Source organism: Lathyrus oleraceus, chromosome 3 (assembly GCF_024323335.1).
Source record: "Lathyrus oleraceus cultivar Zhongwan6 chromosome 3, CAAS_Psat_ZW6_1.0, whole genome shotgun sequence".
In the NCBI taxonomy this organism is placed as follows: Eukaryota; Viridiplantae; Streptophyta; class Magnoliopsida; order Fabales; family Fabaceae; genus Lathyrus; species Lathyrus oleraceus.
The window spans coordinates 470,066,177-470,138,265 of record NC_066581.1 but is presented as its reverse complement, the minus strand read 5'-3'; the positions used below and the strand labels follow the sequence as shown (position 1 = coordinate 470,138,265).

The 72,089-nt window shown below is 36.3% G+C and overlaps 1 protein-coding gene and 2 long non-coding RNA genes across 3 annotated transcripts in view; 1 reads left to right on the top strand and 2 right to left on the bottom strand.

Moving 5' to 3' along the window:
* Positions 1 to 37,973: 37,973 nt before the first annotated feature.
* Positions 37,974 to 39,118, bottom strand: LOC127129394 (uncharacterized). The gene is made up of 2 exons (XR_007806333.1): positions 38,592 to 39,118; positions 37,974 to 38,447 (listed from the first exon to the last, which is right to left on the bottom strand). It is a non-coding gene; the product is annotated as an uncharacterized LOC127129394 (long non-coding RNA).
* Positions 39,119 to 40,874: 1,756 nt separating this feature from the next.
* On the bottom strand, positions 40,875 to 41,525 carry LOC127131689 (protein MAIN-LIKE 1-like). The gene is made up of 2 exons (XM_051060605.1): positions 41,347 to 41,525; positions 40,875 to 41,261 (listed from the first exon to the last, which is right to left on the bottom strand). The coding sequence occupies exon 2, from the start codon at positions 41,175 to 41,177 to the stop codon at positions 40,875 to 40,877; it is 303 nt and encodes a 100-aa protein (XP_050916562.1). The 5' UTR covers positions 41,178 to 41,261; positions 41,347 to 41,525.
* A 28,308-nt stretch (positions 41,526 to 69,833) lies between these two features.
* LOC127128215 (uncharacterized) overlaps positions 69,834 to 72,089 on the top strand; it is a 2,650-nt gene continuing 394 nt past the window's right edge. Inside the window, exons 1-3 of the long non-coding RNA XR_007805774.1 lie at positions 69,834 to 70,451; positions 70,542 to 70,781; positions 70,864 to 72,089. The exon at positions 70,864 to 72,089 is cut by the window's right edge and continues 394 nt beyond it. This is a non-coding gene — a long non-coding RNA (uncharacterized LOC127128215). The remainder of the gene's footprint in view (positions 70,452 to 70,541; positions 70,782 to 70,863) is intronic.

Here is a 72,089-nt window from a genome sequence, read left to right as displayed (position 1 = left end):
TCTGTCGGTCAGAGAGATGGAGGAGAAGGATGAGGAAAAAGAAAAAGAAGTGCTTGCTATGCTGGATACACAAACCCCTTGGAGGAAATACAACCCACGCAGGTGGGAGGATCTGAGAGCTTCACCAGAATTAGAAGATGAAAAGGTACTGAAGAAACATAAAAGTGGTATTGGTGTTTTAAATGAGAAGAATGGCGACACCTTCAAGGTTAATGGTCAGAGGTTGAAACCATATGATCCCGGTGAAGGGGGACCAATTGAAACTGTTAAACTCATCTGAGTATGAGGTGTCCCATCGAGCCATGCGACGTTAAACGAAGCGCTGCTTGGGAGGCAACCCAAGGGAGGTTTGAAATTTCTTTGTGTATTTTTGTTTTTTTTTTAGGTTGATTCAGTTTTTATTTTCTTTTGCTTTGATGTAATCACCTATTATGGGTTGTCTTAATCTAATGAATTTGATTTTGTTTACCTCCAGTTTCCTGTTTATTTCGTTAGATATGTGACTATGTCTGGCTATTGGTTATCTTGATCACTTACACCAAATACTTGGGGCGTCCTCTCTTTCAGTCCCCTGACTGTAGATACTGTTGTTTATGATTGGACGCACTGGTTAAGATTAACCTCAGAACCACGAGCATGAGCTTTGAACTCAGAGGTATGATAGAACAAGTCAGCTTAACCCGTCCTAGTGAGATCAGAAAAAGCCAAGCACTTATCATCATATGAGAGATATCAGGTATGTCTTTATCAATCTTAGTTTGCGTATGTTCTTTTGTTATTATTAGCTGTACGACTACACACACTGAGGCATGTTTTTTGTTTATCACCTAGAGCCTTTCTAGCCATCCCATTATTATTATTATCCATTGTTTTACCCTGTTGAGCCTGTTAATCATTTATTTTTGATATACCCGTTTTTTTTTCTAAAGCCATGACCTTGTACCTATCCTACCCTATTCAGAGTATGTGAGGATTGATTTCATCTCTACGTTTCTATCTAAGTTTGGGGTTGTTGTTGGAATAGCAACCTTTAAGTTTGGGGTAGCTTTGCAGTACGTGAATAGTAAGTGAATGTCGTATAAAAGAAAAACAAAAGAAGAAAAAAAAAAGAAAAAAAAAAGAAAAAAAAAGAAAAAAAAAAAGAAAAAAAAACAACAACAACATGAAAAGAAAGAAAGAGAAAAGCGAAAAACAATAAAAGAGCAGCTTTTGAAAAATGCTACATTCACTATAGATAAAAGGAAAAGAGGATTGCAAAACCCTACAGAAAATAATAGGAAAGAAACGTAGTGAGAGAATGATTTCATGTACTCTGAACCAAAAAACCCAAAAAACCGTTGTTCCAATTTCATACCCTACCTAAACCAAAGCCCCGTTACAACCCAAAAGACCTCAAAAAGTGTGTGTGATTGTACATGTTGATAGGATGAGAGAATTTATTCAAACTTCTGATTTGATATTGCATATTGTGATTTGAGAGTGATAACATTTTAACCCAGAGAGACTCGGTGAGAGTGTGATATAAGCTGACAGGTAAAGTCATATCTCTGAGGGAAAGAGTTTCTAGCTCGTTGGCTATGTGGAAGAATCAGAAAACCTGAAAAACATCAAGAGGTCCAGTGCGAAAGATTTCAGCAGTATTGTGGTAAGAACTGTTTTACAGTAAGTTTGGGGCGACATGATCTTATGGTAATAAAATGTTACTTGAGGACAAGCAACAAGCCAAGTTTGGGGTTGTGATCAGTCACCATTTATGCTAGGTATTTCACTATTTAACCGTAAATAAGTCAGGTAAACTGCGTAAACTGAAGCATTTTTAGTTAGATATAAGCTCAATTCTATAATATGAAGTGTGTTGTTACTTATGAATTTCTTGAGGATATTTTACACTTTTGGGTATGTTAGCAGGTAAAAAACTAGTCTGGAAGCTCAGGGAATCAAACGTCAGATGCGAAATTAAGCCCGGGCAAGAAAACGGAAGAAAAGATCAATTCTTGGAGAACTTGCTGTCCATACGCGTATGGCCTTACATGATACGCTTATGGACCTTCCCAGTACGCGTAGCATACGCAAATGACCAGAGGAGTTGAAAATCAAGCAAAAAGACAAGCTTCTGGTGATACGCGTACCAAACTGGTGATACGCATACCAGATTGGGCAATACGTGTACCAGACTGAGCAATACACGTATCAGAGGCTATCTTACGTGCAATACGCGTACCAAACTGGGCAATACGCGTATGAGACTGGGCAATACGCGTATCAAGCCCAGAATCAGGAAAAGCCCAACTGAATAGCTATTTAGAGGGGAGAAAACGATTTTTCAAGGGGTTGGACGATTTGGAGAGAAAAAAGACGCGTTTTGAGAGCTGGAGACTCTACGATTATCAAAGGATTCATATGTTCAAGAGTTTTCCGACGATTGAAGATTGATTCCTCACGAAATTCTGTAATGACAACAATGTTAATCTTTGTTTTTATTTCGATTATCAGTAGCTAAACCCCCCATTGCTAGGGGGGTGACCCTGATTCTGAATGTGACAGATTTGATGTTTATGAATGCATTGATTATTTCTTCTTTTCCATGGATTTGTTCTTATTACTGTTCTTTATGCTTTATTCGTCGGACCAACGAATGATGATTAATATGAATAGTTTAAGCTGGACAGCGATTATTCATTGATCTGGATAAGAACTTTGGATAGTAAAAATAACCTAGGACTAGGGATTTTCTATCTGACCGGTAATTCTTGATATTTGAATGCTTGAGTATGAACTTAATTATTTATGGACATGGTAATTAGGTTATATAATCAGAGGTCTTTTCACTAAGGAATTAGGAAGAGATAACCTTGAGGACCGGAATTAATTGGACAGGAGTATTGTCTAAACCTTCATAAATTATATCTGTTACAAGAAGTTTCATTCACCGAACCCTAGCAATCGTCTCTCATTTGTATCTCGCTCAACCTTTTTACTTGTTTTATTTATTTGCAATTGGTAGTATAATTACTCACAACACAAAAACCAAAGGCTTTTGTCTAATTGAAACAATCGATAAACTCTGTATCGTCAAGCAGTCCTTGAGATTGACAAACGGGGAATTTCCCTTTTATTACTACAGTGAGAAAAATAGTACACTTGCTATTTTCCCATCAAGTTTTTGGCGCCGTTGCCGGGGACTGCCAAAGATAATAGAGTTTATTAATTTATTTTCAATTAGAATTTTGTTGCTCTGCATCCAAAATTTTATTTACTGTTAATTTTATTTTTTTATCATTATTATAACTAATTTCTGTCTAATCTGTGTATGCGAGGTAAGGCCTCAGCTAATTTTCATTTTGACGCAGAACCAGAGAGAACATTGCGCGCAAAGCTCAGAGAAGCTAGAAGAAAGAAACTGGCAAACTCTGACACCGAAGAACCGGTCACACCTGGCACACCAGTCTCTGTTCACTCCGAAAAATCTGAGTCAGACACAGATTCACATCCAGACACTGTAAACATGGCTGCAGACCCACCCCCAGCGGAAAGACTTTTAGGTGACTATGGCAGACAGAATAACCCAGCAGTGCGGTTGACCATTGTTAACCAACCTGTTAATGTTGCTCACTTCCAGTTACACCCCTCAACTATCCGTCAGTTAGAAAGTAAACCTTTTGCAGGAAAGATCAATGAGGATGCAAACAAGCATCTGCAGAGGTTTCTGACTATGACTACATCATTAAAAAATGATGGGCATTCTGAAGAGGCAAAGAGATTGGTCATGTTCCCATTCACGTTATCTGAGGACGCTGAGGAATGGTTCTATTCCCTACCCGCAGGAAGCATTAATACTTGGCAACAAATGGAAACAGCATTCTTGAACGAGTATTTTCCTGCTTCTGTGTATATCCGTAAGAGGTATGACATTGTGAATTTTAAACAGAAAGACGGAGAGACACTTGGAGATGCATACAAAAGATTCAAGAGATGTTTAGTTGCATGTCCTACACATAATCTGGATGAAACTGAACAAATGCAGAATTTTGTAAACGGGCTGAAGATGAGAACTAAGCAACTCATTGATACAGCTGCTGGTGGCTCATCTAATTTTTCAACAGCAACCGGTATCAAAAAGATCATCGAAGCTATTGCAGCGAATGAGCATTTGGAATTATATGACCGTACTGTGAATCAGCCGGAGGGAAAAATTGACTTGAAATTAGCAAATCAGGTAGTGAAAATGGAAGACCAGATTGTTGCTGAGGTTGAAAGAAGATTGAAAGCAATGAATTTAGGTACCCAGACTGTTGCTCAAGTTCAACCGGTTCCGACCATGATTTGTGAGATTTGTAGTGGACCACACTTTACTATGCATTGTGTTGCAACCGCAGCACAAGTGCAAGCTATAAATTACCTGAGGCAAAATAATCCCTACTCAAATACATATAATCTGGGGTGGAAAAATCATCCTAATTTCTCTTGGAAAGATCAGCAAGGTAATATTCAGAATCAAGGACCTCCACAACAACAACCACCGTACCAACCACAATATCAATCGCAACAGCAACCTTATCAGCAACAAATACCGAAGAAAGCGGATTGGGAGATTGTTATAGAGAAGATGGCAACTCAGAATATGCAATTTCAGGACGAGACCAGGAATAATCAGAAGAGCACCAATGCATCCATTAAAAATCTGGAGATTCAATTGGGTCAGATAGCACAACAGATAACAAATTTTCAAACACCGGGCGCATTACCTAGTGCAACAGTGACAAATCCGAGGGAGCACCATAATGTGAGTGCGGTAACAACAAGAAGCGGAAGATATGTTGAAGATCGTAAGAAGAAGGATGAAGAAGAAGATCAGTTGCTTGAAGTGGACCTGGAAATCTTAGAAAACAAGACACCATCTGAGGAAGAAATTGTAATACCGCCGAGGGTACAAGAAAAGCTCCCTGAACCAAAACCCATCATTAAGCTTCCTTTCCCACAAAGAAACAAAAAGAAGAAGCAAGATGAGAGAAATTTTCAGAAATTCATGGAGTTGTTCAGGAAATTAGAAATCAATATTCCATTCTCTGAGGCACTCGAGCAGATGCCTATCTATGCGAAATTCATGAAAGACATCATCTCCAAGAAGCGCACCACTGACACTGACCCTGTTATACTAACTGAAACTTGTAGTGCTATTTTGCAGGGTATGAAGATTCCAGTGAAGAAGCCAGATAGAGGTTTTGTGACCATCCCGTGTACCATTGGAGATAGGTCCTTTAAAAGGGCGCTGATTGATTTGGGGGCTAGTGTTAGCCTTATGCCTTTGTCTATTTACAGGAAGCTAGGAATTGGAAATGTTCAAGATACCAGAATGACACTTCAATTTGCTGACCACTCAGTGAAGAGACCTTTTGGGGTAGTTGAGGATGTTCTGGTCAAAGTTGATAAATTTGTTTTTCCTGTTGATTTTGTAATTTTGGAAATGCCAGAAGATGAAGAGATACCTCTGATTCTGGGCAGACCTTTCTTAGAAACAGGTAGATGCAATATAGATATGGAGGAAGGTACCATGACCCTAAAGGTGTATGATGAAGAGCTCAGAATTGATGTCCGAGATAATATGAAACATAAAGAGAATATGTGTACAAACCACTCCGTGGAAGTGATTGATCAAATTGTAACTAGCACAATTCAAAGAAAGTTTCCTGAATTACCGGTAGAAAGAGTTCTTAGTCTGTTGGTCAGAGAGATGGAGGAGAAGGGTGAGGAAAAAGAAAAAGAAGTGCTTGCTATGCTGGATACACAAACCCCTTGGAGGAAATACAACCCACGCAGGTGGGAGGATCTGAGAGCTTCACCAGAATTAGAAGATGAAAAGGTACTGAAGAAACATAAAAGTGGTATTGGTGTTTTAAATGAGAAGAATGGCGACACCTTCAAGGTTAATGGTCAGAGGTTGAAACCATATGATCCCGGTGAAGGGGGACCAATTGAAACTGTTAAACTCATCTGAGTATGAGGTGTCCCGTCGAGCCATGCGACGTTAAACGAAGCGCTGCTTGGGAGGCAACCCAAGGGAGGTTTGAAATTTCTTTGTGTATTTTTGTTTTTTTTTTAGGTTGATTCAGTTTTTATTTTCTTTTGCTTTGATGTAATCACCTATTATGGGTTGTCTTAATCTAATGAATTTGATTTTGTTTACCTCCAGTTTCCTGTTTATTTCGTTAGATATGTGACTATGTCTGGCTATTGGTTATCTTGATCACTTACACCAAATACTTGGGGCGTCCTCTCTTTCAGTCCCCTGACTGTAGATACTGTTGTTTATGATTGGACGCACTGGTTAAGATTAACCTCAGAACCACGAGCATGAGCTTTGAACTCAGAGGTATGATAGAACAAGTCAGCTTAACCCGTCCTGGTGAGATCAGAAAAAGCCAAACACTTATCATCATATGAGAGATATCAGGTATGTCTTTATCAATCTTAGTTTGCGTATGTTCTTTTGTTATTATTAGCTGTACGACTACACACACTGAGGCATGTTTTTTGTTTATCACCTAGAGCCTTTCTAGCCATCCCATTATTATTATTATCCATTGTTTTACCCTGTTGAGCCTGTTAATCATTTATTTTTGATATACCCGTTTTTTTTTTCTAAAGCCATGACCTTGTACCTATCCTACCCTATTCAGAGTATGTGAGGATTGATTTCATCTCTACGTTTCTATCTAAGTTTGGGGTTGTTGTTGGAATAGCAACCTTTAAGTTTGGGGTAGCTTTGCAGTACGTGAATAGTAAGTGAATGTCGTATAAAAGAAAAACAAAAGAAGAAAAAAAAAAGAAAAAAAAAGAAAAAAAAAGAAAAAAAAACAACAACAACATGAAAAGAAAGAAAGAGAAAAGCGAAAAACAATAAAAGAGCAGCTTTTGAAAAATGCTACATTCACTATAGATAAAAGGAAAAGAGGATTGCAAAACCCTACAGAAATAATAGGAAAGAAACGTAGTGAGAGAATGATTTCATGTACTCTGAACCAAAAGACCCAAAAAACCGTTGTTCCAATTTCATACCCTACCTAAACCAAAGCCCCGTTACAACCCAAAAGACCTCAAAAAGTGTGTGTGATTGTACATGTTGATAGGATGAGTGAATTTATTCAAACTTCTGATTTGATATTGCATATTGTGATTTGAGAGTGATAACATTTTAACCCAGAGAGACTCGGTGAGAGTGTGATATAAGCTGACAGGTAAAGTCATATCTCTGAGGGAAAGAGTTTCTAGCTCGTTGGCTATGTGGAAGAATCAGAAAACCTGAAAAACATCAAGAGGTCCAGTGCGAAAGATTTCAGCAGTATTGTGGTAAGAACTGTTTTACAGTAAGTTTGGGGCGACATGATCTTATGGTAATAAAATGTTACTTAAGACAAGCAACAAGCCAAGTTTGGGGTTGTGATCAGTCACCATTTATGCTAGGTATTTCACTATTTAACCGTAAATAAGTCAGGTAAACTGCGTAAACTGAAGCATTTTTAGTTAGATATAAGCTCAATTCTATAATATGAAGTGTGTTGTTACTTATGAATTTCTTGAGGATATTTTACACTTTCGGGTATGTTAGCAGGTAAAAAACTAGTCTGGAAGCTCAGGGAATCAAACGTCAGATGCGAAATTAAGCCCGGGCAAGAAAACGGAAGAAAAGATCAATTCTTGGAGAACTTGCTGTCCATACGCGTATGGCCTTACATGATACGCGTATGGACCTTCCCAGTACGCGTAGCATACGCAAATGACCAGAGGAGTTGAAAATCAAGCAAAAAGACAAGCTTCTGGTGATACGCGTACCAAACTGGTGATACGCATACCAGACTGGGCAATACGTGTACCAGACTGAGCAATACACGTATCAGAGGCTATCTTACGCGCAATACGCGTACCAGACTGGGCAATACGCGTATGAGACTGGGCAATACGCGTATCAAGCCCAGAATCAGGAAAAGCCCAACTGAATAGCTATTTAGAGGGGAGAAAACGATTTTTCAAGGGGTTGGACGATTTGGAGAGAAAAAAGACGCGTTTTGAGAGCTGGAGACTCTACGATTATCAAAGGATTCATATGTTCAAGAGTTTTCCGACGATTGAAGATTGATTCCTCACGAAATTCTGCAATGACAACAATGTTAATCTTTGTTTTTATTTCGATTATCAGTAGCTAAACCCCCCATTGCTAGGGGGTGACCCTGATTCTGAATGTGACAGATTTGATGTTTATGAATGCATTGATTATTTCTTCTTTTCCATTGATTTGTTCTTATTACTGTTCTTTATGCTTTATTCGTCAGACCAACGAATGATGATTAATATGAATAGTTTAAGCTGGACAGCGATTATTCATTGATCTGGATAAGAACTTTGGATAGTAAAAATAACCTAGGACTAGGATCATTGCCAAGTTATATTTTTCTAAACCGCTTTCGAAATTAAACGAGATAAATACTTTGTATACATTCGTACAAGAATCATTACAAAGTTAAACTCTCTTTTCAAAACACTTTTAAGCAATTCACAAACACTTTTTTTTCAGACAAACATAAGTGATCAAGCAATTAAGAGCCCATGGATAACCATGGATACAAAGGGTGCTAACACCTTCCCTTTGTATAATGTACCTCCCGAACCCAAAATCTAATTAAGGTCTTTCCTGTTCTTTTCCACCTTTCCTTATTGGATAAAAGAAAAGTCGGTGGCGACTCTTGCTATCCGCGACATTTGCTTTCCAAAGCAAAAACACACAAAGTCAGTTCACCGTATGACAATCATCATAAGTAATCAACCATAATCACGAAATTAAATGACAACAAATAATCAATTAACAGATGTATTTTAGTATGCAATGTCAATCTCCTCTACTCCCATGCATGCAGTACCAATCTCTAGGATATTCAGAGGTATGTTTTCAAGGTATCCAACTCGTCACTGGAATGAAGTCCTACTCGTCACTTGACCAAATTTCTACTTGTCACTGGATCAAAGTCCTACCTATCTCCAATATAAAGGATGTATGAATGCTACAAAAAATACGCAGCTCTCATTCAAACCTCTCACTTATATACTCGTTATTGGTTGCTTTTGAAACTATAATACACCATCAACAATTATTTTCGTTATATGGCCTCTTCATTGGTTCCATCAAACATAAACATCTCAACATCAACAATTTCCTCCTCATGAGGCACTCACCAATTAACATAATAACTCAAAACATTTTTCTCATCAATTCTCGCTAAACAACAATAAACAAATCAGAAAATCAGAAAATACCAGAACAATCAAGCCAAACGTCCAGAAAGAGTCAACACATGGATGACAGATATCCTTTGGCAGTAAGCCTGTTTGTCAAGCGTTGACGATTAAACAATGGCGCTCATCAAGAACTGCTAATTGTTGGACCGTCACCTATCACCTTAAAGTTTTGACTGAATATGTGGTGTCTCTCTCACTTGTGTATTGTTGTTTAACTGTCACTTTTGTGTTGCTCTTAGCCTAATGTTGATGCTCCTCCTCATGATCCAACAAATAGTATTAGAGTCTGGTTCGAATAAAGGGACCGACTTACTTGTATTGAAATGTCTAGAAAGAGGTGTCTCGTTGAAATGGAAATACCCAGGAAGAGGTGTATTGAAATGTCCATGAAGAGGTGTCAACGGAGGTATAAATGTATATATACAAAAAAAATTGCCACTTAAGGGGGAGCATTATGGACTCACACTTGAGAGAGAGTGTTAATAATAATAAGTCAAGTGTGAGTTGGAGTTCCACATTGGTTATAAATGTGGAGACTTGAACATTTATAAGTGGGAGAACCCACACACCTATCACCTTAAGGTTTTGGGTGAATATATGGTGTCTCTCTCACTTGTGTGTTGATATGTATCTCTCACTTGTGTATTGCATTTAGCCCAATATTGATGATCCTCCTCATGGCATAACAAGATACAACGGAATAATGTATAATACAAAACATAGATTTTATAAAAAAAATCAATAATACATTGTCATGTTTTGGTTAGTTGTAGCTTGTAAGTGAATGGTTTAGTTCACTAAATATGTAAATGATGTTTTTAAAAAAAAAATTAAAATTAATATGTTAATAAAAAGTTATTGTCACATTTAATTGGCTAAACAGCTATAGATTTTTTTATGGTTTTATCGATTATAGTTGAATTTGTTGATTATATTGGGGATATTTTGGAACAGACGTCTGACTACATTAGGGTTATTAGAAACATAAATGTAATGGATCAATGAAATTTTATAAGAAATATTAATAGAGACAAATACAAACTCTTGCTATAATATGGTTATACCATCCATCCTGCCCCCAGATTTAGTGGTATAATTGGATACAATATTACTGATTAGGTATTTATCTTAAACTTGTAATTTTAATGAATTCAATTGTATTACCCTAAACTCCAAAATATAATTTATAACACATGCGGAAAATGTAAAGATAGAAAAAGGGTATCAAATGTCTCGTATGTTTCCAATCCCGTCATAAGCGAAAAACAAACTTCATACATGATATAAAATATTCAATGAAACTACTCAGAAAAATAAAATAAGGCATTCCCAACCCAGTGTAACACTATCAGAGCGACACAACGGGAAAATAAATAGGTGATAAGGTACAACGAACAAAATAGGAAATAAAGCAGCGAGTAAGCCAACTATGCCATCCTCCAAAATAAGTAATAGCTAATGTTCATTAGTCTCTACTTGAGAATGTGCATAGCGTACATATAAAAAAACATGGAAACAAAAAGGGGTGAGAATAATACATTCCATATATAAAATATGTATAAAATAAAAAGGATAATATAACCATCATAATTAATCAACCATAATCACGAAATTAAATGACAACAAATAATCAATTAACATATGTAATTAAGTATGCAATATTCATCTCCTCTACTCCCATGCATGCAGTACCAATCACTAGGATATTCAGAGGTATGTTTTCAAGGTATCCAACTCATCATTGGAATAAAGTCCTACTCGTCACTTGACCAAATTCCTACTCGTCACTGGATCGAAGTCCTACCTATCTCCAATACACACGATGCATGAATGCTACAAAAAATATCCAACTCTCATTCAAACCTCTCACTTATATACTCGTTATTAGTTGCTTTTGAAACTAAAATGCACCATCAACAATTATTTTCATTATATGACTGATCAGTCACCATTTATGCTAGGTATTTCACTATTTAACCGTAAATAAGTCAGGTAAACTGCGTAAACTGAAGCATTTTTAGTTAGATATAAGCTCAATTCTATAATATGAAGTGTGTTGTTACTTATGAATTTCTTGAGGATATTTTACACTTTTGGGTATGTTAGCAGGTAAAAAACTAGTCTGGAAGCTCAGGGAATCAAACGTCAGATGCGAAATTAAGCCCGGGCAAGAAAACGGAAGAAAAGATCAATTCTTGGAGAACTTGCTGTCCATACGCGTATGGCCTTACATGATACGCGTATGGACCTTCCCAGTACGCGTAGCATACGCAAATGACCAGAGGAGTTGAAAATCAAGCAAAAAGACAAGCTTCTGGTGATACGCGTACCAAACTGGTGATACGCATACCAGACTGGGCAATACGCGTACCAGACTGAGCAATACGCGTATCAGAGGCTATCTTACGTGCAATACGCGTACCAGACTGGGCAATACGCGTATGAGACTGGGCAATACGCGTATCTAGCCCAGAATCAGGAAAAGCCCAACTGAATAGCTATTTAGAGGGGAGAAAACGATTTTTCAAGGGGTTGGACGATTTGGAGAGAAAAAAGACGCGTTTTGAGAGCTGGAGACTCTACGATTATCAAAGGATTCATATGTTCAAGAGTTTTCCGACGATTAAAGATTGATTCCTCACGAAATTCTGTAATGACAACAATGTTAATCTTTGTTTTTATTTCGATTATGAGTAGCTAAACCCCCCATTGCTAGGGGGTGACCCTGATTCTGAATGTGACAGATTTGATGTTTATGAATGCATTGATTATTTCTTCTTTTCCATGGATTTGTTCTTATTACTGTTCTTTATGCTTTATTCGTCGGACCAACGAATGATGATTAATATGAATAGTTTAAGCTGGACAGCGATTATTCATTGATCTGGATAAGAACTTTGGATAGTAAAAATAACCTAGGACTAGGGATTTTCTATCTGACCGGTAATTCTTGATATTTGAATGCTTGAGTATGAACTTAATTATTTATGGACATAGTAATTAGGTTATATAATCAGAGGTCTTTTCACTAAGGAATTAGGAAGAGATAACCTTGAGGACCGGAATTAATTGGACAGGAGTATTGTCTAAACCTTCATAAATTATATCTGTTACAAGAAGTTTCATTCACCGAACCCTAGCAATCGTCTCTCATTTGTATCTCGCTCAACCTTTTTACTTGTTTTATTTATTTGCAATTGGTAGTATAATTACTCACAACACAAAAACCAAAGGCTTTTGTCTAATTGAAACAATCGATAAACTCTGTATCGTCAAGCAGTCCTTGAGATCGACAAACGGGGAATTTCCCTTTTATTACTACAGTGAGAAAAATAGTACACTTTCTATTTTCCCATCAATGACCACTTCATTGGTTCCATCAAACATAAACATCTCAACATTAACAATTTTCTCCTCATGAGGCACTCACCAATTAACGTAATAACTGAAAACATTTTCTATCATCAATTCTCGCCAAACAATAATAAATAAATCAGAAAATAAGAAAATACCAGAAAATACCAGAAAAATCGAGTCAAATGTCCAGAAAGAGTCAACACATGGATGATAGACAGCCTCTCGCAGTAAGCCTGTTTGTCAGACGTTGACGATTAAACAATGGTGCTCATCACGAAATGCTAATTGTTGGACCGTCATTTCGTGACGTCTTATCTTGTTCTAACTGATCTTATTCCCTAACATTCATTATTAGTATTATTAGTTTAAGTTTATAAAAATTACTTAAATAAAACATTTCTAATTTTCTTTGAATAGGTAAAAAGAGTGACATGGGAGCATATAATATAGAATATAATATTGAGGAAGGAATACATTATGTTGTGTTGATGTGTTTATGGACGAGTTTCATATTAAAAAGTGTTAGAACATATATGTTAAGAATAATAAGTCAAGTGTGAGTTAGAGTCTTACGCTGATTATAAATATGGATACTTGAGCATTTGTAAGTGGGAGAACCCACACACCTATCACCTTAAGGTTTTGGGTGAATATATGGTGTCTCTCTCACATGTGTGTTGATATGTCTCTCTCACTTGTGTATTACTTTTAGCCCAATGTTGATGCTCCTCCTCATGACCTAACAAGATACAATGGAACAATGTATAAAATAAAACACAAATTTTATAAAACAAATCAATAACACATTGTCATATTTTGGTTAGCTGTGGCTTGTAATTGAATGGTTTATTTCACTAAAAATGTAAATGATGTTTTAAAAAAAATATATTTTTTTAAATTAATATATTGATAAAAAGTTATTATCACATGTAATTGGCTAAACAACTATAGATTTTTGATGGTTTTTTCTATTATAGTTTAATTTGTTGATTTATATTGAGGATATTTTGGACCAGACATCTGACTATATTAGGGTTATTAGAAACATAAAGGTAATGATCAATGAAATTTTATAAGAAGTATTAATAGAGACAATATTATTGGACACAAACATCTTGCCATAATATGGTTATACCATTCACACTGCCCCCACAATTAGTAATATAATTGGACACAATATTATTGATTAGGTATTTATATTAAACTTGTAATTTGTAATGAATTCAATTGTTTTACCCTAAACTACAAAATATAATTTATAACACATGCGGAAAATGTAAAGATAAAAAAAAGGTATCAAATCTCTCGTATGTTTGCAATCCCATCATAAGCGGAAAACAAACTTCATACATGATATAAAGTATTCAATGAAACTACTCAGAAAAATAAAATAAGGTATTCCCAACCCAGTGTTACACTATCAGAGCGACACAACAGAAAAATAAATAGATGATAAGGTACGACGAACAAAACAGGAATTAAAGACGCGAGTAGGCTAACTATGCCATCCTCCAAAATAAGTAATAGCTAATGCTCATCGGTCTCTACCTGAGAATCTACATAGCTTACCTATAAAAAAAATATGAAAACAAAAAAGGGTGAGAATAATGCATACCATATATAAACGATGTATAAAATAAAAAAGGATAACATAATCATCAAAATTAATCAACCATAATCACGAAATTAAATGACAACAAATAATCAATTAGCATATGTATTTAAGTACGCAATGTCAATCCCCTCTACTCCCATGCATGCAGTACCAATCTCTAGGATATTAAGAGGTATGTTTTCAAGGTATCCAACTCGTCACTGAAATAAAGTCCTACTCGTCACTTGACCAAATTCCTACTCGTCACTGGATCGAAGTCCTACCTATCTCCAATATACAAGATGCGTAATGCTACAAGAAATATGCAGCTCTCATTCAAACTTCTCACTTATATACTCATTATTGGTTGCTTTTGAAACTACAATACACCATCAACTATTATTTTCATCGTATGGCCTCTTCATTGGTTCCACCAAACATAAACATCTCAACTTTAACAATTTCCTCCTCATGAGGCACTCACCAATTAACATAATAACTCAAAATATTTTTTCTCATCAATTCTCGCCAAAAAGGAATAAACAAATCAGAAAATCAGAAAATACCAGAAAAATCGAGCCAAACGTCCAGAAAGAGCCAACACATGGATGACAGACATCCTCTCGCAGTAAGCCTGTTTGTCAAGCGTTGACGATTAAATAATGGCGCTCATCACGAACTGCTAATTTCCTTCACCTCCTTGGCGTCTTATTTGTTCTAACTGATCTTATTCCCTAACATTCATTATTAGTATTATTAATTTAAGCTTATAAAATATACTTTAATAAAACACTTCTAATTTTCTTTGAATAGGTAAAAAGAGTGACATGAGAGCACATAATATAGAATATAATATTGAGGAAGGAATACATTATGTTGTGTTTATGTGTTTATGGACGAGTTCCATATTAAAAAACGTTAGGACATATATGTTAAGAATAATAAGTCAAGTGTGAGTTAGAGTTTTATATTGATTATAAATGTGGATACTTGAGCATTTATAAGTGGGAGAATCCACACACCTATCACCTTAAAGTTTTGGCTGAATATGTGGTGTTTATCTCACTTGTGTATTGTTGTTTAACTGTCACTTTTGTGTTGCTCTTAGCCCAATGTTGATGCTCCTCCTCATGATCTAACAAATGGTATTAGAGTCTTGTTTGAATAAAGGGACCGACTTACTTGTATCGAAATGTCCTGAAAGAGGTGTCTCGTTGAAATGGAACTACCCAGGAAGAGGTGTATTGAAATGTCCACGAAGAGGTGTCAACGGAGGTATAAATGTATATATACAAAAAGAATTTCCACTTAAGGGGGAGAATTATGGACTCACACTTGAGAGAGAGTGTTAAGAATAATAAGTCAAGTGTGAGTTGGAGTTCCACATTGGTTATAAATGTGGAGACTTGAACATTTATAAGTGGGAGAACCCACACACCTATCACCTTAAGGTTTTGGGTGAATATATGGTGTCTCTCTCACTTGTGTGTTGATATGTCTCTCTCACTTGTGTATTGCATTTAGTCCAATGTTGATGATCCTCCTCATGGCATAACAAGATACAACGGAATAATGTATAATACAAAACATAGATTTTATAAAAAAATTCAATAACACATTGTCATGTTTTGGTTAGTTGTAGCTTGTAATTGAATGGTTTATTTCACTAAATATGTAAATGATGTTTTAAAAAAAATATTTTTTAAAATTAATATATTAATAAAAAGTTATTGTCACATTTAATTGGCTAAACAGCTATAGATTTTTTTATGGTTTTATCGATTATAGTTGAATTTGTTGATTATATTGGGGATATTTTGGAACAGACGTCTGACTACATTAGGGTTATTAGAAACATAAATGTAATGGATCAATGAAATTTTATCAGAAATATTAATAGAGACAAATACAAACTCTTGCTATAATATGGTTATACCATCCATTCTCGTATGTTTCCAATCCCATCATAAGCGAAAAACAAACTTCATACATGATATAAAATATTCAATGAAACTACACAGAAAAATAAAATAAGGCATTCCCAACCCAGTGTAACACTATCAGAGCGACACAACAGGAAAATAAATAGGTGATAAGGTACGACGAACAAAACAGGAAATAAAGCAGCGAGTAAGCCAACTGTGCCATCCTCCAATATAAGTAATAGCTAATGTTCATTAGTCTCTACTTGAGAATGTGCATAGCGTACATATAAAAAAACATGGAAACAAAAAGGGGTGAGAATAATACATTCCATATATAAAATATGTATAAAATAAAAAGGATAATATAACCATCATAATTAATCAACCATAATCACGAAATTAAATGACAACAAATAATCAATTAACAGATGTAATTAAGTATGCAATATTCATCTCCTCTACTTCCATGCATGCAGTACCAATCACTAGGATATTCAAAGGTATGTTTTCAAGGTATCCAACTCATCATTGGAATAAAGTCCTACTCGTCAATTGACCAAATTCCTACTCATCACTGGATCGAAGTCCTACCTATCTCCAATACACACGATGCATGAATGCTACAAAAAATATGCAACTCTCATTCAAACCTCTCACTTATATACTCGTTATTAGTTGGTTTTGAAACTAAAATGCACCATCAACAATTATTTTCATTATATGACCACTTCATTGGTTCCATCAAACATAAACATCTCAACATTAACAATTTTCTCCTCATGCGACACTCACCAATTAACGTAATAACTCAAAACATTTTTTCTCATCAATTCTCGTCAAACAATAATAAATAAATCAGAAAATACCAGAAAATACCAGAAAAATTGAGTCAAATGTCCAGAAAGAGTCAACACATGGATGATAGACAGCCTCTCGCAGTAAGCCTGTTTGTCAGGCGTTGACGATTAAACAGTGGTGCTCATCACGAACTGCTAATTGTTGGACCGTCACCTCGTTGACATCTTATCTTGTTCTAACTGATCTTATTCCCTAACATTCATTATTAGTATTATTAGTTTAAGTTTATAAAAATTACTTAAATAAAACACTTCTAATTTTCTTTGAATAGGTAAAAAGAGTGACATGAGAGCATATAATATAAAATATAATATTGAGGAAGGAATGCATTGTGTTGTGTTTATGTGTTTATGGACGAGTTCCATATTAAAAAACATTAGGACATATATGTTAAGAATAATAAGTCAAGTGTGAGTTAGAGTCTTACATTGATTATAAATGTGAATACCCGAGCATTTATAAGTGGGAGAACCCACACACCTATCACCTTAAAGTTTTGACTGAATATATGGTGTCTCTCTCACTTGTGTATTATTATTTATCTGTCACTTGTGTGTTGCTCTTAGCCCAATGTTGATGCTCCTCCTCATGACCCAACAAGTAGTATTAGAGTCTGGTTTGAATAAAGGGACTGACTTACTTGTATCGAAATGTCCAGGAAAAGGTGTCTCGTTGAAATCGAAATACCCAGAAAGAGGTGTATTGAAATGTCCATGAAGAGGTGTCAACGGCGGCATAAATGTATATAGACAAAACGAATTTCCACTTAAGGGGGAGCATTATGGATTCACACTTGAGGGAGAGTGTTAAGAATAATAAGTCAATTGTGAGTTGTAGTTCCACATTAGTTATAAATATGGAGACTTGAGCATTTATAAGTGGGAGAACCCACACACTTATCACCTTAAGATTTTGGGTAAATATATGGTTTCTCTCTCACTTGTGTGTTGATATGTCTCTCTCACTTGTGTATTGCTTTTAGCCCAATGTTAATACTCCTCCTAATGATCTAACAAGATAGAATGGGATAATGTATAAAATAAAGCACATATTTTTTTTAAAAAATCCAATAACACATTGTCATATTTTGGTTAATTGTGGCTTGTAATTGAATGGTTTATTTCACTAAATATGTAAATGATGTTTTTAAAAAAAATCTTTTTTTAAATTAATATATTGATAAAAAGTTATTGTCACATGTAATTGGCTAAACAACTAAAGGTTTTTGAAGGTTTTTTCGATTTTAGTTTAATTTGTTGATTTATATTGAGGATATTTTGGACCAGACATATGAATCCTCATCAAATTGATTGATTCTCTTAAGGGTAATTTTAACATGAATATAAAACATAAATTTTGATAATATTTCATTTAAATGAAAATTTATGTTTATATTTATATTTAAATTCTCAATACTCCTCTTTAACTAAATATCTTAAATTCTGTATTGTTTTTCTTTTTTCTTCGGCCTCTATCCTTCGTATAAAACATATAAAACATGTGTATGTTTCATTTAACCCAACCATATGTAGGTTAAAAGTCAGTGGTATGTTAGTTTTTTTTTTCTTTTACATTTTCAAATAATATGTAACACATGAAAATGTAATCAAAGGTTATTCATCTACTTCTTCATTCTTCATATAATATGAACATAATTTAACATATAAAAATGCAAATATTGATGGTCGGATCTTGCTCTTCTATATCTTCATGTAATACATACACATATTTCATGTAACACACAAAAATATAGTTATTGGTGGTTGATCACATGCATATATATCTTCATATGTAACACACATATTTCATGTAACACAAGAAGATGTAGATATTAATTGTTTTCTATAAACTATTTTTGTATTTCGTTTTTCCTTCTTCTCTCATAGTTACATGTTTATGTAAACTTTGGTCCCTGAAACCATTAAAGATATTTTGTTTTGTTTTATATTTGCATGATTATGTGAGATTATTTTATGTTATATAAAAAATCATATTTAAATTAATCTTTTATTCACCATTTTTATGAATATATATATATATATATATATATATATATATATATATATATATATATATATATATATATATATATATATATATATATATATATATATATATATATATATATATATATATATATATATATATATATATATATATATATATATATATATATATATATATATATATATATATATATATATATATATATATATATATATATATATATTATGAGTTTTTTTAATAATTTATTTAGTTATTTTATTTCTTGAATTATGTTTATGTTCCTCTAATTATCTTTTTTTCCCTTCTTTTTTCACTAACATATTTTTTATTTTAAAAAATATAGATTATACTTTAAATATATATATTCATTATATTAAAAGGATATTATGCATATTATTTTTAATATTACACACCACCGGCTATGGTCTTCCCTTTAATAAGGAACACACGCAACTTTTTAAGTTATAATAGAAATAATCATTAAATTTATTTTTTTGAAATAAAATATGATTTTTTAAATTAAAAATATAATATTGTATTATATAAATTTTGATATTAAAAAATATTTTATCAAAAAATATATATCATTAATTAAATATTTAAATCATAAAAAATAAGATAATAATATATAAATAAACTTAATATCTTCTCCATTAACATTGAGAAATATGGAGATATACAACTTGCAACACTTTGAACCATTGAAGTTCCCCCACCATCCAAAACCAAATATTAAAAAGAAAGAAAAGTGAAGAATTGTTTCAACAACTCTTGACAATAAGAGTTAGATCAAAAGATGCATGTGAAAAACTAAATTTCAAAAGAATAAATTTTTAGTTAGAAATGAACAATAGAAGAATTAAAAGAAGGTCAAGAAAAAATGTATAGGAGAATACTATCGAGAAAAATGAAAAAAAAATAGAAAATAGAAAAATAATTTGAAGAAAGATATTAGCATTCATATCTCATTTAAGAGAATTGAAGCAGAAAAAACACCCCTGAAAATAGTGTATCTAATGTATATTGAGGGCACAGATGAACCATCTGCCATGGAAGAGGGTTAGGAAATTCAAGTAATTTTCTCAATCAAAGAAAAATAAATGGGAAAGGAAATGCACACCTAAATGACACAAATACAATTCCACCTCAAGTTAAAAAGTGGGGTATAAAGAAAAATCTCTCATTCAACTACTATTATACAAATCTTTGTATTAGAAATAATATGTAATCCTTAATCATTTAATAATAATAATTTTAGTTTAAATTTTTTTTTGGTTATGTCGCATCTCTGGTCACATTTTTTAGGTTCTCAGAGTGAAGACATTGTTTTGTTTAGGTAGGAGGAAAAGACTAAAAATAATATGAGTTTTGTTTTATTTAGTTACATCTAATAGGGTTATAAATCTAACTAATTAAACTTCTATTATTTTTTAAAATTTCCACTAAATTATGCCTTAAGTGTCTCGTAACATTGAATTTGGTTTATTTTAATTAAGAAACATGTGTGACAAATCACAACCAATCCAACTATCAAATTCAATAAAACGTATGACTAACCATTAAATAACCTAACAACCTCTATTCAAAATAAATTAAATCAAAATACTTACATTAATCTGAACAATACATGGTGAAATTGTAATTATGAATAAAATAATTCAAAGTTAAATGAAAAAAGCGTTCAAAAAACTAACAAGATAATCAATAATATAAGTATTAAAAGGAAAAATCTATTAATTCATAAAAAAGAAATAGAAAGAGTAGAAACCTCATGAACTTTAAAATAACCCTATAACTAATAGATTGATTAATGGATTTTAAGCTACCATTACAAAGGTTGAAGTAACAATATATTATGAAAACTAGAAAGTAAAATATAATTTCTAAGATTCTATAAGTCTCCTATTTATAATACTAAAACATAAACTTAATTAGGGTTCCATATTCTTAACAAGAGTTAGTCACTCCAAGTAATAATCGGCTCATCACATCATTAAGTTGTCGAGATTCGCAGTCAACGTTTCAGTTGTCATAATCACAATATTTAACCATAATACATTCTTAATTGAAATTTGAGTACAACATAAGAGTTGTAGGTATACTTTGTATGTTCCTGAAATATAACATGTAAAGTGACATAGGGTAAAGATGGAGTTAAATCCCAAAATTATCAATTAAAAGCATTAAGCTCCAATTAATATTCCAAGTTTTCAAACCAACTAGGCTATAAGTATGACACATTATAAGCACTAAAAAAAATAGAGTAGAATTCCGTTAAAGTGTGTAAAAATATTTTAATGGACTCATTATAAGTGATATCTCGTCAAATAAAATAGTAAAATATTAAAAAAAAAAAATTAAATTAGTTTATGTATTTATATTTTGAGCCAGGAGCCTTTAGTTACGCGAAGAACTAGCTTTCCTCTAACAATATTATGAACTCAAACTCTAAAATAATAGGATGGTTATGATAAGTTAGCAAACAAATTATGTATCTAGAAAGAAATAAGTTGAAGTGACTCAAGGCAACATAGAAAAAAAGCTACGCACATAGTAATAGTTGGAGCTTCAATATTAAATTGTGTCAACTTTTTAATGTAATTTGAGTTTAAAAACTTAACTTTCTAAAATTTCTTGCTATTATAAGAATTACATCCATATATTAACATAATTTTTAAAATCTTTGTGTCATCACCTATAAGGACAAATCCTTGTTAAAACACAATTTTTGTGAGTTATCTAGGCTCTAAATATTTGTTTCTATAACCTATAAATTAGGTGTATAGTTTTATTTCAATTACACAATAATATATTTTTGAATAATTGAGTCAAGCACACTAGATGCTCTGCTTTGTGGATTTCGCATGTGTTTTATTATAGAGCTAATTAGATGATGTTTGATGTCACTGAAAGTTAGATTTGTTCTATTGCAACTGATTTAATTGTTATGAAAATATGAAGGAAATCTTGATACCGTAATGTACAACTTAGACTTGAAGAAATTCAAATGAATGATATATGTTGTTCAACAGGCAGTGTCAAGATAAGACTGGGAGCTTGCTTAGAAAGGACTGCCAAATTCAAAATGGTACTATCATAGTACTAATAAATAGATTATGCTTTACTCTTTAATTTAATTCTTAAAGGACAAGTAGGGCTAGACTAATTATCAAGGGAGATTGTATTCAAGGAAAAATAAAGCCTTCATTAAGAAGAGGCGTTTTCTAGAAAATTTGATTGTGCCTCCCTACAAACCTTACCCAAGTGACCTCTAAAGATTTTCAATAACTTTAAGAAACTAAATATTTTTTAGGTTGATTTTAATAAATGATTATAAGAAGAGAATTAGAGCAGTAAGGTAAACAACAATGAAGTAAAAGATAAGAGAAAAGAAAAGAATACACTAGAAATTATACTGGATCAATCCTCGACCAATTATCTTTATAAGTAAAAATTTATCTTAGGTTCAATTTTCATCATTTATATCTCATCATAGTTCAAGAAAAAGTCATCTCTTGTTTTTGCAATTACATGAATTAAATGTCACCTTCATTTGAGATATTTCTCATGATTCTATTGATATCTTAAGTTTATATTTATTATTACCGTATGATTTTAGAAATATATAACTCAAATTTTTATGTGAATATTTTATGGTGTTTATGAATTTTTAGTTCTGGTATTATTTCATCTATATATTTGATTCAAGACATGATAAACTTATAATTGAATATAAGTTTCCGAAGTTGCGGTTGTGCTAAATAAGTGGATTATAATAATTATGATAGTAAAATATGTAGTATTCATACATAGCATGCTTAATAAACTTATACATACTTAATAATTATCAGTCGAAGGTGCTTTCAATTTTTTGGCAGCATTAGAAGTTTGGATAGCCACATGCATTTCACCTTATTTTTCCTCATCATTTGTGTCGTTCTTTTCGTCATCCTCTTCTTGTTCATTTTGATCATGAACTGGAGGGATGTCAAACATAGAGCGATCTTCATCTTGTTCTTCCTCATCATCTAAGACATCTTTAGTTTGGTCAAGAATGTCTAGCGAAGCATCATTCCATTTGTCTTGGAAATCTTCCTCTGCCTCTGGCATATTCGTGTCTTCCTGGACTTCGATGATGGGATTTTCTTCTTCTTCTCAATCAAAGTCGCTGGTTTGAGAATGTTGGGTGGTAGTTTTCGATGGCGAAACTTAGCGGTGTTCTTCAGCAGGGTTGCTAACCTCCCTCGTAGATCCCTTTGTCGAATCTTTAGTGAACGTAGGATGATACAAAAAAGTGCTGGCAGGATGATACGACTGAGTGTTGGTGGGATGGTATGAAGGGTCATCGCTACTTACATGAATAATTTGTTTGGCGCTTGATTTCCCAATACCTTTCGTGCCACCCTACAAAGGAAATTAAGCCACGGTGAGTAGTCGAAAGGAAAATGAATGAAATAACTAAGGAAAGTAAGTTGATATTATTTTACCTTCTTCAACTTCGGGGCTAGATTTATCACTCTCAAGTTGCTTAGGAGTAGTCTTAGCAGAAGGCTTAGCAAGCACCTTTAGAACATCAGGTTTTTTGGTTTGAACCTTGGTGACAACAGCCTTTGGTTAAGAAGTGGCATCATAGGTCTTCACCTTTTTATTTTTCTTCGTGGCTTTTTTGGAGGTATCTGGAGAGAGATATCCATCATCTGATTCAACAGCTTGGACCTGGGGTTCCCTGAGTTTTCATATTTTTGGTGTTATTGGTGGTTTTCGACTTGTCTGAAAAGAAATATCTCAAATATTAAAATACGAAGATAATGCATCAAGAGAAATAATAACAATATGTGAAGTATATCATTATTGTTATTTTCATCATGGGTGCTTCTTCTTCCTCTTCGACTGCATATGTGGTCACAATGGTTTTCTTTGTAGGACCTTTTTGTGGTGGTTTCCTCTCAATAGCCGAAGAAAATAAATAAACAGAACAATTATCACAAGTAAAAAGGGGAGTCGAGAAATGGTTGGGATAACGAGTGAATCGAGAAACCTCTCATTCCACACCTTCATATATTGGAGACGCTATGCGAACATCTTCTATGCCAATATGAAGGTGTCCTTTGAAACTGTCCAGAGTATGCTTAGTCGAAACCACCCGTTTCACCGACTTTTAAGAGTCTTGTTGAAAAATTGTCACAAAATCCCCATAGAAGAACCAGTCTTGAAACGGAGGGTTGAAGGCCACACCAAAATCAACAGATGGTAGTCGAGGGAATTTTAGTTTATGAATTCTGAAAGTAACTGCTGGAGGCAATTTTATACATGTGTTCCGGTTTGATATACGAAGGCAATTTTATATCAAGGAGTTTTTTCATAAATTTTTCTCTCAAAGTAATTGCTGCTCCGTGGATGGTTCGACTAAGATTATCAGGTCTATAGGCAGTTTCAAAGTATTTTTGGAATGCTTGGATTTCCTTGATATGAGTCTATGTACCTTTCTTGATCCTTACTTGTACAGAAGTAAACCCATTTGTTAGATGTTGAGTAAAAGTTGCCATGTCAAACATCTCTGTGGAGTAGTAATTTTTCCACCATGTATCATATTTTTTAGTACAAAAGAATGATGGATTAATGGGGACAGAGGTAAATTGTGCGATGCCAGAACATCTCTCCATTTCTTCCATACATTCAGCTTCAGTGCGGACCATGTTGTAGAGGATGATAGCGCTTTTCTTGGCGAAAAATGGTTTGGGTAAGATGTGATTAAGACGAAACTGTCGAGGGACCGGATTTGGTTGATAACTGAGAAGAAAAAACTAGTTCTTAGAAGGTATGAGCCTTGTGGTGATCAGTTTGGGTGTCAGAAATGCATCCCATATGGCCAGAGATTCTGCCTCCCGATCTTTCGAATGAGGGGCAAATTTTCTAGTGAACCACTCTGGACCATGAATCCTATTGGCGAAGGGGTCCATAGAAGAGGTGAAGTTGTAGAACTTAGCATACATCATCACGTATCCAGTGAAGTTTTTTGCAAGTTAAGCCTTTCTTTATTGGGAGTCAGTTGGCTGAGGTGTGTTCCTTTCACCTTTCTGTTTTTAATTCCGTCAGCTTCTTCATTAACAGGGTTGCGCATTGGCAACGGTGCTTCGAAAGTGGCATTAAACCACAGTTGAAGTAACCAGTATGGGCCAGAAAGTAGAAGATTTGACCCAGGTTAGAATCTTTGGAGGGTGTAGACACCTTTTCCTAAGGATTCATAAAGGCAACCCAGGATCATCTGGATAAGGCAAATTTCGTGCCCAACATGCAACTGGTTCGGCATAGGCAAATATTTCTTTGCCACTTGGAGAGGTTTTGAACAGAAAACACACATGGATATCCAGAGTGCAAGAAATTAAATATGCTCTACATCAGAGACTTCTTCAGTGTCTTTCTTATAATACTATGCGATGTAGTTGGTGAAAGTGACTCGACTACCATCGAAGCCAATAGTGTCTTCAACCATGAAGTCGGGGTTGTAGGTTTCCCCTATTGGTCGAAGACCGATGATTGCGACTACATCTAAGAGTGTTGGGGTCATCATCCCATAAGAAAGGTGAAAAGTGTTGTGAGTATTATCCCAAAAATATAAGAAATCTATTAACATAGCTTGGCTATATCCAAGACCAACCTTCGACATTTGAATCATGCTGAAGATTCCCATATCCTTCCAGACTTGGGTTTTCTTTTTCTCTACTTTGGCTAGCCAAGCTAGATAATCTTTGGGATTTTTGAACAAAGGGAAACAATGAAATACCCTAAAGTTATTCATATAGTCTAAGTTTATGGGTTTTCTGTAGGCTCAGTCGAAGACTTGGTTTGTTTCTTTGTAACCTCAGTATTAACCCTAGTTTTCTTCTTGCTACCTATGGATTTGTTATGGTGATATGTTGGGGAAAATTCTTTAAGTTTTGAAGGATTAACATTTACATATGGTAAATGACCTAAAATTGCATGTTTTATACCAGAGATAGAAATGGAGATTAGTACATGGGATTGGTACATACGCCATTTCTCCTCTTCAAGATGAGTTTCCAGGATGTATTGTTAATTTCCCACTATCATTGGGCCAAGAATCTCGTGGGCTTGAGTAAGCGTTTATTTTTTCTTGGAGTCTTTTGAGATTTTTGTTGTTGACACCATTGATGGAGATTTGTTGAAGAAAATCTAGATTTTGAGATGAGAGAAATGAAGAGTTTTTCTTACTTTGGAGTGTTAGAAATTCAGAAAAGTGAAAGAGTGGTAAAGAAGTTAAAAGGGGTTATTTATAGTAGAGCGACGAAGAAACATTTCACTTCAAGCATTAACGGTAGATGTTGATCGTGGGAAACGTGTTCAATTGAAGGATGATTGAGTAGATGGTAGCATTTGGTGTGACCCACTATCATACCCTAAAATTTTCCCTCCCCTTTTCATCCTTTTACTCAACCTATGACTTGAAATTCATCTGAATACATTCATATTTCATTCATACGCATTCATTCATTTTGACGCTCGTTAATCTATAAATTCAAAGCTCAGTTGGTTTACAAAGCTATTGATTTGTGCATGGGTCAAACTCCTAGGATATGATTTGGCTTTTCATCTGGTCATATTGGTTATGGAATCCTAATCAAGGAAGATTGGGTTTAGATGCACCTCATAGCTTGATTTTTCACTTTATGCTTGTTTAAAACCCTGATTAATCGGGAAGAGATGTTGAGCTATTATATCATGCATCATCCAGCATCTGCATGCCTACACGACTGATATTTCATCCGATTCAAACATTTCCTAGCCCATTGACCTAGGTCTCTTGGTGTTTGCAAATATATAGGGCTAGGTCTATATGTCTTGATTCATTTCATTCATGTGGTACATGTGGTCAGAGATGGTTGATCCATTCAGATATTGATTCAATTGATGCATGCATTATATTTTAAACTTTAGGCTTATTTCGTGTAGGTCGTGCCTTGATTGCATTATATGTGAAAGCCTTAATTCTTGCCTTTTTGGTCAACTAGTTGACCAGAGTCAACCAATCGTTCCATAGGCACATAATGTTGATCATCTACATATGATTGTATTGGTTCCTAATTGATGCATATTTATCATGTGCCATAATTTTTACAAATTAACATCAAAAAATGTCACAATCATGTCAAATTGTTTTTGAACCCATACAAACCATTTGTGATTATAAGTATAAAGAACCATTTCAAGATTCACTAAACTAAAATGTAAATCCTTCCTTTTTCTTTAGTCCAAATATCACATGTTCACTTCCCAATTTATATTTCAAATTTAAATAATAAGTTAATTTCAAATATCCATTCAATTTCCAAACATTCCTAATCATACTATAATAACATTTAATTAACATTTTTCAAGCAATTAACTTTCAATTAAAGATTTTCACAACTCTCAATTAATGCATATACCATTCAACTTTTTTTACATTCTTTCTTTACACTCCATTCATGTCAAATTTATTCCATAAATTTGTTATTTATTATTCCATTCAACAATTCAATACACTGCCATGTTCATTCATACACGTCGAATTTTCAACATTGAATTAATGGGTTTCAAACCATTGTTGCAATGCATAAACTTTCACACAAAAAGACCATAATTCCTACACAATATTAACCTAACATGAAATCCAACACAATACAATGCAAGTAAATATAACTTAGGATAATACTCAACAACCATAATCGGGAATTTAGAAGCAGTATGCTCAGTTCCTCAACAGGTTTTAGTGCTTCATCCCAACCAGCTTTATGTTTAAACAGCCACGCTGACATTTGGACCCTCAAGTGCATTGCATTTTTTTCTTACCAAACATGTGTGCATTTGGGTCCCCCACTTCTCCTGCTTTCGGCCAGTCTAGCTCCTCATTTGATACCAGTGTAAGACCCCAACTTTGACCCTAAGATCCCTCATGTTATCTCATCATATGCATTAGCTTTGGGGTCACACTTTGGCATCCTCCTTACCCCTCATTCATTGGGTTTGCATTAGGAGAGGTCACTAATCACATTTGATTATATCATACTTTATTTTTCCTTATTTACTAACCAAAATTCCAAAAATATGTCTATGTATAACTTTGTTTCTTTTGTAGGTAGTGTGTGCATTCACCAATGCCTCATCAAGCTCACAACTAGGGTTTAAGACCCTCAATGAAAGGATATCAATCAAGAGATGGTTCACATTGATTCTAGACATCATATATGGATCCCCATTATCTTCATTTATCATTTTGATCAAGAATTCATCAAGAGTTTGAAGCATGTTTGCCTTGGAAGCCCTAATTCATCTAGGTATCTTATGTGACTTCCTCAGCAAGTTTCTTCATCATTTGATCAAATATTTAAAGGGATACATCATATTACACATATATGATCCTCCATGAGTCCCAAATATCAAGAGAATGTCAAGTTTGCAAGATGGTTCATGGTGGTTGACCAGAGAAAGTCAACTGGTCAAAACTGGGGTTCCCTAGACCCTATCTCGTAGAATTTTTATCATATGAAAATTATTCCAAGATAAATGTTACTCTTTATGACACTCTTAACAACTTTCATGTTTAAGTAAAGATCTAGTTTTTCTTGGAAAGTCATTTTTTATGATGAACGATTATAGGTCAATTTGTATGAACCTTAGTTAGGAGGTCAACTTCCAAGGACCATAACTTGCTCAAGTTTTATGAGATGAAAGCAATTCAAGTTCCATGATCAAATTCAAGATGTCCTCTCTAACTTTGAATTTTGGAAGAAGTTCAAATTCAACTTTCAAATTCATGTGCCAAGAGGAAACATTATACGTCATTTTGGGCCATTATCATTGAACAAGTGATTTTCCTCAACTTCTAAAATGCATAACTCCTTCAGGACAAATCCAAATGAGGTAATATTTATGACCAAATTGAATAGGTTTAAAAGAGATACAACTTTGATAAGGGAACGTTTTAAATTTGAAGCCCATAACAAAAGTTATTCAAGATGGAAGAAGTGGACATTTGACTTGGTACGTAGAAAATTTTCAACTATATTTGATTTTCCAAACTTCCACCTCAAAATTAATCATGATCCAAGATTAAAATGTAAAAGTGTTCAACATGAAAGTTGTTCCCCTTGATCTCACATTTCCAGACAGTTCAAGATCATCTCATTTGGCCAAGAAACGAAGGACTTGTGCATGGGTTCTTTTCAAAGGTTCATTTGGATGGATTTCACATTCACTTTTCAATCTCCTTTGCATGACCACATGACATGATTTCAGCATTGCACATTGGTAATTTTGGACCTGATAGCATCATTTGATGGGTCTATCACACGCTCATGCAAACATGTAAGGAAATTGCTAATTTTGGCAAATTTTGAAAGTGTGTGAAAATGAGTTGCAATGCCTATAAATACAACCCTCTTGGCTCAGAATTAAGGACCTCATGCCGAAGATTTGAACTTGCAATCCAAACCCTCGTCATTAAAGTATAATCTTGAAGGTTTTCATTTGAAAATCGAGCTTCAAATCTCATTCTGTTTTGAGATTGAAACTCCAAGAGTCCAAGCTTTTCTTTGATCCAATTCATCTCCTACAAGCTTCTGAAGTCAAGCCAAGGACAATTGGAAGCAAGATCAAGCAAGGTTGAAGCTCACTTGAAGGTGATTTTCTAGATTTTTCATCTCTTCGATTCTCTCTCAATTCTTCACTATTATTTGTGATTTTTGGTTGGCTGAAGTCCTACTAATGTAGGCAACAAGATTGAGTTGCTTTGAGGTGAAATCTAAGCAACTCAGTTCATGATCCTCAAAATTCAAATCCCTGTATCTTTTTATATACTTGGAATTGGAGAAAATTGAGGTCAGATTCGTGATCCTGAACATTTTCTCTTTGAAATAGTGTGTCCTTGTTTGTCATTTTCCATTGAAATAAAGTTGGACAAGTCCGGTGAAGGTCATCGGAGAAGATGACTGGAGCCCTAGCTCCGGTGATGTGTTGGCGTGCATCCTGGCCATCTGATCTCTTTAAATTGTTTCAATCTTAGCCTTCCATACTGATTACCACGCGTACACTGCATTGACCAAGGTCCACCATGGATCACGCGCGTGTGGTCATCTGATCTGCCACCTCAATTAATGAGGGAAATCTAATGGCCCTTGTTTTTTCTATTTCTATTTTTTTATTTCTGATTTTATGTTTAATCCACTTATTTTATTTTATTCATAGAAATTTCATTTTTAACCCAAAAAATATGGGACTTTCACCAAAAATCTTTAAATAGTTTTCTCTTTCATATTCTGAATTAAAATTATTTTTTGGATTAATTTTGATATTTTTCATGAATTAAATGTTTTTATACATAATTTTAATTGTTTAAAAATACTTCTGACTTTTCAAAAATAATGAATTTTTTTGTCTAAGGTCCTTTGACCTTGTTTGACATAGGATAAATCTCTTTGCCATTTATTTGGTGTTTTGAAGAGATTTTAGGTTTTGACCAAATTAAAATGTATTTTAATTCATTTTTAAATTAATTTTTAATTGATTAAACGTGTAAAAATTATGTTGAGCCATTTTTATGGTCTTGTGATGTTTGACTATTTGTTTGGGCCTTGGTCAAGGTTGATTTAACTTTTGTTGGATTAAAACTATTGGATTTAGGGGATTGATGAAAGGTACATTTCATCTCTCAAAATGAATGGATGGTTTTAATTTGATAAAATTCCTCCCATGACCAATTTGTGTTTCTCTCATTCCCTTCCCTCTTCATCTTCATCCCTATTATTTCTCATTCCCTCATTTGACCAATGAAATCTCTAATGTCTTAAGGCTAATTGGTTCATCAATGACCTTGTGTCAGATGAACCAATACAAGTATGACTGATATATGTCCATCTTTCTTGATCTTTTATTTTAGTGTGTGGTATATTTTAGGAGTTTGGTTCATTATACCAAATCTCTAACATGCATTAACACCTAAATTGTTATTGTCCGACCTCAGATAGTTGTGACTTCTACATAAGTCCAATTACGATTGCTTAACATAGAGCTAAATTTGACCCTAAAGGCATAGCATTCTAGTAAGTGAGATTGTAAGTCTCTCATCCTTCATGGTATTGTGTGGAAACTTGACCTTTTTTCCTTCCCATGGAATATGTCTTGGTTCAATGATCCATGCTTGTGAATGGATGGTTGAGTGTTCTCCAAAGAATGACTTAATCAATTAAAAGACATATCTAACACTTTGACTAACATTTGACTAAACTCTTATTAATGTTGTTTTACTTTCAAGTCATTTACCTTATGCAATTTAAATTTCAACCATTTATTATTCATTGTCATTTACATTTCATTTAACTTGTTTATATTTATGCCATTTTCACTTTGCTCCTTTGAGCCATATCTTATGATTGCATATATTTTTTGTGCATTTTGATTTTGTTTGTGGTCTTAGGACCTTAAAACACTTAATAAACAACAAAAAACCCTAAAACTATTTGGTGGACTGTTGATCTTGATCTGAACTTTTTGACTTAGGATTAGGCAACATTCCCTGTGCAAAAAGGACTTGGTCAATGGCAACATTTTGAGACCAAGTTATTGTGAACTGGGCATTCATCTGATGCAAGCCTTGGACTCTGTTTGAATTCATCTGTAACTTTGTCTTAGTTCTAATTGTCATTTTGATCTTGTGTCTGATGCTTTGTTCTGAGTTGATCAAGGAATATTTCATCTGATACATGAGAAGACAAAGAAGACTGCTAGTTATGGGATTTGCTTGCTTGGATATGGATATCTTTATTTGATGCCTTGATCTTCATGATGTCTGGATATTTCTAATTGCTTGTTGAGTATTGCTTGATTCAAAAGTCCAAAAGGAAAGTGGATTTTCTATATGACATTCTTGTATGTTGGATTGCACCCCATTGGTCAGATTTTTTCAACTCTTAACTTTTAATTTTATGCTTAGGGTAGCCTTTTCATCTTCTCCCACTTCTTAAATTTTAAAATCTCTCCCCCTTTTTAAAAACTTTCTTTGCTTGTGATTTCAAACTTAGACCTTATTTCAAATAGAAACTTTGACCTTATGCCAATGGATTTTTAAACTTTTTTATTAAATTAAATTTGTAAATAAACTTAATCATGTTGACTTAAAATTTAAAAATTCAAAAAGAACTAATAACTTCATTCAAATTTTTTGCCCTTTGTGCCTTTTTCATTCAAACTTTTGTTACCACGAACTGCGAGGTTTTGATCCCTCATTTTTATGTTGGTACGTAGGCACAAGATCTTCGGTCTTGTCAAACACAAAAATATAATTAATGTATTCTTTTCTCATCCTCATATTCTATTTTTCTCAAACATCTTTTATACCAAAAACACATACACACATAAAAAAGGGGTCCTTAGGAGTACCTAGGACACTTTGGGTGCTAACACCTTCCCTCTGTGTAACCAACCCCCTTACCTGTAATTTCTGACATTTTATTAGTTTTGATTTGAAAGCTTTTTATCTTTGGATTTTGTTCGTACTTTTCCCTTTTCCTTTGATAACAGTAAAAGCACGATGACGACTCTGGTTTTGTTGAAGTTAAGCTTATCCATAGCTTGATGATCATGAATTTACCGCTACAACCAGCAACTATAACCTTTGGAGGTCAAAATCCTGCATTTGGACCTCAAACTCCCGCTCCGACTTTTGGAAGTAGACTAGCTGGTTACTCAGCTACAACTGAAACATAAACATATAGTGGTTACACACCACCTGGAACATTAGAATCCATACCAGCCATGATTGTTTATAAAGATAAAAGCAACAAGGATTTAAGATGGGAGGACTGGAAATAGCGATACAAAGGATCACCAGCCTTTTGTCGGTAGCCTGCTCTTGGAAGTTTTAGCCTTTTGTCGGTAGCCTGCTCTTGGAAGTTTTAGCCTTTTGTCGGTAGCTTGCTCTTGGAGGTTTTGACTGCACTATTACTCCAACAAATCTATTTGGAAGTGCTACCCCAGGCGACTTTTTGCCCCAACTGCCCCTTATTTGAAATTAATTTCCCACTATGCCCCAGTCTGGAAAAAAAATCTCAATCTGCCCCCTTTTTTTTATTGGGCTCGTCCAATGGTTGGACGAGGGCCTGAAGGCCCATTGCGCACAGTGTGGGCTCGGCCAATCAATGGCTGAGGGCATGAAGAAGTTTTTTTTTTAATATTTTAAATACTTTATTAAATAGTTTTCTAATTATTATTAAATAGTTTTTTAATTAATTCTATATTTAATTAATATAATTGATTTTTTTTAAAATAATAATAATTTTTTTATAAAAATATTTAAAATAAAATGTAAATAATAATAATTTTTCATGATAATAAATTTTTTTTGATATTATTATTTTTAAAATATTAATAATAAAAATGATTAATTTTTAGAATATTAATAATAGAAATAATTTTTGTCTTATATATTAATAATAAAATTGATATGTTTCCCTCCAAAATTTCAATAATTTTTTGGGAATGATATATTTCCCGCCAAAAAGTTTTTGTGTTTGTACTGTCTCGGCCAATGATTGGCCAAGTATTCAAGTATTAATTTTTCTATAAATAGCAGAACTTGTAGTAATGTAACTCAGATCACAAAATCCTTTCTTTAGGTCAGAATGTCTGTTTGTGGTCTTATATTTTATGGACACGGTGAAAAAATGAGTGTTTGCCTTGATCCGCAATGGAATTTCAAAACACTGATTTCAGCCATCCACACTTGCTTCCGACAGTTGGGCGGGCGTCGTATGAAGGTGAGGAAAGTAGAGTATCGTTGTCCATACATAACGTTGACTGATGCAAGCCCCGATGGTACGTACATGTATTACCTGGATCGTATAGAAAATGAAGAAGATGTCCAGTGTATGTTTTCGGCACATAGTGGTGAAGTTAATAGAGGAGTTGAAGGTCCACTTGTGTTGGTTGTTGTTGTTGATTAGTTTTTTAATTACCAGTTGTGTTGGTTGTTGTTGTTTAGTTAATGTGGTCGTACTTTGTAACCATAACCCTTTGATTAACAAATGTATTTCATAATTGTTTGTTCCCAAAAGACATTAGAAATACACAATGGTTTATATATATTACGTGCATAGTAGTTAATAAATAAATAAAAAACATAATCATCTGAACAGATATTTAAAACAACAACATAATCATCTGGAAGGTCGTTGGGATGGTCCTGCAACATTAGGACATTTCCTACGCATGTGTCCTATTTCATGGCAAATTCCACACCTTCTCTTTTCCTTCTCAACGTCGTCCATCTCGGTTCTAATCCTGGTGCTGTTTGGGCGCCCTTTCTTCCTCCTTCTCATAGAGTCGTCGTGGCAAAGAGTAAATCCTTCATATTGTGGCCAATTCTCCTCATGGGGAAGTCCTAGGAAACTCTCCTGATAGACCATGAAGACGTTAAGAATTTTGAAGACGTCTGGAATGTGAATGGAATAGTCCTGGCGTATGCTCGAACATGCTGCGATTACATGGGAGTAAGGTAAGTGAAATGCCTGAAATTTCCCACAGTCACAGTGTTGTTTCCTCAGATCAACGTTGAACGTTCTGGTTGGTCGATCGTTGTTATGATTAATCTTCTCTTGGACCATGAAATAAAATCTCTCTCGATCGAACTGCATGACGTTGTGCGTGTTAGCTTTGATGACTTCCTCAGTCATCCCCTTGTTGCAGTTATCAGTGAAAACCTGCTCAGAGGCTAACATTTTTGTCCACTGATGGCCTCTTCTACCAAATAGTGATCCTAAACGATAGTACATAGATTTGACCAATGCAGTGATTGGAAGGTTTCGGGTTTCTTTTAGCACCGAGTTCATTGCTTCTGCTAGGTTAGTTGTCATGTGACCCCAGTGTTGCCCTCCGTCAAATGGCCTTGCCCACTTCTCGCGAGGGATGTTGTCTATCCATGATAAAGCGTCGTTTTTGTTCTTCGGATTTCCCCCAGATAGTAGTTAAATGTTGCCTCTGTTAACGCATAACCCATGTTAACAACTATTTTCCGCAGATCCTTGTCTTTAATCTCGCGCATGAAGTTTTGCGCAATATGTCTAATGCAATAGACGTGTGATGAAGGAGGAAACTGCCATCCATTTTCCGGGTTGTTGTATGCACTCTTTATCGATTCATGTCTGTCTGATATTAGGCATAGATTTGCTTTGGGGGTAACATGCATTCTCAAATTCTTAAGAAAGAAACTCCAGGCTTCCTTTGTCTCACTTTCAACAAATGTGAACGCTATCGGAAATATGTTCCCGTTCCCATCCTGTGCCACAGCCATCAACAGAGTCCCTCTGTACTTGCCATACAACAAAGTTCCATCAACCTGCACAATTGGTTTACAATACGCGAAACCACGTATACATGGTCTAAACGCCCAAAACAGACGATGAAATATCCTTTGGTCACCCAAGTATGAACCATCATTTGAAATCACAGGTAAGGATTATAATTCTGTAATGGTACATGGTAGATATGTTTTCATTACCAGTATCCACTGCGGAAGATCGTTGTAAGATGTCTCCCAATTTCCATACAGCGACTCAATTGCCTTACACTTTGCAATCCATGCTTTTTTGTATGATATGATATACCTGTATTAAGGTAACGATTTTCATTTAAATGCAATTTATATTTATCAAAATTATTTATACGTCACTTTAACGTATTTTTTTTTAATATGCAAGATGGTGCAAACGAGGAATGAATTATGGAAATAATCCTCGTCATCATCTACGAGGGTACCGTGTTGCAATAGAACACATGGAAGAAAACGATGTAAGAATGATTAATTATAAAATTAAACTTATTTAAATTTATTTTATACATTCTAATATTAATTATAATATTAAACTTATTTAAATTTATTTTATACATTCTAATATTAAACTTATTTAAATTTATTTTATACATACTAATAGTTATATTTCTTTTAACAGTTTATTTGGAGATCGTACATACAATATCCAGTGCCTGATTATAATGACAGCCGAGTCTGGAGTGCAACAACATATATGATATGTTTCTATACCGTTGAGATGCATCAGACGGATCAAGTCAAACTCCAATTTGGATTTGAACAACAAATACTGTCTCCGCCAAGATGTCTAAGTGAACACCATAACATGACTATGGTCCAAGCTTGGGACACGCATTGGCAAGATTTAAATAAAGAAGAGCTGAAAGAATGGAAAAGAAGAAGGCATTTGGTGTTACAAGGAAACTCGGTAATTGGTGAGTCTAAGTCGGGTAGAGAATACATGAATTGGTTTTTATCAATTCCTTTTATGCACGTTGCTCCGACACAATTTTTGAATGATCTCCGTCAACGTGTAGCTTCTTCAACCCAACAAACAACATCACCCCCACAACAACATAACCAACCATCATCCTCAGCTCAACAAACATACCAACACACCCAGACCACCCAACAACACACCATTTATTCCACCTCAACCCAACACCATAATCCCCAAACTCCATTCCCTCAAACAAACTACTTTTACAACCAACAATATCAACAACAAACCAACCTACGCCCACCCATACAATACACTCCAATTCCTCAACCCAACTTTGAATACTCAAACCCTCATTCTCAACCCCAACCTTCTAACACAGCATTCGCGCATCCCACTCCCACATACAACCCTGATGATGTGTATTATCCTCCTATCCAACACACTCAACCCGAAACCTACACACAAGCCACACATTCACTACCCAACTTTGACCTCACCGATGACCATTTAATGAGTATGCCTTCTTTTGGCATTCAAGAACTCGACGGTATGGATATGCCTCCAAACACATCACAACAACATCAAAGTCAACAACATCAACAACAACAAGACGCCCTTGATGAATTGTCTTCCGACTCATCTTCGTCTCCCGCAAGACAAAGACAAGAAGACTTGGACAAGGGAAAACGCAAAAAAGTTGGCACAAGATGTGGAACAAGCGGTCACTATTAATAAAATGTATTGCTTCCATTATATCAATAAAATGTATTTCTTCCATTGTAATTCTTAAAAAAACAAATTATTTCTATTATTAATATTCTAAAAATTATTTTTATTATTAATATTTTAAAAATAATAATATCAAAAAAAAAATTATTATCATGAAAAACTATTATTATTTACATTTTATTTTAAATATTTTTATAAAAAAATTATTATTATTTTTAAAAAAATCAATTATATTAATTAAATATAGAATTAATTAAAAAACTATTTAATAATAATTAGAAAACTATTTAATAAAGTATTTAAAATATTAAAAAAAAAAAAAACTTCTTCATGCCCTCGGCCATTGATTGGCCGAGCCCACACTGTGCGTAATGGGCCTTCATGCCCTCGTCCAACCATTGGACGAGCCAAATAAGAAAAAGGGGGCAGATTGAGATTTTTTTTTCAGACTCGGGCACAGTAGAAAATTAATTTCAGGAAAGAGGCGGGGCTGGAAAAAAGTTACCCCAGGCATCACACAACCAGCATTGCAGCAAAAAAGTTTAATAAATATGCATCATTTCACCTACAACTAATGACATTGACGTCACATTTCCAAGCCTACGGCATCCAAACTCAGCCAAGCAACAACCTGCATAATAAGTTCACAATCGTAGTGCATGGCGAAAGTCAATAAACAACCCAATTCACGATAATCTCATAATTAACCAAAGACATTTACCTTGAATTTGCATTTGACCCTGTTAACAATAGTTATTGATGCAAACATCAGTTAATTGGTCCTGGCAAAGTATTTTAACATAAGCAGTTCAAATTTGGTCTATATTATCAATTTATAATCTAACAGGATATCCAAGTTAATTAACTTAACAGAATCCACATTCACTAAATACTTAAAACAAAATTCCATACTGACTTGTTAACAAATTTAATTCATCAATTAAAGCTTAGGCATCAAACATTTTTAACGGAACCAACAGTTGTTCGGAAAGGGGATTTTTAAGCCAACTAATAACATGACAGTTCGGTTTCATTTGATAACAACTAACAGTAACTCACAGCATAACTAACTAATAGATTATTTTTAACAGTATGAACTAACTCAAACGAATTTGCTAACTAACTCTAAATTTAAGATGTATTTTAGATGAGTTTGAGATGAATTTCTAACGGATTTTGGAATACTATAAATCAATCTTCAATCTTCTCCAATCTGCTACTTCATCTTCTATTCCACTTCATCCTTCATCTTATATTCCACTTGCATCTCCATTCCATTCACCATCTTCCTGTTCCATTCACCATCTTCATGTTCCATTCACCATCCTGCAGCAGGTCCCGCACTCACAGTCTGCAGCAAATCTTTCATTCGGCAACGTCAAGTACCTGTAACAACCGAATCGCGCCAGAAACAGAATCACACACAGGAAGCGATAAGAAGAAGATTCTGGGATGAGGAATAACAAGAGAAGCGATTAGAACAGAATGAAGAAGAAGAGAATAGAAAGCATAGAAGAAGTAGGTGAATACCTGAGTCAGTGAGTTCATAGCCTCGATTCCGTTTTTCCTCTTCAAAGCTCCATTGCGCCGCGAGTCCGTTTCATTCTTCAAGCCGATCTGATCGCAATTTACGGATCGCGGTGTCGGTCACCTCCTTGTTTCCTTTTTATTTGTACCGTTCTGAAGGAGGATTGAACTCCGAGTTTATGGTCCTTACTCTGACCTTAAATCTACGACACAAAGTGAAACGCGATGGAGCAATCAAACCGGCACGACTTCTTCTTGATATTGAAGACGTGACTCAGTAGGTGTATTTGTCCCGATTAAGCTATTTTCATCTTCACATATAAGCGCTTTTTCCGTATTTTCGATCGCGATTCTGAGGGAGAAGAAGACGCGGGGATCACGACGTCATGTAGCCATTGGAGCCGGAACACCAAAGATTCGCAAACGCATATCGTGACGAAGCAAGGGTGCGGATACACACGTAGTTGAAGCATCCTCTCTTTTCCTTATTCGTTCAATACTATGTTTAATGGAGAGGGAGATTTGAAAGAGCGTTGCATGACCTATTGGTTGGAGAATCCGGATCACTTCCATTTGCAACTCGGACCCTTACTGCTTGCAGCTTGGGCCTAAAGCCCAAGAACCTTCTATCTGCATACCTCCCGCCAACGAAAATTTTACCTTGTACCCCTACAATTAATCCCATACCCCTACAAAAATTTAAAAATTCTCATTTTACCCTTAATTGGTTTTAACCAATTTACCATTTCATTTTTACCATTCAGTTGAAAATTCCAAAAATTACACTTTCACACCCCTCGCACCGGAACACTTGCAAAAAGACTTCCGGTATGTAATTTTCCAAACCGGAAGACTTTTGGGAAGACTTCCGGAACACAAAAAAAGCAAACCGGAACACTTAAGGAAAGAGTTCCGGTTCACATAAAAAAATTTCAAAAAAAAATTGCATACCGGAACTGTTTGGAGAAGTGTTCCGGTTTGCTTTTTTTGTGTACCGGAAGTCTTTCTTTAAGTCTTCCGGTACGTGTTTTTTTATTTTTTTTTTGTAATTTTTTTTTTTTTAATTTTTTTTTTTTTTTTTTTACAGAAATGGAAAATCTTCCCAAAATATGTGTAGATACTACTGATGCGTTTATGACGACGGAAAGATTTGGTATACGAGAAGAGGTTATCAGATGGATTAAAGAGGTTGGAATCGACAATAAAGTAACTGTTATTATCAGTCGTTCAGATACTGAAACGGTGAAGAGAGGGAGAAGTAACAAAATAATATTTGGCTGTGATAAAGGTGGGAAACACAAGATTAGTGATAGTGGTACCCAAAGTGCGTCCAAGAAATGTGGATGTCCATTTAAAATCAGGTCAACTCCGGCGAAAGATGGATCTGGTTGGAAGATTGATGTAAAATGTGGGTTACATAATCATGGTTTACCTGATAGATTAGAAGGTCATTCGTTTATTGGTAGGTTGACCACAGATGAGAAGCAACATGTCGCTGATTTGGCAAAGAGACATGTAGCACCTAGAAACATTTTGCTTTCCTTGCAAGACAAGTTTCCTGAGAATGTCACTCGTATTACGCAAGTATACAAGCATAAGAGTGTGATAGAAAAAGAGATAAGAGGTCCAAGGAGTGAGATACAACATCTGTTTAAGCTTATTGAGGATGCAGGATATGTATATTGGAGTAGAAAAAAGGATGACTCGGAAGTGGTGAGAGAGATATTTTGGGCACATCCTGATTCAGTGAAGTTGTTGAATATATTTCCGATTGTGTTAGTTATGGATAACACCTACAAGACAAACAAATATAGACAACCTTTGTTTGAAATTGTTGGCATGACATCGACTGAGTTGACTTTTGCTGTTGGATTTGCATATATGGAGTCTGAGCAAACAGAGAATTTTTGCTGGGTATTGGAGAAATTAAAAGAGTTGTTTGTGAAGAAAGACATGTGTCCACAAGTGATTTTGACAGATAGAGATCTTGCTTTGATGAAAGCAATTGAAGTTGTGTTTCCCAACTCGATTAATTTGCTATGTAGATTTCACATTAACAAAAACGTTGGTGCCAAATGCAAACAACATGTGGTGAATGACCTGCAAAAGACGATAGACACATTATGGATGGAAGTTGTCTGGGCTAGTGATGAGGTTGAGTATAGTCAGCGGTTGCATCAACTTGAGCAAGCATGTGTTGATTATAGTGGATTTATTAATTATGTGAAAGACACATGGTTGACTCCACATAGGCATAGATTTGTTGGAGCATGGACTAATCGAGTCCTACATTTGGCTCCGAACATGTGACTGTGCCTGACTCTGTGACACTCCTAGGTAGTCAACAGCAAGTTCAACAGCTAGCTCTTCAGTCACATCCTGAGGACTCCAAAAGATACCCCTAATGGGCAAGTGAAGTAGACATGCGACATCATCTAAAGTAATGCTCATTTCACCAAACGGCATGTGAAATGAAGATGTCTCTAGATGCCATCTTTCCACAAATGCAGAGACAAGATTTGTGTCTATCTTGTTCAGACTCGTTCTCTGCAGTGAAGCTAAACCGGATCTAGATACCCAACTCTCCATCTGTGGTGGAAGAGCCAATGGAACCCTAGAATTCAACTTCAGTCCATGTCCGGCAACCTTCAACTCTTTCTTTGGTCCTCTTTCCTAAAAACAATTAAAACACATATTAGAAAACAAATTATAAAATATTCAACTATTATTCATTTTCAAATATAGTCCGTTTACTTACCTCACCGAACCATATATGTCGAGCAACATGATGCTCGTACTTCACCAAAAGCGATGTATCGTACGGCCCTCCTGGATATCCAGTCGGCTCAGCTGCAGCTGCAGATGAAGATGCACCCCGGTCTAACGTGCGGACTGGAATTCGGCCATCTGCACCTCTTCTTCGAACCACTGCAAAAATAATGTAAAAAAAAATAATTAAAAAAAAATTACGTACCGGAACACTTCAAAGAAGAGTTCCGGTACACATCATCCAAACCGGAAGACTTGAAGAAAGTGTTCCGGTATACAAGTATACAAACCGGAAGACTTTCTAGAAGACTTCCGGTTCAGTGTCCATAAAAACAACAAACCGGAACACTTTAGAGAAGTGTTCCGGTATACACTTTTCAAACCGGAAGACTTACTCTTAAGTGTTCCGGTATACAATGCAAAAACGCCAAAAAAATTTCTTCTCCGGAAGTCTTCAACGAAAATGGTAAAAAAATTTTGAAACGAAAAATATACCCTATTTATATGAGGGTATTTTGGTCAAAAAAATTTAAATGTAGGGGTATGGGTACAATTGTAGGGGTATAGGGTAAAATTTTCCCCGCCAACACTGGGAATCTCTTTTCCTATTCTCTCTTGGATTCAGCAGGCTTGGGCTTTTTACTTTAGTTAACTATTAAGTTTTATTAGTATTTAGTCTTATTAAGAAATTAGAATTTTTATGCAATTGATTAGAAAATTAGGAAATTAAGGTTGTAGTTAGTTTAATTAGGATAATAGATTTTTAGAGTTCTAATTTAATTAGGATAATTAGAAGTTAATTAGGATTTTAGTATTATAATTTTTGTAATTAAGTTGATAGAATTGACTAAATTTTTAGTGGTTATTTAGATTAGTTATGGAACTTGATTAAGTTTTAGAATTCTAATTAGGTTATTGTTAATTTGGTTTTGATTAGGATCTATTTTCCTAATTAATCAACCTTTAGCATAATGACTATTTTACCTTTAGGGCCTAAAATCTTGATTTTAATGCATGTTCCCCTAGTTTTAGGGCCTTGATCAGAATTGTCTAATTTATTTAATTGATTAATTCAATATAGATTATTTTTGTACATAGCTCAACTATTATCTTAATCCTCTTGATTAGTGTTGACCAAAGGTCACTTTGGTCAACCAAATCCTTTGTAATTGTGGTGTAAGCCACAAGCATATGTCAAGTGATTAAAAGACCCTTGATCACTGAAGCAAGCAGAAATATACCCGAACGCGTCACACGCTCGAACATACAACAGAGTATCCATCGAACTTTATTTATTCTCGAAGGAAAGGGAAAACATTGATAAAACCCGGGGGAAAGAAATATGTTGGGTAAGGAAGTCGATTTTGTAAGGGGAAGGTATTAGCACCCCTAACATTCATGGTACTCCATGGGAACCGTTTTGATTGTTCTCGCTTGAATGAGTGTTGTATCTAAAGATTACTTGCAAAATAATGGGAAAATGAAAATAAATAGATAAAGTGCTCGGTGAGGATTAGGCCCCTCATGCCTACGTATCCTCATAGTGCAATGAGGAATTTAGAGCTTTGTGGTTCAAAGAACTAGTGGTGGAAGATGAAAAGAAGTGTGATCAAGGTATGGTCTGAACCAAAGTATTATGTTTTAAACTCCAACAAGGTTGAAAATGTGAACCCAAGAGTAAAACTGGTATGAACCAACAAGTGAGGGCCTATAACACTGTATTGGAACAACCGAAAAAGAATGAATTAAGTGTTTGGTTTTATAGCACAAACAACTATTGGTTCACAAAGAGGTACAAGATGGAGCACAAAGGGATATTGTATTTGGCTCAAAGAATAGGGTATATCACATGAGGTGAATGAAGATGGAGCACAAAGGGATATTGCATTCGGACCATGGGGATAAACAGCTGGTGGTATTTCTTTTGGCACAATTGCCCCTTGTGGAACAAGATATGGTAATAACTGAGTATACGATACGGGGATCTGGTCACGTTGAAGATGCTTTTTGTCACAATGTCTTCCTTGGCCTTGACTTTGGTTTCTGTTATCTTGCGGAGGTCGCCGATTTCGAGAAACTGGAGCCTGTGGAGGCTGCTGTTACAGGGACGTATCACTATATGGGAATGGGTAGTATGGCATAGGAATTAAAGATACTTGTAGTGGAGGATGAATTAGAGGAATAGCCATTGGTCAGAACGTCTGAGCAGAATGCACCAAGCCAAGATTGACTGTCTGATGAGAAGTCTGACCATAATGAACTCCAAATAGGATACAGGGTGCCCTAGTATAAGCGTAGTGAGGTATAACAGCAGTAGAAGATGATGCCCCAGGATAGGCCAACAATATTCCAGGGTGGAATCCTTGATTCGGATACTGCGTCACAAGCTGGACCACGGGTGCATGAACTTGCACATGAATTGGAGGACCCTTGTATTCAAACCTCTTCTCAACGGGCGCTTCGGTAGTGACAGGCATGATACACAATAACTTTTGATTAATGAGCTCTTGAACTTTGGCCTTGAAAGGGTAATAATTCTCTATATAATGCCCTATATGCCCGACATGATATCCACATATGGCATGAGGGTCATGCTTACGACCGTAGGGAAATCTAGCAGGCTCGATTTGTTTAGGCACAATTGCCCTAGCATTAACCAGTATAGGTAGCAGTTATGAGTAACTCATAGATATTAGATCATTGTAAGGACGTCTCCCTTCTTGATCCTCGTTCCTCTGATTGATTTGCTTCTGCTTTAGTTTTTGGCTGCTTTGAGCAGGCCTCTGATGTGGAAGTAAACGCTGCTCTTGAGGAAGAAACTGCGGGATACCTGCAACCACCTTCTGTTCGTTATCTTTCTTCAGGATGTCTTCAACTTGCTTGTCAATCACAACCTAATTTGAGAAGTTCGTTGTCATGCTTGTTGGTTCTAAGTGTTGACAGCAATTTTGGTAAAACAAAAAGTGTTCACAAGATGTTATGTGTGATGTCTTAACATGAGATATCCTATGTACCTGCTGGAATTCAAGAACATGATCATGCAGGATTTTATCAGAATGTCATAATGACATGGGATATGATGATGTGTACCTGCTGGAGTTTAAATGGAAAAACATAATTATGCAGGATTGTTTCAGAATGTCATACACATTGTCATGGCATCTGATATGGTTGTACCTGCTGAAAATTGTAAATGGAATTATGGAATTATGCAGGATTGTTCCAGGATGTCAGACCCGATATCATGATATCCTGTACACAGAACATTTAGTATGAATGTCTGATGTTTTGTGATTGCATAATTAATGGCAATTTATGTATGATTGAAGATCTGATTTGCAGGCGCATTCAATCATTGATTACAACCTGATTTACTTATTTTCCAAAGAGATCTAACCAGCTGTCACAAGAAGATTTGATTGGAAAATAGATTTAGGGTTTTCAAGATGTCCAAGCCCAGCTGAAAGCTTCTATAAAAAGGGACTTAGAAAACCTGTTTTAACACACAACCAATACTGAGCGAAATACAAAGAGAGAGCTAGGGTTTGCGTCTTGTTTATTCGTAAGACTTGTAAGCCATTTAAGTCATCCATTGATGATTGAATTGGTCTGATTTGTGGTTGTAATTTGTCACTCTAAAGCTGTTAAGCAAGAGTGTGTGTCTACTTGGTCAAAGCTGTGAAGCAAGATCAAGTGTGTGTCTTCTTGATCAAAGTTGTTAAGCAAGATCAAGAGTGTGTCTTCTTGATTGAAACTGTGAAGTAAAATCAAGAGTGTGTTATTGAAAAGTGTTTTCTTTTCTCAAGGGATTGTTGTTTAAGATCACAGGTGTGATTGTAGGGAAGTGAGTGGGTTCTCATATCTAAGAGTGCTTAGGTAGAAATTGTACGGGTAGAGATTAGGTGAGAAAGACTGTAACTTGTTGAAGTGTATGGAGAGTCTTTAAACTGATTCTATTTTAGTGAATTTCCTTCCTGGCTTGGTAGCCCCTAGATGTAGGTGAGTTGGACCGAACTGGGTTAACAATTGCTTGTGTATTTTGCATTACTATTCTCTATCTTTATTCTGTTTGCATTACTCAGATATTAGTGTTGTGACATTACCTTCGACATCTCATATCTAATACCAAAATTTCAGTTGGTATCAGAGCAGGCATCCTGCTCTGGTTCTGGGTGAGATTTAGGGACAATACTTTCTGGTACAATGGAGAGAGATGGAGGATTTGTTCACAGGCCACCAATTTTGGATGGTTCTAACTATGACTATTGGAAACCTCGAATGGTAACCTTTCTAAAATCTCTTGATAACAAGGCTTGGAAGGTTGTGTTAACAGGCTGGGTGCATCCTATAATTACTAAAGAAGGAGAAGCCACTACTGAGAAGAAGCCTGAAGAAGAATGGTCCAAGGAGGAGGATGATCTAGCCCTTGGAAATTCTAAGGCATTAAATGCAATATTCAATGGGGTAGACAAGAATATTTTCAGGTTGGTAAACAACTGTGAAATGGCCAAAGATGCTTGGGACATTCTCAAGACCACTCATGAAGGCACCTCTAGGGTAAAGATGTCTAGACTTCAGCTGCTCACCTCCAAGTTTGAAAATTTAAGGATGAAAGAAGATGAAGACATTCATGAATTTCACATGAGTATCCTTGAAATTGATAATGCCTCAGGAGCCCTGGGAGAGAAGATGACAGATGAAAAACTGGTAAGAAAAATACTCAGGTCACTCCCTAAGAGATTTGTTATGAAGGTGACTGCCATAGAAGAGTCTTAAGACATTTCCAACATGAGGGTTGATGAGCTAATTGGTTCCCTCCAAACATTTGAGATGGGGTTAAATGATGGTTTTGAAAAGAAAACCAAGAGCATGGCTTTTATGTCAAACACAGAAGAGGAAAAGAGTCAGGAGGTTGATGAAGATTTGGTCAATGAAGTAGCAATGCTGGGAAGACAGTTCAATAAACTGTTGAAAAAGATGGATGTAAGATCTAAGGCAAATGTCAAGAACATCTCATCTGACATCAGTAAATCCAACAATGCTGGAAGAAGAGCTAGATCAGATGAGAAGCCCAAAGAAGGAAAAGAGGTACAGTGTTATGAATGTGAGGGGTATGGACACATCAGGACTGAATGCGGAACCTACCTCAAGAAGCAGAAGATGAGTCTTGCTACCACTTGGTCTGATGAGAGTGAAACAGAGGAAGTTACAAACCTTGTGACTGCTTTGACAGGAAGATGGGGATCTGATGAAGACTCAAGTGATGATGAAGTAACCTTTGAAGAATTGGCCTCTACCTACAGAAAGTTGTGTCACAAAAGTGTAGAGTTGTGCAAACAGGTTGAAAGCCAGAAAAAGGAAATAACTCAACTTGAGAATGAGAAGGCAGAATACTTGGAAACCATCTCCAAATTACAAACAGAAGCAGTGGTTTCGAATGCCAAGCTAGATGAAAATCAACAAGCTGAAAGTCAAAAGATAGCACAGCTGGAGAGTGAGAAGGCAGACCATGTGGAAACCATCTCCAAGCTAAAAACTGAAGTTATGTTCTTAAATGTTAAACTGGAAGAAATGACCAAGTATGTAAGGATGTTAAACAATGGTTCTGATTCTTTAGACAAGATTCTCCAAACTGGACAAACAACAGGAGACAAATCTGGCATTGGGTATAATCAGTCTAAGCCTGAGAGCAGACATCAAGCCAAACCCAAATGCAGCCATAGTAAAAGTAAAATTGAGATGTCACAACATCAGAGGAGAAGACAGCAGAAAGGGAAACACCAAAGATGGAAATGCCATTACTGTGGGAAATTTGGTCACCTAAAGCCCTTCTGCTATAAGTTGTATGGTTACCCTACCTCTGTCCATCAACAGACTCACTATCAACAGCATAGGCCTATCAACAAGAAGCAATGGGTTCCTAAGACTAGTGTTACAAGTCTATTAGCTCACATTCCCCTCAGAATCTCAGCCAAAGAAGAGTGGTATTTTGATAGTGGATGTTCCAGGAACATGACTGGAAACCAAGACCTGCTAACTGACCTACATCATCATACCATAAGCCATGTATCCTTTGGAGATGGAGCAAAAGGTGAAATCAAGGGAACATGTAAGCTTGATTGTCTTGGAGTTCCTAAACTTGACAAGGTTCTACTTGTTAAGGGCTTGACTGCAAATCTAATAAGCATCAGTCAACTATGTGATCAAGGTCTGAATGTTAACTTCACCAAAACTGAATGTCTAATTTTTAACAAAGATGGTTAAGTGATTATGAAAGGAATCAGGACCAAAGACAATTGTTACATGTGGATCTCTCAAATGGGTTTTTCCTCAAAGTGTTCATATGTCAAAGAGGAAGAGATGAAGATAGCTGCTAGAAAAACCCTCAAGAGTAATGAGAGACAAGTCTATGGGAAATGTCAGGCAAGGATGTCACACCAGAAGCTCACACTTAACCTCACTTCCAAAGAAGAAAAGGTCATGATGGCCCAAACAACTGAGAGGGTAGATCAAATAGGTGGACATGTGACTAGTTATATGCAGTCTGAAATTGGAGAAAGCCCTGTTGGAACTGGACCACAAGGGACTATGTGTACCAAGAACAATGAGGAGAAGTTTGAGATGGAGAGTGAAAGGACTCATGCTACTATACATTTGAAAGATAAAAATGGTGCATATATATCATATGAAAGCAGTTGTTCTCAACTAGGTTGGATGAAACTACTGATAATTGCATACAATGTCACACACGATGTCATGACATTGTATTATGACAACCAGAAGGCTGCAACTATGTCCAAAAATCATATTCATCACAGTTGGACCAAGTACATTATTTGCTGTCATCACTCAATTAGAAAATGTGTGGAAGACAAATTCATAGTTCTAAAGCAACTAGCTGACAAGGCTGCAGGGGATGTGGATGATTTTCAATTTGAATATGTAAGAGGGAAATTAGGAATGTGGATTCTTGAGAAATTATGGCAATTAATATGGAAAGGAAGAGGTAATAAAAATATTGTCTGGCCAATTAAAAGAAAGAGCCACATTAATGATGAATCATTACCTTGTATTGGAAATAGTATCCATGTTATCTTCACACGCTACCTAAACACAACTCCTTCCATCTTCATCAAACTGCTCAGAGGACCTCTGCCAGGGCAAAGAAATTTCTCTCAAAAGTCCAACAACATGTCTCAACATCCTTCATCGTCTGGATCAAAACCCACTCAGCATGAAAAGACTCCTTCCATGGAGTTTCTAGATGAAGACGTGTTGGACGTCACTCCTCTTTGTGTGATACTCAGTGACGCACCAGGCCCTTCTTCCACGACTGAAAGTAAACCAGGTAACATCCCTGATAAACATCCTCTTCCAAAAGACATGCATTATGTTGATCGTGCCATTAGGAACCTAGTGACTAGGATTCTGAGTGAAGGACGTTCAGTCAAGGGGGCTTCTACCCCTCTGTCCAGAAGGGACCCCTCACCTGAGGAGGAACCTCATGCTGATAAAGATGATGACTCATCTAGATCAGAAAAGGAAGTGGTTGCTGAGGGGATATGCTCTCTAGGTAAAACCCTACCTAGCAAGAAATCAGCAAATATGTCTTGGGAAAATATTATTGACCTAGAGAAAGAAAGCTCTGAAGAAGAGGATGACACCTTGGTCCATCTTGTAAAACCAAGTGTAGCTGAGAAACTGAGGACTAGAAAAGGGAAAAGTGTGGCTAAAATGAGAACAGCAAGAAGATTGAAGAAGGCTGTAGGACCCTCAAAAGCCTGGAGTAAAGTTGAGGTTAGGAAAAGGAAAGAAAGAGAAAGTTCTGACTCTGATGAGGATGTCGAAGACGATGTCCCAGACATCTCCCCTGCAAAAAGACAGGCTGTTAAGAAGTCTCCTAGCAAAACTGTTGTTGTGCACCTAGACAATATCTCCTTCCATTTAGAAGATGGTGCTGCAAAATGGAAATTTGTCGTTCAGAGGAGGGTGGCTGTTGAAAGAGAGCTCGGAAAAGAGATTGTAGAGGTAAAGGAAGTACTTGATTTGATAAAAAATGTTGGACTTATGAAGACTGTGGTTGCTCTACCCCAATGTTATGAGGGGTTAGTAAAAGAGTTTATTGTGAATATCCCTGAGGATATTTATGAAAGAAGCAGCAGAGAGTTCTGCAAGGTGTTTGTAAGGGGTAAGTGTGTGAAATTCTCACCAAGCATTATCAACAAGTTCCTAGGAAGAGGAACTGATGGAGGAGTGGATCTAGAGACTACAGACAATGAGGTCTGTAGGACTATTGCAGCTGACCAAGTTAAGGAATGGCCTAGAAGGGATCACCTATCAGCTGGCAAACTAACTGTTAAATATGCCATCTTGTGCAAGATTGGATCAGCCAACTGGGTGCCTACTAATCATATCTCTACCATCTCCATTGGTCTTGGGAGAATTATTCATGCTATTGGAACCAGGATTAACTATGACTTTGGGAGATTTATGTTTGACCAAACTATCAGACATGCCTCCACAAATACTGTGAAGTTACCCATTGCATTCCCATCCCTTATTTGTGGTATAATCTTGAGTCAACAACCAGACATACTTAATACAAGTGATACTCCAAACAGAAGAAAAACCCCTTTATCCATTCATTATAAACTGTTTGAGGGAAGTTATGTCAATGATGTTGTCATAACATCTGCCAGAAAGGAGCCTGCACCTCAAGGGAGTTTAATTGATCAATTAAGAGATACCTGCAATGAACTGGAGAATGGTATAAGGGTGGCCAAGGCAAGAAAAGAGGCTTTGGAAGTTCTCATTAGGAGTCTAGAAAAGGAAGAAGTGGAGAAGGCAGGTGAAGATTCAGATGCAATAGCTCAATCTAGTGGCAGCTCTGACAGCTCTGAAGGCCCTGAAGGTGAAGGTGATACTTCTTCCTCTGATTGATGGTTCCCCCCCCCCTTTGTGTTAAAGACTGAAGATTGTGTGAGGTGTAAAGACTGTTGTGGCTGATGTTTTGGAAGTTGTTATGGTGTTGTTGTTTGGAAGCTAAAGTTTTTTTTGTTGAAATGTTTGTATTTTGTGGCAGTCCTTATTGATGTCTGTTTGTAATATTTTGGGCTCTTAATGAGTTCCTTGGATTTGTTCATTATCTCAGCTATCACAGTTGTGTATGATGATGGTTTGTATCTCCTGAACAATTATGTTTTAACATTTTTAATGTTATAACATCTGTGCTGACATTCTCTGCTAGGCTAATTGACATTTATTTTGTCTAATTGGTCACCTTTGGTCAATTTTGACTAAAAAGGGGGAGAAGTATGTGGAGCTGGAGCTGTGAGGAGATGTATGTGGCTGGACAGAAGGACAGTTATTATTGAAGGAAGTGCACAGGTGTTAAAACAGAATGTTGTTCTGTTTACAGATGTCAAAGGGGATGTGCACAGGTGGTAATATTGAAGCAGATGTCAGAATGACATTCTGTTTGTTACAGGTGTTGTGGTTACAGGTGCTGTTATTAACAAAGGAGATGAATGCATAGATTTAGGGGGAGAAGAAGTACCCTTGTGCATTTGTGTGTCTTACTAGTTGCATCCATAACTAGTAATTATGTTTGTGTTGCACAGATTTAGGGGGAGGAGAAGTACCCTTGTGCATGTGTGTATTACTAGTAGCTATAACTAGTAATTGTATTTGCTTCTGCTGCTGATTAAACTATTGTTATGTTGTTTAACTACTGATAGTTTTCTTGTGAACAAAAAGGACAGATATATGTTTTAGCCAAAATTTGCCAAAGGGGGAGTTTGTTGGTTCTAAGTGTTGGCAGCAATTTTGGTAAAACAAAAAGTGTTCACAAGATGTTATGTGTGATGTCTTAACATGAGATATCCTATGTACCTGTTGGAATTCAAGAACATGATCATGCAGGATTGTATCAGAATGTCATAATGACATGGCATCTGATGACGTGTACCTGTTGGAGTTTAAATGGAAAAACATAATTATGCAGGATTGTTTCAGAATGTCATACACATTATCATGGCATCTGATATGGTTGTACCTGCTGGAAATTATAAATGGAATTATGCAGGATTGTTCCAGGATGTCAGACCCGATGTCATGACATCCTGTACACAGAACATTCAGTATGAATGTCTGGTGTTTTGTGATTGCACAATTAATGGCAATCTATGTATGATTGAAGATCTGATTTGCAGGCGCATTCAATCATTGATTACAACCTGATTTACTTATTTTCCAAAGAGATCTAACCAGCTGTCACAAGAAGATTTGATTGGAAAATAGATTTAGGGTTTTCAAGATGTCCAAGCCCAGCTGAAAGCTTCTATAAAAAGGGACTTAGAAAACCTGTTTTAACACACAACCAATACTGAGCGAAATACAGAGAGAGAGCTAGGGTTTGTGTCTTGTTTATTCGTAAGACTTGTAAGTCATTCAAGTCATCCATTGATGATTGAATTGGTCTGATTTATGGTTGTAATTTGTCACTCTAAAGCTGTTAAGCAAGAGTGTGTGTCTACTTGGTCAAAGCTGTGAAGCAAGATCAAGTGTGTGTCTTCTTGATCAAAGTTGTTAAGCAAGATCAAGAGTGTGTCTTCTTGATTGAAACTGTGAAGTAAAATCAAGAGTGTGTTATTGAAAAGTGTTTTCTTTTCTCAAGGGATTGTTGTTTAAGATCACAGGTGTGATTGTAGGGAAGTGAGTGGGTTCTCATATCTAAGAGTGCTTAGGTAGAAATTGCACGGGTAGAGATTAGGTGAGAAAGACTGTAACTTGTTGAAGTGTACGGAGAGTCTTTAAACTGATTCTATTTTAGTGAATTTCCTTCCTGGCTTGGTAGCCCCCAGATGTAGGTGAGTTGGACTGAACTGGGTTAACAATTGCTTGTGTATTTTGCATTACTATTCTCTATCTTTATTCTGTTTGCATTACTCAGATATTAGTGTCGTGACATTACCTTCGACATCTCATATCTGATACCAGAATTTCAATGCTATCCAAGAATATCCCCAAAACCACGTCAGCTTTGCCAATGCTCTTAGTATCTTCCATGATCCTTGGGTGACTGGTGACAGCAAATCGTTGTCTTTATGACGGAGGAATGGATAGGGTGAGTTTTCTGGTTAACATGCATGAAATTCAAATGAATTAATGCATATGTTGGGGATGGAATGCAAATAATTATGCAGCATCCATAGATTCAAAGCACTGATAGTATAACAACCCAAGTTCAAAGCTCTAACATATGTACAACAATGCACTAACATAGGTTAACAACACCAATAATCTGGATAATCTATGTATACTTCCTGATGCAGGATCAAAAGTTTGAAGTCCATGAGAATAAGGTATGTAGGGTCTATGGTTTCCTGCAGAAAAATCCCATATCTCCCTCACAGGTATGAACTATGCTCCTAGGTGGTTTCTAGAAGGTCTCACAAAGTCATCGACCTGAAATGAAAATACCATGCCGTAGTGAATGCTCACTGGACAAAAGTACTTCCCCAACAGAGTTGCCAACTGAAGCTAACGGAAATATACCTGAATGCATCACACGCTCGAACATACAACAGAGTCTCTATCGAACTTTATTTATTCCCGAAGGAAAGGGAAAACATCGATAAAACCCGGGGGAAAGAGATATGCTGGGTAAGGAAGTCGGTTATGTAAGGGGAAGGTATTAACACCCCTAACATCCATGGTACTCCATGGGAACCGTTTTCATTGTTCTCACTTCAATGAGTGTTGTATCTAAAGATTAATCGCAAAAGAATGGGAAAAGGAAAAGAAATAGATAAAGTGCTCGGTGAGGATTAGGGCTCTCATGCCTACATATCCTCATAGTGCAATAAGGAAGTCAGAGCTCCGTAGTTCAAAGAACTAGTAGTGGGAGATGAAAAGAAGTGTGACCAAGGTATGGTATGAACCAAAGGATTATATTTTGAACTCCAACAAGGGTGAAAACATGAACCCAAGAGTAAAACTGGTATGAACCAACAAGTGAGGGCCTACAACACTGTATTGGAACAACCGAAAAAGAATGAATTAAGTGTTTGGTTTTATAGCACAAACAACTCTTGGTTCACAAAGAGGTACAAGATGGAGCACAAAGGGATATTATATTTGGCTCAAAGAATAAGGTGTATCACATGAGGTGAATGAAGGTAGAGTATGAATGTATCATGGAGATGAACAGAATGAAGTGACCAACGTCACAAAATAGATTATTTGGTAACAAGTGACTGAAAAGGTATAGTTTGAAACCAAAAGTAAAGGTATTGGAATCCATAGGAGAAATGGAATTTGTACCATAGAGGGAAACCGACATCTTTTCCAAAAAGAAGGAATTAAATGTCTGGGCATAATCCAAACAACTCTTGGTACGAATGCAGACTTTTCATTAGGTGTCCTAAAAGGATATATATGGGTATCCAAAGAAAATATATATGATTTCAAAGGGATAGTATGGCACTGGAGTGAGTGGTTTATGACTGAAGGTGGGTAATGGATCGTGAAAGATATGAGTGGTGCCCTAAGGCGGAAGGAATAATTAGGGGTATGCTCGCCAAGGATTCGCATCCTCGTGCCTACATATTCTCATTGTGCAATGAAAAAATCAGAGCGATCATAGTTCGTGGAATCACGAAACCAAAGGGAGAGAAAGGGAAGTGTTTGTCTAAACAACTAGGATTAACAAGACAAACAAACTTCTAGAGTATGATTGCAGTGAGGGACAAGTGTAACTTGTACCAATAGAATAGTAAAATGGGAACTCACAAGGTAAACTAACTTTGAACCCAAGAGTGAAAATGTACAGACTAAGATGTGAAGGAACAAAGGCATGCCCACGATATTGTCTTACCAAAGGAATGAACTAGATGTTTGGGTACAAGCCAAACGACTCTTGGTTCACAAGGAGGACTGTTCATTAGGTGTCCTAAAAGGATGAGTATGAGACCCACAAGAAAGTATTTTTGGGTGCAAGGAAGAATATATCACTTGCTAGGGGAACAAACAGTTCGAGATTAAAAAAGGATAGTATCTGGGATCCATGAAGGAATAAACTCTGAACCGAAGAGCGGAAGAGGTATTGACCAGGACGTGGAGGAAACTAGGCATACCCACTCCTATCATAACCAGAAACAAAGCGAATTAAATGTTTGGGTATAAGCCAAACAGCTCTTGGTCCACAAGGCAGACTGTTCATTAGGTGTCCTAAAAGGATGAACATGGAAACCAAGGAAAAGTAATATTTGATCTCAAAAAGATGGTATTGATTGATGAATTAAGAATGATTGATTAATAAATAGGGTAGCTCGCGAAGAATATGAATTCTCCTGCCTATGTATCCTTATAGTGCAATAAGGAAATCAGAGCTTTCGTAGTTCAACCTACTAAGGCTGAAAAAAAGATGATTAAAGAGGAAAGAGGAGATGATAAAATAATTGAATGAAAGAGTGGAATAGACATGATAGTCACTTGATAATAATCACACTAAATTCTATGAATAAAGGCAGACATGATAAGCAATGGGTCAAACGTCCTGCACCCAAAGATATCCAGAATGAGTGTATGAAAGCTCCAGTCTCATTCCTTCTTTACTATTTAAGGCTCGTGGCATATGATTCTCGTCTTAACTTTCAAGTTACTAGAGAAGAATCTTTGTCTTTGTTTCTTGTAATGATGATGAAGACCTTATCAATCTTTCGATTTGAATTATACTAAAGTCTATGAATAAAAGTGAATACAATGAGCAACTGGGTCATTCGTCCCATAACCAAAGATATTCAGAATGGGGTAGGAATGCTCCAGTCTCATTCCTTCTCCATTGCTTAAGGCTCGTGTCGTACTACTTGAATCATAATTGATAAGTTGTTTGTGAAATCCCTTGCTTGTTGCATGATGCTTTGTGAAGAGGGAGACTTGCCAATCGTATAATTTGAATTGTGCTAAAGTCTATGAATATAGGTGAATACGATGAGCACTAGGTCGTTCGTCCCATACCCAAAGATATTCAGAATGGGAGTATGAATTCTTCAGTCTCATTCCTTCTCTATCACTTAAGGCTCGTGCCACACAATTATAACTTTGATTTAACAAGCTCTTGAAGATGCCACCTTTGATATGCTTGTATTATCCACTGCTTGGTATGACTGAGGATGCCTTGATTGGGAATCTTGACTTGAGGCCTCGGGTTCCACAACTTACAGAAAAAGTCTTATTAAGTGACCAAGAGTCTTTTGGTCACTTAATTTAGACTATTGGATCATACAAGTTCAAAGGATTTAAATAATCAAAATTACTTTTGATCTATTTGAATCATAGGTTTTGAATTAATTGGAAGACTAGGTTAAAACCTAATCTAAAGGTTAGAATTCAATTAAACTGACCTAAGGGTACATGATATAGTTAGTCAAAATTCTTTATTAAAATCTAAGCCTAAGGGATCATGCCTTGAAAATTCGATTAAAAATTCTAAGTCAAAATTCCTACGGGAACATGTCATGTTATATGGCTAAAATAGTAAAACTCCAAAATGGTAAAATGGTCGTTTCACAAGGATATCCGATTATGACCACAAACTATACTCTAGTTTAAATTTAAATATAGCCTAAAATTGATTAAATCCTAAAGTAGGATTTTAACCTAATTGCTTAGAAATTAACTAAATTTTAAAATCAACTAAAGTCTGTAAGACCCCAATTTTGACCCTAAGATCCCTCATGCAAATTCTATCATAAGCATTGGCATTGGGATCATACCTTGGCATCCTCCTTACCCCTTTTCATTGGGTTTATTTTGGGAGAGATCACCAAGAACTTTGTGATTATATTATACTTGTATTTTATCATTTCACTAACCAAAATATCAAAAATATGTCTTTGCATTTGTCTAACTCTTTTGTAGGAAGGGCATGATCTCATTGATTCACCAAGTGCACATTTAGGGTTTGAGACCCTCATGAACAAAGAGCACAACCAATAATTGATCCCAAGGATGGTTATGAACATCATATATGAGTCCCAATGTTCCCTACATGTTATATTGATTAAGTTTGCTTCAAGAGTTTGAGGGTAATTTGCCTTGGAAACCCTAGTTTGACTGGGTATCTTGAGTAACTTCTCCAACAAGCTATCTCACCAATTGATCAAATTTCTCAAGGGGCACTTTAAAATTCATCATCTTATGCATATATGATCTACCATGAGCCAAGAAAGTCAAGAGAATTGGAAGTTAGCAAGTTGGTTGATGGTGGTTGGCCAGATGGATTCATCTGATCAAAACTGGGTCTCCCTAGACCCTATCTCCTACACTTTTCACCATATGAAAATGATTCCAAAAGAAACCTTACTCTAAATTACATTCCAAACAATTGTCATGTTGAGACCCATAAATAGTTTTGCTTGGAAAATCATTTTCTATGTTGAAACATTATAGGTCATTTTGTCTAAACCCTAATTTGAAAGTCAACTTTCCAAGGCCATAACTTGCTCAATTTTTATAAGATGAAAGATTTCCAAGTTTCACAATCAAATTAAACGTGTCTACTTCAACTTTGATGTATGGAGTGGGAGCTAATTCAACTTTTTTGAGCATGTGATATGTGTAACACCCCAATTAAAATAAGCTAATTATTTAATTTAAATTAATATTTTATTTATTAATTTAATTGAATAATTGGAAGTTTGGATTAATAATATTATTATTTTGGAATAATAATTATTGGGATTATTATTATTGGATTATTATTTTTATTATTGGAATAAAATTGGAAATCAGTAAAAAGGTCCCATTTGGTAAAAAGGTTATTGTTCTCACGTGAAAAGGAAAAAGAGACAGAACGTGGAAAAGGGCAAAAAGAGAACCAGAGAACGAAGGTTGAAGGAAGGAGAAGCTTGGAGCTCAGAAGCTGCCGGATTAACTCAGGTAAGGGGGGTTTATCGTTGATTGACGGGTATTATATGATAATATGTCATGGGTAGTGATAGACCTTTAAATTACCTTTGAATTGGATGATTATGATGAATCTGTGGAAATAATTGATAAACGAAATTGGGTGATAATCGAAAGAAATTCGTAGGAATTGTATGTGATAATGTCAGGAGTTGTGAAATCGAATAGGGAATGATTCGGGTTAGATGATATGAGTAATTTCTGTGTAAATTTGGACTGTGGAAGGTGAGACCGAATAGAACTCGTAGCAGGAAAAACCATAGCAGATCTGGAAATCTGGTTTCTGGTCATACGCGTATGGCACTAGGCAATACGCGTATGGGATGGCTGGTACGCGTATGGCGCTAGGCAATACGCGTATGGATGAGGAAGATGAACTTTTGAACGTAAAATGGTCTCTGGTGGTACGCGTATGGGGAAGTGATACGCGTAGCATACGCGTATGGAATTGGGCAATACGCGTATGGTTGGGTCAGGATTTGGGCAATACGCGTATGGGCATAGGCGATACGCGTATGGGCAGGATTGTGATTTCCTGTGCTGTTGTTGTGCAGTTTTTGACTGTTTAGGCTGAGTAGTGAGACTTAGCTGAGGTATAATGTAGTAGGGATCAATTCCCGTTGTTTTGAGTAGTATAGTTATTAGTAGAGTGTGCTAATACTGTATTTGACTTTATAGCATGTTGTGATATGCTTTTGTGATAAATGTATTGACAATATATGTTGGTTGGTATGCATTACACTGTAAATGTATCAGTTATGTATGCATCTGTGAATAGACTGTCATATGTTTATTCTTGAGTTGTTGTGGTTGTTGCATTGCTAGGTGATTAGCATGCATAGTCTAGCCGTTGGGGCTGTAGCTAATTCCCATTGTGAGGAATTAGTGAGTTGTGGATTGTTGTTGATGCTTGCATACTAAATGAGTAGAGTGCATAGTCTAGCCTTTGGGGCTGTAGCTAATTCCCATGGTGAGGAATTAGTGAGTGAGTCATTAGATCTCAATGAGGGGGACTAGTGAGCTCAGTAGCCGTATCCAGAGGGATCGGTGAGCTTGGACTATACGTTCAAGAAGAGTCGGTACCGCATGTGTAGAGTTTCATTGCATAATGAATGCATGGCATAGCCGGTGGGGCTGTAGCTAATTCCCATTGTGAGGAATTAGTGAGTTAATAGTCGTGTTGTGTTATTGGTGTGGAGCATGGGTTGAGATTATATATCTATATATATATACTGTATGTCATTGCTGAATATGATGTTGCGTTGATACTGCCGTTATGGAGTGTGTAGTCTGGTTGGGGTGATTTGATGCGTCAATTACTTAACATTACTTAATGTTGTATAATGCCTGTTATATTGATTGAGGAACTCACCCTTACACTATTTTTCAGGTAACCAGCTATGAGTGAATAGAAGTTAATGCTTGGAGTCTAGAGTAGTCTCCTAAGGGGTCATGCTCTGATAGATGTAACATCGGGATGGGATGTTTGAATATGTTTGATTTTGTTGTTGATCAATTTTACATGTAAAGTGATACATGATTTAAATGTTGATTTTTGGTATCCGCTGCGAATTATGCAAAGAACCTTATTTTGATTAAATAAATGAGCATGACAGGTTATTTTGATGAATGTTGTGAAAAAATTGTGTGACACCCTTCGGGGCATAATTACTCTGATTAAATGTGTATTGTTTTTAACTAAATAATTTGGGGTATTTAGAAGGGTGTTACATTAGTGGTATCAGAGCATAGTCGGTCGAGTCGAGTCGTAATTATTCTGTTTCCCCTGTACGGGATAGGTGTTGTGTAACCCTATCAGTACTTATTGTTTGGCTTGTTTGGGTTTCAGAATAGAGATGGCTGGAAGAGGTAGAGATGATGCTGCGATTGCTGAGGCTCTGGGTATGCTAGCTGGAGTACTTGGAGGAAGTCCGAATGTTATGGGGATGGGAGCTGCTCGTCAGTTGAGTGAGTTCCAGAAGAACAATCCTCCAATGTTCAAGGGAGCATACGATCCAGATGGCGCTCAGAAGTGGTTGAAGGAGATAGAGAGAATCTTCCGAGTAACTGAGTGTGCTGATAACCAGAAGGTCAGGTTCGGTACACATATGCTGTCAGAAGAAGCTGATGATTGGTGGGTTGCTACCCGCACTGAGTTGGAAACTGCTGGAAATGCTGATATTTCTTGGGCTGTGTTCAGAGAGAGGTTTCTGAGGAAGTATTTTCCCGAGGATGTCAGAGGAAAGAAAGAGATAGAATTCTTGGAATTGAAGCAGGGTAACAGGTCTGTTACGGAGTATGCTGCGAAGTTCACAGAGCTGTCAAAGTACTATACTCCTTATAGTGAGGCTGCTGGAGAATTTTCGAAGTGTGTGAAGTTTGAGAACGGGTTGCGTCCCGAGATCAAGCAGGCAATTGGATATCAGCGAATCAGGGTGTTTTCTGATTTGGTTGACTGTTGCAGGATTTTTGAACAGGATTCCAAGGCCAGAGCAGAGAGCTATCAGCAGAGGGTTGATAGGAAGGGTAAGAATCAGGTTGATCGTGGGAAACCGTATGCAGCTGGCAAAGGTTTTCAGAAGCAGAGTGGGATGAAGAGGCCTAGTGGGGGAGATTCTAGTGCTCCTGTTAAGTGTTACAGATGTGGTCGGGCTGGACATCGTGTTCATGAGTGTACCAGTGCTGAGATGAAATGTTTCAAGTGTGGAAAAGGTGGTCATTTGGCTGCAGAATGCCGGTTGAAGACTGTGACTTGTTTCAACTGTGGAGAGTTGGGTCATATCAGTCCACAGTGTCCTAAGCCGAAGAAAGAGAATCAGTCAGGAGGCAAGGTTTTTGCTTTATCGGGTTCTGAGACTTCTGCAGATGATCGTTTGATCCGAGGTACGTGTTATATTAATGGCTTTCCTCTTGTAGCTATTATTGACACAGGTGCTACTCATTCTTTTATATCCTTGGATTGTGCTGTGAAACTTAAGTTAGAGATATCTGAGATGTTGGGTAGTATGGTGATTGATACTCCTGCGAAGGGTTCAGTGACTACTACTTCTGTTTGTTTGAATTGTCCTTTGAGTATTTTTGGTAGAGCCTTTGGGATAGATCTTGTGTGTCTTCCATTAGTGCAGATTGACGTTATTCTGGGTATGAACTGGTTGGTGTTTAACCGAGTTTCTATCAACTGTTTTGACAAGACAGTGATATTTCCTGAGATTGAAGAAGGAAAGAGTTTGTTTCTATCAGCCAGGCAGGTGAATGAGGAAGTGGCAGATGGGGCAGAGTTGTTTATGCTGTTAGCGACTTTGGAAGCTAAAGATAAACTGGTGATTGGTGATCTAGCGGTGGTGTGTGATTTTCCTGATGTGTTTCCGGAAGAAGTGAATGAATTACCGCCAGAACGTGAAGTTGAGTTTTCGATTGATTTGGTACCTGGTACTAGACCGATATCGATGGCTCCTTATCGTATGTCTGCTGTTGAGCTAGCTGAATTGAAGAGTCAGTTGGAAGATCTGTTGGATAAGAAATTTATTCGTCCGAGTGTGTCACCGTGGGGTGCACCAGTGTTGTTGGTTAAGAAGAAGGAAGGTACTATGAGGCTGTGTGTGGACTACAGGCAATTGAATAAAGTGACGATCAAGAATCGGTATCCCTTACCGAGGATTGATGATTTGATGGATCAATTAGTTGGTGCTAGTGTGTTCAGCAAAATAGACTTGAGATCTGGATATCATCAGATACGTGTGAAAACTGAGGATATTCAGAAGACTGCTTTCAGAACAAGGTATGGACATTATGAGTATTCTGTAATGCCTTTTGGTGTGACTAATGCGCCTGGAGTATTCATGGAGTATATGAATAGAATTTTCCATCCGTATCTAGATCAGTTCGTTGTGGTGTTTATTGATGACATTTTGGTATATTCGAAATCTGAAGAAGAGCATGCTGAACATTTGAGAGTGGTGTTGGAAGTTCTACGAGAAAAGAAGTTATTTGCTAAACTGTCGAAGTGTGAATTTTGGTTAGAAGAAGTTAGTTTTCTTGGCCATGTGATTTCCAGAGGTGGTGTTGCTGTTGATCCTTCTAAGATAGAAGCGGTATCTAAGTGGGAAGCTCCGAAGTCAGTTTCTGAAATAAGAAGTTTTCTTGGACTGGCAGGTTACTATAGGAAGTTTATTGAGGGATTCTCTAAGTTGGCGTTACCGTTGACAATGTTGACTAGAAAGGGGCAAGCGTTTGTTTGGGATTCAAAATGTGAAGAAGGTTTCCAAGAGTTAAAGAGAAGGTTAACTACTGCTCCTATTCTGATATTACCGAGTTCGTCGGAACCATTTGAGGTTTATTGTGATGCTTCATTGTTGGGTTTAGGTGGTGTGTTGATGCAGAATAAGCAGGTTATAGCTTATGCTTCAAGACAGTTAAGGGTTCATGAGAGGAACTATCCGACACATGATTTAGAGTTGGCAGCTGTGGTATTTGTTCTTAAGTTGTGGAGGCATTATTTGTATGGATCAAGATTTGAAGTTTTCAGTGACCATAAAAGTTTGAAGTATTTGTTCGATCAGAAAGAGCTGAATATGAGACAGAGGAGATGGTTAGAATTTCTGAAGGATTATGATTTTGGGTTGAATTACCATCCGGGTAAAGCAAACGTGGTGGCCGATGCATTGAGTCGGAAATCATTACATATGTCTATGTTAATGGTTAAGGAATTGGATTTAATTGAGCAGTTTAGGGATTTGAGTTTGGTGTGTGAGAGCACTCACAATAGTGTTAAACTGGGAATGTTGAAGTTAACAAGTGGTATTTTGGATGAGATCAGAGAGGGTCAGAAATCCGATATGCTTTTGGTTGATAAGTTGACTTTAGTGAATCAAGGTCAAGGTGGTGAATTCAGAGTTGATGAGAATGGTGTTTTGAGATTTGGTGACCGGGTGTGTATTCCGGATGTTACTGAGCTTAAGAAGAGTATTCTGGAAGAAGGACATCGTAGTGGTTTGAGTATTCATCCTGGAGCTACGAAGATGTATCATGATCTGAAAAGGTTATTTTGGTGGCCGGGAATGAAGAGAGAAATTGCGAGTTTTGTGTATTCCTGTTTGACTTGTCAGAAGTCAAAGATTGAGCATCAGAAGCCGTCTGGGCTAATGCAACCGTTGGCTATTCCTGAGTGGAAGTGGGATAGTATCAGTATGGATTTTGTTTCTGGATTGCCGAGGACGAGTAAGAATTTTGAGGCTATTTGGGTGATTGTTGATAGATTGACGAAGTCGGCTCATTTCATTCCGATCAGAATGGATTATCCGTTGGAGAGACTAGCCGAGTTGTATATTGAGAAGATTGTAAGTTTGCATGGCATTCCGTCGAGTATCGTTTCGGACAGAGATCCTAGATTTACATCGAAGTTCTGGGAAGGTTTGCAGAGGGCTTTAGGAACTAAGTTGAGATTGAGTTCTGCGTATCATCCGCAGACTGATGGTCAGACTGAGAGGACTATTCAGTCGTTAGAGGATCTTTTGAGAGCTTGTGTTTTGGAGAAGGGAGGTGCTTGGGACGGTTATTTGCCTTTGATTGAGTTTACCTACAACAATAGTTTTCATTCGAGCATTGGTATGGCACCGTTTGAAGCTTTGTATGGTAGGAGATGTCGGACACCTTTGTGTTGGTATGAGTCCGGTGAGAGTGCTGTGGTTGGACCGGAGATTGTTCAACAAACTACAGAAAAGATTAAGATGATTCAGGATAAGATGAGAATTGCTCAGAGTCGTCAGAAGAGTTATCATGATAAGAGGAGGAAGTCACTTGAGTTCCAAGAGGGAGATCATGTGTTTCTTCGTGTTACTCCGATAACTGGTGTTGGTCGAGCTTTGAAGTCGAAGAAGTTGACACCTCGATTTATTGGTCCTTATCAGATTTTGGAGAGGATAGGAGAGGTAGCCTATCGTATCGCTTTACCGCCGTCGCTTGCGAAATTGCATGAGGTTTTTCATGTGTCTCAGTTGAGGAGATACATTCATGATCCGTCGCATGTTGTCCAAATAGATGATGTACAGGTGAGAGATAACCTGACTGTTGAGACATCACCTATGAGGATTGAGGATCGAGAGCTGAAGCAGTTGCGGGGTAAAGAGATTGCCTTAGTGAAGGTAGCTTGGGGAGGACCAGCAGGTGGCAATGTGACTTGGGAACTTGAGAGTCAGATGAAGGAGTCTTATCCGGAGTTGTTCGCTTGAGGTATGTTTTCGAGGACGAAAACTCTTTTAGTGGGGGAGAGTTGTAACACCCCAATAAAATAAGCTAATTATTTAATTTAAATTAATATTTTATTTATTAATTTAATTGAATAATTGGAAGTTTGGATTAATAATATTATTATTTTGGAATAATAATTATTGGGATTATTATTATTGGATTATTATTTTTATTATTGGAATAAAATTGGAAATCAGTAAAAAGGTCCCATTTGGTAAAAAGGTTATTGTTCTCACGTGAAAAGGAAAAAGAGACAGAACGTGGAAAAGGGCAAAAAGAGAACCAGAGAACGAAGGTTGAAGGAAGGAGAAGCTTGGAGCTCAGAAGCTGCCGGATTAACTCAGGTAAGGGGGGTTTATCGTTGATTGACGGGTATTATATGATAATATGTCATGGGTAGTGATAGACCTTTAAATTACCTTTGAATTGGATGATTATGATGAATCTGTGGAAATAATTGATAAACGAAATTGGGTGATAATCGAAAGAAATTCGTAGGAATTGTATGTGATAATGTCAGGAGTTGTGAAATCGAATAGGGAATGATTCGGGTTAGATGATATGAGTAATTTCTGTGTAATTTGGACTGTGGAAGGTGAGACCGAATAGAACTCGTAGCAGGAAAAACCATAGCAGATCTGGAAATCTGGTTTCTGGTCATACGCGTATGGCACTAGGCAATACGCGTATGGGATGGCTGGTACGCGTATGGCGCTAGGCAATACGCGTATGGATGAGGAAGATGAACTTTTGAACGTAAAATGGTCTCTGGTGGTACGCGTATGGGGAAGTGATACGCGTAGCATACGCGTATGGAATTGGGCAATACGCGTATGGTTGGGTCAGGATTTGGGCAATACGCGTATGGGCATAGGCGATACGCGTATGGGCAGGATTGTGATTTCCTGTGCTGTTGTTGTGCAGTTTTTGACTGTTTAGGCTGAGTAGTGAGACTTAGCTGAGGTATAATGTAGTAGGGATCAATTCCGTTGTTTTGAGTAGTATAGTTATTAGTAGAGTGTGCTAATACTGTATTTGACTTTATAGCATGTTGTGATATGCTTTTGTGATAAATGTATTGACAATATATGTTGGTTGGTATGCATTACACTGTAAATGTATCAGTTATGTATGCATCTGTGAATAGACTGTCATATGTTTATTCTTGAGTTGTTGTGGTTGTTGCATTGCTAGGTGATTAGCATGCATAGTCTAGCTGTTGGGGCTGTAGCTAATTCCCATTGTGAGGAATTAGTGAGTTGTGGATTGTTGTTGATGCTTGCATACTAAATGAGTAGAGTGCATAGTCTAGCCTTTGGGGCTGTAGCTAATTCCCATGGTGAGGAATTAGTGAGTGAGTCATTAGATCTCAATGAGGGGGACTAGTGAGCTCAGTAGCCGTATCCAGAGGGATCGGTGAGCTTGGACTATACGTTCAAGAAGAGTCGGTACCGCATGTGTAGAGTTTCATTGCATAATGAATGCATGGCATAGCCGGTGGGGCTGTAGCTAATTCCCATTGTGAGGAATTAGTGAGTTAATAGTCGTGTTGTGTTATTGGTGTGGAGCATGGGTTGAGATTATATATCTATATATATATATACTGTATGTCATTGCTGAATATGATGTTGCGTTGATACTGCCGTTATGGAGTGTGTAGTCTGGTTGGGGTGATTTGATGCGTCAATTACTTAACATTACTTAATGTTGTATAATGCCTGTTATATTGATTGAGGAACTCACCCTTACACTATTTTTCAGGTAACCAGCTATGAGTGAATAGAAGTTAATGCTTGGAGTCTAGAGTAGTCTCCTAAGGGGTCATGCTCTGATAGATGTAACATCGGGATGGGATGTTTGAATATGTTTGATTTTGTTGTTGATCAATTTTACATGTAAAGTGATACATGATTTAAATGTTGATTTTTGGTATCCGCTGCGAATTATGCAAAGAACCTTATTTTGATTAAATAAATGAGCATGACAGGTTATTTTGATGAATGTTGTGAAAAAATTGTGTGACACCCTTCGGGGCATAATTACTCTGATTAAATGTGTATTGTTTTTAACTAAATAATTTGGGGTATTTAGAAGGGTGTTACAATATGAGGTTACATTATAGGTCACTTTTGACCTATACCATTGATCAAGTGATTTTTCTAAACTTCAAAAATTTATAACTCTATCATTTCAAATCCAAATGACATGAAATTGGTGACCATTTTAAAGGTCTTTTAGATAGCTACAACTTTTATTAAGACACTTTTCTCATTTGAAGCTCATATAAAAAGTTAAGCAAGGTGGAATATTGAGACATATGGCTTGACACTTAGAAAAATTTTGATATGTCAAAAATTTCCAAACTTCCACCTAAAATTTCTCCAAGTTACAAGCCCCAAATGAGAAAGTGTTGAACATGAAAGTTGTTCCTCTTGATCTCACCTTTCCAAAGAGCTCAAATTCATTCATTTTGGACAAGGAATGCATAGGTTGCGCATGGCATGAACATGGTGACATCACTTGGAAAGAATCAAACTTCAAATTCAAGTGCACACTTGCCTTGCAATCCAAGCTCAATTCAGACCATCTAACATTCATTTGTGGACTTATGGTAATGATCTCACGGGCCTGTACACGCCCATGCACCCTTGTATCACCATTTTGCCAAATTTGGAAAGTGATTTCAAGTGCGCAAATATCAATGATTTCAGCTATAAATAGAGCTCCAATTGCTCAGAATTTGACACACATTGGCGCCAGCTTTGATCCCCCATCTCAAACCCTCACTTTGCAAAGGATAAACCTGAGAAATTCATTTGAATTTAAGGTTGAATTTCCACTATTTTGAAATTCAAATCTCCAAGAATCCACAGCCTTGTAAGCATCCAATCCTTCTTCTGCGAGCAAGTGGAGTGAGATCAAGCACAACCAAGATCAAGATCAGTTGAATCCAGACCTCCATTGAAGGTATTTTCCAGAAATTTTGATCTTTTCGATTCTCTCAAATTCTTGCTCAATTCTGTTGATTATTTGGTTGTCTGAAATCCTACCAATGTAGGCAAGAAGATTGAGTTACTTTGAGGCCAAATTGAAGCAACTCAATTCATGCACCTCAAATTTCAACTCCATGTATCTCTCAATATACTTAGAGTTAGGATGAACTGAGACCAGATTCGTGCTCTACGCCATTTTTTCTTTCAGATCATGTCCTCCTTTTTCATTTTTTTAATGGTGATGAGTGAACCAGTCCGACCAAGGTCGCCGGAGAAGACGACCGACCTTTGGACGCCGGTGATGTGCTGGCTTGGTTCTGAGCCTTTGGATTGATTTGAATTGTTTTAATCTAGAGCGTGCATTTGAATTACCAATGTTGTCACGCACTGACTAGTGACCAACGTGGATAATGCGTTCTTGGCCACTTGATCTGCCACCTCAATTAATGAGGGAGATCAAGTGGTCCACGTTTTTTCTGATATTTTAATTTTCATTTTACTTGCATTATTTCAATAATTCATATTAAATTCAATATTGATCCCAAAAATATGGGACTTTCACCAAAAAAATTCAAATATTTTTCTCTTTCATATTCTGAATTAAAATTATTTTGTGGATCATTATTAATATTTTTCATGAATTAATTGATTTTGCATTTGTTTTTAATTGTTTAAAAATATTTCTAATGTCCAAAAATTATGAAATTTTTTCTCCAAGGTCCTTTGACCTTGTTTGACCTATGATAAATCTCATGGCCATTTCTTTGGTGTTTTGATGAGATTTTAGGAATTGGACAAACCATATTTAATTTAAATGCACTATTTTAATATTTTTAATTTGAATAAATGGCAAATAAATTTGTTGACCAATTGTGATGACTTATTTATGTTTAACTCTTGTTGTTGGGCCTTGGTCAAGGTTGATTTGACTTTGTCAAATTATTATCATTGGATTTAGGGGATTGATGGAATGTACATTCCATCTCCCAAAATGAATGGATGATATTAATTTGGTAAAAGTACTCCTTTGACCAATTTGTGTTTTGATTCATTCCCCTCCCACTTCATCTTATCCCCTTTCTTCATTCATTCATTCTATTTGGTCTATGACGTCTCAAAGTCCTAATGCTAGTTGATTGAAAATTTGACATGAGTATGGATGAGATTAAGCCACACCTTTTGCATATTCTTTTTATGTGTGGTATGTTTCATGAGCATAGTCCATTATACTATGTCTCTAACATGCATTAACACCAAAATCTTATTGCCCGACCTCAAATAGTTGTGACTTCTACATAAGTCCAATTACGATTGCTTAACATAGCGCTAAGTTTGTGACATAAAAGGCATAAGCATTCTAGTTAGTGAGATTGTAAGTCTCCCCTCTTTCATGGTATTGTGTGAAAACTTTGCCTTCTTTCCTTCCTTTGGAAGATATTTTGGTTCAAGGATTCATGCTTGTGATAAGTGGCTTGAGTGTTCTCCAAAGAATGTCTTAAAATGAAAAGCAAAAGCAAAACAATACTAACTTTTAACCAACTAACTACTAACTTCTAATTTCAAGCTTTTACTTTAATGCAATTTACTTTTAGCACTCTATTTCATTTGCCATTGTTCATATCATTCTAATTATTTGTGTTAATGCAATTTTCACTTTGTCCATTTGGACCATATTGTGTGATATATTTTATTTGTATATACTTTGCTTGTTTGTGTGGTCCTTGACCATTAATGTACATAATAATAACAAAAAAACCCTAAAAAACTTTTGAGTGGACTATTGGCTTGATCTTGGACAAATGGACTTAGAATCTAGGCAACCTTCCTATGCTAAAGGACTTGGCCAATGCCAACTTGCTGAGAAATCAAGTGCTTGCAATTTGAACTTCATTTGATACATCTTTGAAGACCTCTCTAAGTTCATCTGCAACATGATCATTGTGAAGTTGTTATTTTGAACCCGTGACTTGTGGAATTCATCTGTTACATGAGCTATTTTGAAGAAGATCATGGAATGGATAAGCTTGGATGTGGCCGTCTTTATTTGATGCCTTGCTCTTCAAGATAATATAATTGTACATTTGTGTGTTGCTTGATTCTAAAAGTCCAAGGGAATTTTGGGTTTCTATTGACATTCTTGTCTATTGGATTACTACCTACTTGGTCAGATCTTTTCAACTCTAAACTTTTAATTTTTGTACATAGGATAGTCTCTTCATCTTCTCCCTATTTCTTTAATTTCAAAATCTCTCCCTCCATTTTTCAAAATCTTCTTTGTGTGAACTACTTTTGTTCTAAACTTTGACCACTTTTTTGCAAAAAAGATAGAAACTTTGGCCTTATGCCATTGCATTTTCAAACTTCTTTTCTTAAATCAAACTTGTAAATGAACTTAACTATACTTGACTTAAACTTTCAAAAAAGCCAAAAAAGAACTAACTCATTCAAACCATTTTTATGCCTTTGTGCCTTTCAAACTTAATTTTTGTTAAAAACAATGCATCCATTTTGAAATTTGTATCACGAACTACGAGGTTTTGATCCCTCATTTTTATGTTGGTACGTAGGCACAAGACCGAAGATCTTGTCAAACACAAAAATATAATTTATGAATTCTTTTCTCATCCCCCATTCTATTTGTTTGTAAACATCACTTTATACCAAGTACATATGCATACACAAAAGGCTCCCTAACCTATGACACTTTGGGGGCTAACACATTCCCTCTGTGTAACCAACCCCCTTACATGTGATCTCTGACTTTTTATTAGTTTTGATTTGAAAACTTTTTACTTTTGGGTTTTGTTCGTACTTTTTCCCTTTTCCCTTGGAAACAATAAAAGTGCGGTGGAGACTCTTGTTATTTGATCTCTAGCTTGACAATAGCTTGATGATCATGAATTTCCTATTACAAAATATAATAAATCTTGGTTAATTTTAATTAAAGTTCTATACTAAAATCTAATTTGATCCTAAATTCTATTTCTAAGAGTCTATTTAAAATTCTAATAGAAATCCTAAGAAATTAATTAACCTAATTAACAAGCACTAATCCTAATTAAGCTAAAATCTGATTAATAAAGGATGTGGAATTAGAAAAAAAAAACCAGGGTTTGTGAAGTGAATGGTGCTAAGCTTAACATATCAGGGCCCAAGCTCAAACCAAACAAGATCTGGCTGAAATGAAGGAGTAGAGGTGCAAAAGGAAAGGCACACTTTGGGCCCTAGGCCCAGCTCAAAGCATGCTTGACCCGACTCCAATCTACCAACGACATAAAACCTTCCAAAACGACGTCTCAAAACAGAGATTCAAATACCAATCTGAAATAAACGCGACTTCCGGCGACACCACCGTGGATAAGCCAAGGTTTTGTTAGAAACTTCCAATCTCAGCAAAGCGTCACGAATCCTCAACGTCCTCACACGTCTTTCATCAAGAAGTGGCTTCAAAACTTCGTGCCACCGTCTATGGAAACCGACAATGACGACGACGATTTCACAACCTATCTCAACCCTTATACTTGGAATTCCCAAACGAAATATGATTCCCCTGCCGACGCCTCGTTGCCGACTTCAAATTCTCATCCTCAATCGCATCTCGTGCTTCCATCGTGCATCAACGTTAACCATCAAGGCGAAGGATAAATACTTACCGGTTAATTTCGAAGCGACGACTCAGCGTGATCTTTGATTTTGCTTTTGTGGATCACCATCCCGTGCCTTTCGTCGTTGTCCTCCGAACTTCCGCTTTCTTGATTGTGTGTTGGTTATGCGTTGACGTCGTTCTTTGTTGTTCGTGGTGAAGATTTGGATGCTGCCGCAAGATGAAATGTTGTTGGTTGAAGGATGAACAATCAAGATTCAATGCCTTGCCGTCGTCAATCTGGTATGTTATCCTCTTCGTTCTCCGATTTCTCCTTCCCTACTCCACTTCTTCCCTGGTTCCGTAGCGTATGAATCATTGTGGAATTTGTAGGGGAGAACAAGAGAGTCACGGCGCGGGCAAGCTTGGGTGTATGAAAACCAATGCAGAATCTCTGCAGAGTGAAGAAGAAATAGTGTAGGATGAGGATTTTCCATACAGAAGAAGCTGGTGAAAGAAGAAGATGATGAGTGATTGAGTCCAGTTCTCTGAATGGAATCGTTCCCTTTGATTAGGTGCTGAATGAAGGTTTTTTATAGCGTTGATTAGAGTTGTTATCAGGGCTGATGGATTGTGAGTCTCTTTGATTGAAGTTGTGTGAGTTGGTTTTTATAGTTGTCCAATTAACCAAATCACTTTGCTCTGTTAAATGCAGGTTTTCAACTGAATGGGAGATTTCTAGCTGGCAGTCAGTTAGAGTAGAATTCAGTTACATTTCGGTTGGAAGTTGGTTGTCGAAAACCGTTTTGTTCTGTTATGCCTTTTTTCAGTTTCTATTGGAATACGATTAGGAGGAGTCAGTTGTGTGTAATCCAGTTAGGAGTCAGAAGAGTGATGGTTCGGTTATGGTTCTCTTATAAGGTTGTTAAAAGGATGAAATCTGGTTAGTTATGATAGGGATAATGCCTCACCCAACATAGACCTTATGTGTACTTCAAGGCAAGATCTTTTTGTATGGCATCAAGTTCCTCCGGAGATTGAGCAGAACTTTTCTTCATAATACCTCTTCTTCCGACCAGGTTCTCTCAACTTAATCTTGTCCTCGTTACCATCTTTTGAGTTGAACACATCATTTCTGTTGCGAAGTATCCCCTTCACTACGAACTGCCGCATTTAAGTTTAACAACGCCTTCCATGAAAGTTTGAAGAATGAAGGATACCAATATATAGTGAAGCGACAACGGATAAACCTGAATTATCATTATCATTTGAAACTGAGAATGATGCAAGAAACACAAGCCCATTCAGCAGATTTTCAATAACCAGTTTGGTCAAACGTGGCTTGCCAACACTAGGAATGTCTTTGAAGTTCATACACAATTTTATCAAATTGAAGAATTAGCCCATTTTTCTTTTTTGAATCTCTATCTCCCCTTTATCATACAAAACAATGTTTAAGCAGAAGCATAGATCTCTTAATCTACGAGCTAGGTCGGAGAAATAATCGGAAACCAGAGGAGCCAATATAAATTGATACACCATGTCATCACTAACATTGTGTATATTGAGAACTAATGAACGTATTGCTGTCTGAACCATCTTTTCCTCATGATGAGCAAATCCTAAAGCCTACAACATTCCCATGAACCTTCACAAGGAGTCAAAGTATGTTGCACATAGTACGAAGCTAAATCTCCCCCGTCAAATTTGCAGGGATGCGAAATAATGTTGTTAATATAACTATTATTGCAGCAATAGTAAATTGCTTGTTTGCTATCCATGTTTTGAATCATTATGCTCAAGTACGGAAGCAGTGGCGCATTAATCTTTGGATTTCCATTGGTCTTTAGTGTGCGTACAACATCTGTGAGCCCTTGGTCCTTGGTGTTCCATGCAACATTAAAAAATTTAAAGGATCTCGTCTATCACCGTAGGTCCCCA

What these genes read in the sequence shown, in the direction of transcription:
- LOC127131689 (XM_051060605.1), bottom strand. Translation starts at nt 41,177, where the DNA reads ATGGAGAGTTGGGTATCTAGATCCGGTTTAGCTTCACTGCAGAGAACG.